The sequence below is a fragment of the Grampus griseus genome (genome assembly GCF_964374135.1).
Source record: "Grampus griseus genome assembly, chromosome: 1".
NCBI classification, from domain to species: domain Eukaryota; kingdom Metazoa; phylum Chordata; class Mammalia; order Artiodactyla; family Delphinidae; genus Grampus; species Grampus griseus.
In genome coordinates this window covers 60,966,333-61,036,986 of record NC_139017.1, presented here as the reverse complement: position 1 = coordinate 61,036,986, position 70,654 = coordinate 60,966,333, and the positions used below count along the sequence as shown (strand labels likewise).

The window sequence follows — 70,654 nt, the reverse complement described above, 5'->3', positions numbered from 1 at the left end:
CTTTGTAGAATGGGTTTGGGAATATTCCTCCCTCTGCCATATTCTGAAAGACTTTGAGAATGATAGGTGTTAGCTCTTCTCTAAATGTTTGATAGAATTCGCCTGTGAAGCCATCTGGCCCTGGACTTTTGTTTGTTGGAAGATTTTTAATCACAGTTTCAATTTCAGTGCTTGTGATTTGTCTGCTTATATTTTCTATTTCTTCCTGTTTCAGTCTCAGAAGATTGTACTTTTCTAAGAATTTGTCAATTTCTTCTAGCGTGTCTATTTCATTGGCATATACTTGCTTGTAGTAATCTCTCATGATCCTTTGTATTTCTGCAGTGTCAGTTGTTACTTCCTTTTCATTTCTAATTCTGTTAATCTGAGTCTTCTCCCTTTTTTTCTTGATGAGTCTGGCTAGTGGTTTATCCATTTTGTTTATCTTCTTAAAGAACCAGCTATTAGTTTTATTGATCTTTGCTATTTCCTTCATTTCTTTTTCATTTATTTCTGATCTGATCTTTATGATTTCTTTCTTTCTGCTAACTTTGGTTTTTTGGGGTTTTTTTGTTCTTCTTTCTCTAATTGCTTTAGGTGTAAGGTTAGGTTTTTTTTTGAGATTTTTTTTTTGTTTCTTGAGGTAGGATTGTATTGCTATAAACTTCCCTCTTAGAACTGCTTTTGCTGCATCCCATAGGTTTTGGATCATTGTGTTTTCATTGTCATTTGTTTCTAGGTATTTTTTGATTTCCTCTTTGATTTCCTCAGTGATCTCTTGGTTATTTAGTAACGTATTGTTTAGCCACCATGTGTTTGTATTTTTTCCAGATTTTTTTCCCCTGTAATTGATATCTAGTCTCATAGCATTGTGGTCAGGAAATATACTTGATACGATTTCAAATTTCTTAACTTTACCAAGGTTTGATTTGCAACCCAAGATATGATCTATCCTGGAGAATGTTCCATGAGCACTTGAGAAGAAAGTGTATTCTGTTGTTTTTGGATGAAATGTCCTATAAATATCAATTAAGTCCATCTTGTTTAATGTATCATTTAAAGCTTGTGTTTCCTCATTTATTTTCATTTTGGATGATCTGTCCATTGGTGAAAGTGGGGTGTTAAATTCCCCTACTATGATTGTGTTACTGTCAATTTCCCCTTTCATGGCTGTTAACATTTGCTTTATGTATTGAGGTGCTCCTATGTTGGGTGCATAAATATTTACAATTGTTATATCTTCTTCTTGGATTGATTCCTTGATCATTATGTAGTGTCCTTCCTTGCCTCTTGTAATAGTCTTTATTTTAAAGTCTATTTTGTCTGATATGAGAATTGCTACTCCAGCTTTCTTTTGATTTCAATTTGCATGGAATATCTTTTTCCATCCCCTCTCTTTCAGTCTTAATGTGTCCCTAGGTCTGAAGTGGATGTCTTGTAGACAGCATATATATGGGTCTTGTTTTTGTATTCATTCAACCAGTCTGTGTCTTTTGGTTGGAGCATTTAATCCATTTACATTTAAGGTATTTATTGATATGTATGTTCCTATTACCATTTTCTTAATTGTTTGGGGTTTGTTTTTATAGGTCTTTTCCTTCTCTTGTGTTTCATGCCTAGAGAAGTTCCTTTAGCATTTGTTGTAAAGCTGGTTTGGTGGTGCTGAATTCTCTTAGCTTTTGCTTGTCTGTAAAGGTTTTAATTTCTGCATCGAATCTGAATGAGATCCTTGCTGGGTAGAGTAATCTTGGTTGTAGGTTTTTCCCTTTCATCACTTTAAATATGTCCTGCAACTGCCTTCTGCCTTGCAGAGTTTCTGCTGAAAGGTCAGCTGTTAACCTAGGGGGATTCCCTTGTATGTTATCTGTTGCTTTTCCCTTGCTGCTTTTAATTTTTTTCTTTGCATTCAATTTTTGATATTTTGATTAATATGTGTCTTGGCATGTTTCTCCTTGGATTTATCCTGTATGGGATTCTCTGCACTTCCTGGGCTTGACTGACTATTTCTTTTCCCATGTTAGGGAAGTTTTCAACTCTAATCTCTTCAAATATTTTCTCTGTCCCTTTCTTTTTCTCTTCTTCTTCTGGGACCCCTATAATTCGAATGTTGGTGCATTTAATGTTGTCCCAGAGGTCTCTGAGACTGTCCTCAATTCTTTTCATTCTTTTTTCTTTATTCCGCTCTGCAGTAGTTATTTCCACTATTTTATCTTCCAGGTCACTTACCCGTTCTTCTGCCTCAGTTACTCTGCTATTGATTCCTTCTAGAGAATTTTTAATTTCATTTATTGTGTTGTTCATTATTGTTTGTTTGCTCTTTAGTTCTTGTAGGTCCTTGTTAAACGTTTCTTATATTTTCTCCATTCTATTTCCAAGATTTTGGATCATCTTTACTATCATTACTCTGTATTCTTTTTCAGGTAGACTGCCTGTTTCCTCTTCATTTGTTTGGTCTGGTGGGTTTTTACCTTGCTCCTTCATCTACTTCATATTTCTCTGTCTTCTCATTTTGTTTAACTTACTGTGTTTGGGGTCTCCTTTTCACAGGCTGCAGGTTCGTAGTTCCTGCTGTTTTTGATGTCTTGCCCCAGTGGGTGAGGTTGAACTAGTGGCTTGTGCAAGCTTCCTGGTGGGAGGGACTGGTGCCTGTGTTCTGTTGGGTGGGGCTGGATCTTGTGTTTCTGGTGGGCAGGGCCATGTCCGGTGCTGTGTTTTGGGGTGTTTGTGAACTTAGTATGATTTTAGGCAGCCTCTCTGGTAACAGGTGAGGTTGTGTTCCTGTCTTACTAGTTTTTTGGCATGGGGTGTCCAGCAGTGGAGCTTGCTGGCCGTTGGGTGGACCTGGGTCTTAGCATTGAGATGGGGATCTCTGGGAGATCTCTCACTGATTGATAGTACATGGGGTTGGGAGGTCGCTGGTGGTCCAATGTCCTGAACTCAGCTCTCCCACCTCAGAGGCCCAGGGCTGACACCAGGCCAGAGCACCAAGACCCTGTCAGCCACATGGCTCAGAAGAAAAGGGAGAAAAGAGAAAAGAAAATTTTTTAAAAATTTAAAAAACTAAAATTTAATGAATTATTAACATAAAAAATAATAATTTTTTAAAAAAGAGAGAGCAACCGAACCAATAAACAAATCCACAAGTGATAAAAAGCGCTAAAAACTAAACTAAGATAAACATAAAAATCAGAAACAAATCAGTTGCAGACAGCAAACTTCAAGTCTACAGTCGCTCCCAAAGTCCACTGCCTCAATTTTGGGAACATTTGTTGTCTATTCAGGTATTCCACAGATGTAGGGTACATCAAGTTGATTGTGGGGATTTAATCCGCTGCTCCTGAGGCTGCTGGGAGAAATTTCCCTTTCTTTTCTTTGTCCGCTCAGCTCCTGGGGTTCAGCTTTGGTTTTGGCCCCGCCTATGGTGTAGGTCTCCTGAGGGCATCTGTTCCCCACCCAGACAGGAGGGGGTTAAAGCAGCAGCTGATTAGGGGGCTCTTGCTCACTCAGGCCAGGGGGAGGGAGGGGTACAGTAGTCATAATTGGAATGTGGGGCGAGCCTGTGGTGGCATAGGCCGGTGTGACATTGCACCAGCCTGAGGCATGGCGTGTGATCTCCCAGGAAAATTGTCCCTGGATCACAGGACCCTGGCAGTGGTGTGCTGCACAGGCTCCTGGGGTGGTGTGGATAGTGACCTGTGCTTGCACACAAGATTCTTGGTGGCAGCGGTAGCAGCCTTAGCATTTCATGCCCATCTCTGGGGTCTGAGTTGACAGCCGTGGCTGGTGCCTGTCTCTGGAGGTCATTTAGGTGGTGCTCTGCCTTCTGTGGGCAGACGGGGAAGGAATCCCCTCTCCTCGCGCACCCCAAAACAATTGTCTCTTGCCTCTTCGGCAGTTCCAGACTTTTTCCCGGACTCCATCCCGGCTAGCTGTGGTGCACTAGCCCCTTTTAGGCTGTGTTCATGCAGCCAACCCCAGTCCTCCCCTTGGGATATGAACTCCAAAGCCTGAGCCTTAGCTCCCAGCCCCCACCCGCCCCGGCGGGTGAGCAGACAAGCCTCTTGGGCTGGTGAGTGCTGGTCGGCACAGATCCTCTGTGCAGGAATCTCTCCGCTTTGCCCTCTGCACCCCTGTTGCTGTGCTCTCCTCCGTGGCTCCGAAGCTTCTCCCCCGCCCACCTCCCGTCCCCACCAGCGAAGGGGCTTCCTAGTGTGTGGCAACTTTCCTCCTTCACAGCTCCCTCCAAAGGTGCAAGTCCCGTCCCTATTCTTTTGCCTCTGCTTTTTCTTTGTTCTTTTGCCCTTACCCAGGTACATAGGGATTTTCTTGCCTTTTGGGAAGTCTGAGGTCTTCTGCCAGCATTCAGTAGGTGTTCTGTAGGAGTTGTTCCACTTGTAGATGTATTTTTGATGTATTTGTGGAGAGGAAGGTGATTTCCACATCTTCCTCCTCCACCATCTTGAAGGTCCCCCCCAGTTCCTATACTTTTTATGGCCTAATTCCCTATTTTATAAGTTTGAGGCAATGGAACCAAATTGATGTACCTTATTTACCTCTAGAGTGATTTCGGTACTTATGGTCATGTAGATTATTTATATAGGTTCAATAAGAATCTGTCCTTTTTCTTACCAGAATATAATTAAATATTCACTATGCCAAAAATTCCACTTAATTAGGTGTGATAAGCCCTTTATTAAGGAACAAAGACTACATTTTACATGTGAGAATGACATCTATGAAGTCCTCCCAAGAAAACTTCTCTGGGATGGCTTTATGACTTATGAAATTCCAGCCTTACTGGTAGTAAAAATTTCATTTCCTGGCAGGCATATTAACAAATATGGGAATCTTAGAGAAAATAGTGCTAATAAGGATGGTAAAATTTCTTCTGACACAAAAGTTATTCCCAGCCCTAGGAGTTTTACAAGCCTCTAGACAGAAGTTCACTGTCAAGCCTCAATGTCATGTGGCTCTAATTCTGTTAGCCACTCAAAAAGGAAGTGTTTATATGTTACATCAACTCCTCTTGTTATGCCTGTGGAAATAAATTTTAGTCAAATAAAACAAAATATCAATTTAATAACACTGAGTCAGAAAACTGTTAATCGGCTTAGGTTTTCTCAAAGGCAAGAACTTGCCCACAGGAAAAGAAGAACTGCAGAAGCAAAACCTGACACTTTGCTCTGCTTCATTCATGACTGAGTACCACTGCGGGGTGGGGGTGGGGACATTCTACATCTGGAGATAATCCAAAAACAACAGGCTATCGTGACTGGCTCAGGACTCCAAAATAATAAACTCTGATTATTTCTCATAAAGATGGACTCTGGCAAAAACAATTTTTTTCTCCTTGATTTTTACTATGCTAACAAGTGAAGATAAACTGTGAATATGATGGACATGTGAGAAAGCTGCTAATTTCTACCATGAATATTGTAGCCTTGGTCATCTTCTTTTCCCTTTAAATACTTGTTGTGATTTGTATTTGACAAACCAATCTTTCTTTCTGAACTTGGACTCCCTTTTTGCTTTTGCAGTAAATTGTTTATTTGTCCAAATGTTTCTGTCTCTGAGTCTTTGATGGCATTTACTATGTGCTGACACTAACACCATATGCTGGAGCTGAGGACTTGGAAATGAACTTGGAGGAAGACACCTGCCTGTAAATAAAGAACTTCCCCTCAGATATGTGGCGGGATGTTAACACCACCTTCATTTGCTCTGACACTCCATGCAAAAGGAACGGATCCTCAAAACAGTTACGCCCAAGAGGCCACCCCTCTCGTCTGTGCCTCTCTTGCCCTACCTCATGCTTCAACCACTCTTGAATCCTCCCAGGTCTTGGAACATGGCAGCCTCTTCCCACCCCAGGCTTCTTCTGTTTCTCCTGCCTCACATGTTTTTGCCAAGCTAGTACCTGTTCCTTCACAATTCAGCTGAAACATCATTTCCCAAGGAAGAGTTCCCTGACCACCTGTAGCCTTTTATAAACTCTCCTAACCCTCAGAATTGCCCTGTTGAGCTTTTCACAGTTGTAATAATTTATGTGATCCTTTGTTTAATGTCCATATTCTTTGCCAGACCATGTACTTCATGAGGACAGGCACTGATTCTCTGTTTTCGCTCACCTTTCTGCCCTCACCACCTCCCACGGTGCAAGGCAACTGTGCGTGCTCAGTAAGCATTGGTTGAATAAGTAAACGAATGATAAGAGCAGCGTGGGGGCTTAGAACAATTGGACCAGGGAAAAATTGTCAGGATGTTTGTTTTGCGATTTCATCGTACCTCCTGTGTTGGTTATTCACAAGGTGACAAGAACTATTGAAAGAGATGAAATTTCTAGAATTTCAGGTTCCAAACAAAATAGAAGAGTTTGGAGTTATGTACCATCTTGAGATCATTCATGTTTTCGGTCGTTCAATAAATACTTTACTAAGCATCTACTATGTGTCAAGTACTAGGGACGGACACAAAGGTGAATAAAACAGACACAGTCCTTGCCTTTACTGAGTTTACAGTCTAGTGAGGGAGGCAGACATGAATGACATCCACACTGACACACGAGATGTAAAATTATAACCGAGTCACGTGCTAGGAGGAGAGGTACAAAGTACACTGACAGACCCAATAGGGGTTATCCCTCACTAGGGAGTCTGCCTTTTCCACAGGTGCCTGCTGAGCTGCAATCTGAAGGATGAGTAGGAGTGTTTAATTAAGCATATGCAGAGTATGACCTGCTGAATAAGGATGCACAAACCGTACACACAGAGTGGGCAGGTAACTCCCTCACTGTCTGAGCTTCCGCTTTGGGGAAATGAAAACCCCAGGGCAGTTTTGATTGAAGGCACAGTTTCAATACACTCACACAAAGAAAGTAAAGTGACAAGATTTATTACTTACAGATTCCAGAAACAGAGGAGGGAGGTGTGCATTGAGCTGGGGGCGGGGGCAGTCCTCTGTCCTGGGTCACAAGCCAGCAGGAGACAGAGAGTAAGCGCCTTTTACTTATAAGGTGGTTGGGGAGCACCACTAACTTTTCCAGGGCTCAACTTTAAGTGCTTATTTTAAAAGGTGTCCTGGGAAATGCAAAGCAGGACCTTGTGGCTGGAATCCTAAACTCAGGTCCTTATCTAAATGTCCAGACTCTGGGTGTGAGCGGAGTTATACTGTAAAATGCCTAGGCAGCAACTCAAAATAGCTGCCTCTTCACAGGAAGTGATGCAAACATGAAGTTCATGCTGCTTGACGTGCCATGAATAAGTCCTTTGTCTCTGACCTCGGGTTCTTGTGTCTTCTGCCAGAATCCATGAGATTCTGTCTGTCTCATTAGCTTGCAAGTAGTATAAAATCTCAGGCCCTTCATAGTTATTGACAGGCTAGTAGATGACATATACAAGGGCACTATGGTGGGAGAGAGTAGAGCAAATATAAGAAAGAAGGCATGAATGGATGAGTTATAGGGAGTGAAGGGGGCATGGCGTGAGATGAAGCTGAGAGGTGGTGTGCCATGGGACCCTTGGCCAATCCTGCTGGGGCAGGCCCAGGGGATGTCTTGGCTGTTATGACAATGCCACCTTCATGCAGGACATGTGGAACTAATAAACTGGGTTTGGGGGAGCACAGGACAAGGCTTGGGCTAATCTGTGCCTATGAAGTAATTTTTAACAAAGGAAGAGAGTGAACTTGGGTGTTTTCTTAACATCCTGCACCCTGTTATGAACATTTTTACGTGCCTACTACTTTGTAATACTTTCTATTAGAGATTAAAGGAAGTCCACTTCCCAGTGCCCTAAACAAACAAGGGAAAGTTGTCATGGACTATCATTGCTGTCAATCATCTAGGGTACAAAAGAAGGCTAGTTGCCTTAAGAGGGTGAAGCCATGACCCTTTAGTGTTCGTGAGTATGACTCTGGACAAACTGCTTTCTGACCATTTCTCTTAATAAAGAGATGTTTCAGTTTCTAGGGAGAGGAAGGAAGAGAAGGGGGACAGAGGGAGAGACCTCACCAAGAGAGGACTGTGAAATCAGTGTGGCTAACATTGGATTATTACCTAATATGATTGTAAAAATAAAGGTATCTGTTCAGAAGCCCTCTGTCCCATTCTGGCAATTGGAGTTCTGAACTTTTCACTCCCGGCCTATTAATTAATTTATAGCCTGCAAAGAATGGAGTTGTCCAGGATCTTTGGCCCAAAAAAAGTACCCACAAACAGGGAAGAAATCATGCAGAGCCTTGTTAAGAAGTTTTGTTCTTATCTGAAGCGTGATAAGAAACCACTGAGGGATCTAGAAAGGGGTGGCATCATTACACTCAGGTGTCAACAGAGAGGAGCTGAGAGTGTGGAGATTATGCATCTCCTGAGATTGTCTGCTCCTGGGGGAAATCAAGAGTTCCCTGAATTTTTACTCCTTGGTACTTCACTGCAGCCCCAGGCTTGCCAGATTCATACTCATTTTAACGGGCCTTTCAAAAAGGAAGCAAAGCGGCACCAGGTCTCAGAGCATTCTCAGCAATTTCCCACTCCTCTCCAGCCTTTCTTTAAAATAATCAGCGCAGGCCAGCTGTGGGAAACAGCTTGGCGAGGGGGAGTGGGTCAGGCAGGGTGCTGCTGCGCTCAGGGAGAGAATAAATAACAGCCTTTTGGGGGGGTTACTGCTGGTTACAGAACTCAATTGTGCCCAGTTTCAACCTGGCCAAGGGCCCGGACAGAGGGCTGGAGAGGCAAAAGTAGAGGCTGCCAGAAAAGCCCGGAAACTGCTGGCTTTTGGAGGAAGGTGAGTAGGAGGCTGAGTTACTGGCCACAGGAGCCCCCAGATCATCCCCCTGATGGCTTTTCTGCCAGCAGGTGCCTCAGGAAGACCTGGCCCACGTTTTCAGAACTCCCCAGGGTTTCTCAATCCACCTCAGGCGGCCCGCAGTGCTCGGCCCCGCCACTTTCCAGCCTGCTAGTTCCTTCACTGACACACAGCTCAGTTCTGTACATGGCATGGTTTGGGGTGCGGGGGAGTGGAGTGGGACAGGTGTAAGAGGAAGTTGGACACCCAGGGAAGCGTCCTGTCTAGGCAGCTGGGCACCAGGAGCCTGAGGGCAAAGGAAGAGGCCATGCCGTGCCCCCCTCTGCTGCAGGCAGGATGGGTCTGAGGGTGGCTCAGACAGGTCTCTGGGTTGGCCACAGAGCCGCTCTGCAGAGGGGCTGGCCTCCTACCTGCTGTGGGAGGGGTAGCAGAGTTGTTGGGGGGAGAGATGAGGAGGCAGGTGTGAGGAGGCCCTTGATTCCTTTATGGTGGGGGGTGCAGGGAGCAGGGGGAAGGGCAGGAGGTACTTGCAGGGGGTCTCCCTTCAGGTTTTGTGGTCCTGGTGCTGCCCCAGAGCTGTAAGTAACCCCTTTTAAGTCACGGGAAGTGGGGGTGTGGTGAGGGCTGTGTGGAAGGGACCTTGCCACTGAGGTAGTGCTTTTCCAGTTTCTTCTGTGATTCAAATGGTTCAGAAATATTAGCATTTGTTAAACCAAGGTGATGAGTATATAGGTGTTGATTATACTATTCTCTACTTTTCTGTATATTTAAAATTTTTGAAAATTAAAAACTTTCAAAGGCTCAGGTTCAATGAAGACTTCAACTAATCGCTTACTGGGAACCACTAACAGGAGACCAGTAGCAGCATGGATGAGTGATGCCCAGTTATTCCTCCACAGTCAAGAGGGCAGAAAAGGCCTACTTTGCAGCAGGAAAAATTAGAATGAGCGGGGAGGAGGAACTTCCGGGTCCATTGGGATATTGTGCCGCAGCTCGGGGGATGGACTGAAGGGGCCTGGGGGCTGCCATTCTGGGTGGGTTACAAGTTTAGGGGCACTCCCACAGGAAGGCAGAGAAGAGATGGGCCAGAGCCTCTCAGATCAAGGACTCCACTGAAGGTCCTGCAAGATTCTCGCCTGAAGGCCAGGGTCTTCTGATATGGCTGTCGGGTCCCTCTTCTCCTTCAAAGTCACTGCCTCCAGGAAGCCTTCTTTACTTGTACCAAGTCCCATTTCATCTTTATTCATTGGCACCCCCTCACCCCATACAGTGTTCTGTTCTTAGTCTGCAGTATGTTTATCTACTATATTTGATCTTTTCTAAGCATTTTCAAAATAGACCTTATTTTCATCAGACAGAGGACTCCCCTGAGCCAGCCCTTTGCATTTAGAATTCTAACTTTGCTCACAATTCTGCCCATCAACCCCGCCCCCCAAAACCCCATTAGTGCTCAGCTCAGGGCTCAGCCAGAGGGTCCCTGGCTCAATCTTGGCCTTCTCCTCAGGTGCTGCATACAAGCTGATCTGCTACTACACCAGCTGGTCCCAGTACCGGGGCGGGGGGCGGGGGTGATGGGAGCTGCTTCCCAGACGCCATCGACCCCTTCCTCTGTACCCACATCATCTACAGCTTTGCCAACATAAGCAACAATGCGATTGACACCTGGGAGTGGAATGATGTGACGCTCTATGACACACTGAACACACTCAAGGACAGGTTGGGCCACTGGCTGGCCAGGGAAGGAGGAAGATGGAGGGTTAGCAGGGCTGGTCTCAGGGCAGCGTACTCCTGCTCAAGAGGGTGGGCGAGGTCCCCAGTACTCACCTCCGGGTGGAGAACTGGAGGGCCTTGGCTTAAGTGGGAAGAAGTGATGAGAGCAGGTGTCAGGGTGTAGAAGAAGACCCTAGAAGAAGGTACAGCTGAGCTCCCCTGGGAAAAGGACCCCTCTCCGTCCTCTGAGGGTGCCTCTCCACGGAGAAAGTCCTCATGACTCTATTTTGCCATATCCTGGCTTCCCCGCTGGAGGGAACAAATATGGGCAACATATCTCAGAGTAACTGCCACAAATGCTTAGAAAGTCTTAGAATACTGAATCTCAGGGTTGGAAGGACCTCAGAGGCCTGATTCAGCCTCCCACCCAAAGCTAGAAGCCTGATACAGCCTCCTAAATGTGGGGCCACCCCATGTCACAGCAACTTCACTCAACCCCTGCCCTCCTGCCTCCCTGTGCCCCACAGGAATCCCAACCTGAAGACCCTTCTATCTGTTGGAGGATGGAACTTTGGTTCTCAAAGGTAGGATGACTCATCCCCCAGAGGTTGATGGAATAGGAGGAGGCATAGCTTTCTCCTCATCCACTGGATGGGGGTCACAGGGACCCCAGACTGGTCAGGCACAGGGGTCTGAATGGTTGTCAGGAGCCTGCCTCATGTACAACCACGAAATCAGAGCGCAGAGAGGGAAAGGAACTTGTCAAGAGTCACACAGCAAGGTGGCAGCCAATGCCCTTTTTACTACTTCTCAGACATGAAAACAAAGAAATTTGGGGCGGCGAGGGATACTGTCCTAAGGAGAAGGAGAGAGATGGAATGAATGGGAAATTTGGGAGTGGAGACCCTGTGAGGACATCCTGGAGTGGGTAGAATTGGAGCAGGCTTTAAAAAGGGGGCAAAGATGGCCATAGCAGCTCTCATTTACTGAGCTGTTACTATGTGTCAGGCATCCTATCCAACCATTATCACATGTAATCCTCATAATAGCACTGTGAGATGTTACATTTATGCCCATTTTACAGATGAGAAAACTGAGGCTCAGGTTATAACCTGCTCAAAGTGGCTTGGCTAGTAGGTGATAGAGCCAGGGATATCTGGCTCCAAAGCACATGGTCTTTCTAAGATAATTGGAGGTGGGTCCTGTCCCAACCATGCCCTCCTAGAGCTGTGTGGGTTCAGACTCCCAGCTCCACATGCCCAGAGACCCTTCCAGAGGGCTAAGACACCCAGCGTATTGGTACTGAGCCCTCTACTGGGCTGATTTCGGTTCTAGATTTTCCAAAATAGCCTCCAACACCTGGAGTTGCAGAACTTTCATCAAGCTGGTGTCACCAATTCTGCGGACCCATGGCTTTGATGGACTGGACCGAGCCTGGCTCTACCCCGGGCGGAGGGACGAGCAGCATCTCACCTCTCTGGTCAAGGTGCTGGTTGGGTCAGGGAAAAGGGCAGGGAGGTAGGGAGCATCAGGGAGTGGGGAGGGCAGAAGCTGTCTTCAGAGATACTCTCCTGAGGCAGGCAAAGGGGGACTGAGGCTTCTTTGCTGCAGGGTCCTGAGATCTGGACCAGGGATAAGACAAACAAGCCTGTGTCCTGAGATCTCACACAGCAAGGAAGACATCTTTTGACAACAGTGGGAGGTAGGGTGGGGTTCTAAGAGGCAGAGGTCACTAAGCGGAGAACCCATTCCTCACTGCCTGTATTCATTCCCAAACCAACACTGCCCACTCCCCAGCATGCACTGCATCAGAGGTACTCAGTTACCCCAGGGACAGAGTGATCATTTAAACAAACTGTTCATGGTACAATATAAATCACTTTAATTTTGTGTTCTCCTTTATAAGCTTGAACAAAGCACAGACCAACAGGTAAATATCTTCCAGCATCATCTGAGGACCAAGTGGGATCACTCTCTATCCTCATGGTCCCTCCAGGACAGAGAATAATTGAGTGTTGATGAGTATGCACGGGGTGTAGGGACGAGATTGGTCCAAACAGTTTTTTAGGAAAAAGATGGGTGAGTCTGAGGATGAGACCACTTTATCGTTCCCACTGAGCTCCAGTCAGGTTGGAGATTACAGCAGACAGCGAAGGCCAATGACATGCTCAGAGATCTTTCGCCTCAAGGCTTGCTGTCACTCACCTGCCTCTCTCCCAACAGGAAATGGAGGCTGAGTTTGCAAGGGAAGCCCAGGCAGGAGCAGAGCAACTCCTGCTCAGCGCGGCAGTGTCTGCTGGGAAGATTGCCATTGACAGAGGCTATGACATCGCCCAGATATCCCGGTGAATCTCCTTCCTGATGCACTCTGCCCTAGCACTCCATGTACAATCAGAAGACTGGGCTTCTAGTCCCAGTTTCTCCAAAGATGTGTGACCTTGAGCAAGTCACTTCCCCTCTGTGTGCCTCAGCCTCCCCATCTGTCAAACGGGGCAAAACGATCCCTATCCTTCCTTTTCATTTGGGGTATTGCGCTGCTCAGATGAGAAAGTCGTTATGAATGTATGTATTTGTGGAAAAGGAAGCAGGGAAAGTTATACAAACCAGCCAATCACTAGTCTCTGGAGGGGCAAGGCAGCAGTAATGATACCTTTCATTTCTAGGCTGCTGGGGAGTCCACACAGTGCTGTCACATGCAGGTGGCCCCCTCCCTTTCCTGTTCACCCCGTCCCTCCTCCTCGCCCTGCCTCCTCATGCGTGAGAATGAGCAGTCCCCAGCCAAGCAGGCTGACCTCTCGGTGGAACAACGGCATGGGTCTTAGGAAACCCAAGAGTGAGAGACAAAGGCTCTTCGCTCTGACTTTAGAATCTTCTTTAGGGTCTTAGGGAGTGTAGACTTGGTGCTTTAATTGATCACTTAGAGGGTGGGAATGAGGTGGCTCTCAACCATTTGCCCCAAACACCTGAAGCTCATGTTCATGCAATCCACCTGCAGACCCTCCACCTTTGTGTGTGGAAACCTTACTTCCCACCAGGAGGAATCATAGGTTCAGGCCATCCTTTGATCCTGCTCTCTCCCGACAAGGCTAGCTGTTGATGCCACTTGTAATCTGCTTTCTCAAAGATGAATGTGGCTGGAGTGGAGGGGGTGACGTGTGTTGGAGGCCAGCTCTCAACTGTGTGCTGGGGGTGGATTGGAAGGACCCCATTCTTGCCTTGAATGCTCCTGTGGGACCCTGAGCCCACGTCCCAGTGTGGCACAAGGGAGGTGGTCCAGCAGCCTAGACAGCGAATCACTGGGTTCTGCTGGGTTTGGGGTTAATGGCTTTTCTCTTGGCTGCCTGTTTCTCCAGCTCACATCCTGCTAGGGTGGTGCGCTTTTTCAATTTTTCGCCTTGCCCTGCATCCACCCTTCCACAGACACCTGCACTTCATCAGCCTTCTGACCTACGACTTTCATGGAGCGTGGCGCCAGACCATAGCACATCACAGCCCCCTATTCCGGGGCCGGGAAGATACAAGTTCTGACAGATTCAGCAATGCTGTGAATGTCCCAAAGGAGGGAGGGCTGAGAGGGGACCACAGACATGCCACTTGCCAGAGCTCAGACACCAACCTCTCCACTCCTCAGTAATCCTGCAAGGGAGGGGTTATAGGGCCCACCTCACAGATGAGGAAACTGAGGCCCAAAGTTTATGCATTCTCCACAGCTCTGGGAACTGGGGAGGTGATTCTTCCATAAAGAGTCAGGACATCTCCTGACGGGCCTGTAGGGTGGACCTAGTGAAGGCAGAGGGCAGACTGAAGAGAGCACAGAGAAGGCTGGGGGCTGAGAGGGCAAGAGTCTAGTCTAGACCTGCCATTGTTTGCTGTGTAACCTGGGCCAATCGCCAGAGTTCTGCAACTATCGAACAGTAATAATCCCTTCCTATACCTAAGAGGATTTTTTTCAAGACTGAAATTACACAATGCTTTTTAGACTGACATAATAGGTTCCCAGAAGGAAGGGAATTCCAGACGCGTCTAGACCTGGAACTCCACCTTTCAAGGCAGCAGTGGGAACTGCACAACCTTTCCCCTCCTAGACCACCAGCATCTAACTGCTCAAACTGTCCTGCCCTACCCACCCACAGGACTACGCTGTGAGCTGTGTGTTGAGGCTGGGGGCCCAGGCCAATAAGCTGGTGATGGGTATCTCCACTTTTGGGAGGAGCTTCACCCTGGCCTCTTCCAAGACAGATGTGGGAGCCCCGACCTCTGGGCCAGGAATACCAGGTCGGTTCACCAAGGAGAAAGGGACCCTCACCTACTATGAGGTATGAGCTGGGGAGAAGGTAAGATTTCCCGGGGCACCCGCAGCCCTGGGGAAGCTGAGCCTCCCACCCCACCCACACTGTACTCCTTTGGAAATTAAAAAAAATGTTCCAGCAGACCTAGCACTCTGGAGAAGAGGGAGGAGGAGGCCAGGCACATCCTGTCTGCACCCCCTCTGGCCACTAAGTTGGGGCCTTCCTTCTAGCCCAGGAAAAAGCAATGGCCAAGAGGTAGGTTCTTTTGTTTCGGCCCATCCTCTGCTGCTCTGTGCTGCCTTGGGCCGGTCCTCAGTGTCAAAGCACTATTTCCCACATCCCTGTTTAAGATGCAGGAAGCTAATCAGAGCCCCCATAATGCCCTCAGGTTACAGCAGCTACAGAATCCTGGGATCTTTGCATCTGTTTTAAGTAATGTTGTGCGAAGCCTGCAGTCTCTAGGGGAAGATGTAGCCTGCAGGAAGAAGCAAGGGGCTGAGAGATTTGGGCTGTGGTGTCCCCCTGGTGACCCGCAAAGTCTCAGCACAGCTCCCCACACCACGCCTGCCCTGTTCTCTGTTCAGATCTGTGACTTTCTCCGCGGAGCCACGGTCCATAGACTCCTTGGTCAGCAGGTCCCCTATGCCACTAAGGGCAACCAGTGGGTGGGGTATGACGACCAGGAGAGCATCAAAAACAAGGTATGTACCTAAGGCCACACCCCAAGTTGAAGAGGGGGAGGGAAGTCCCCTGCACCGAGGGTGGGGCTTGGCTACAGAGGTGTTTGGGGTCTCAGGTGTCTGCTTTTCTCTCCCATGGGGAGGTGTCCAGATAGCATGCCCTCCATAAGCACCCTGGCCCAGGGAACCCAGCCCTGCCTGCTCTGGGTCTCCAGAGCAGGTGCGGTACCTGAGGAACAGGGAGCTGGCTGGCGCCATGGTGTGGGCCCTGGACTTGGATGACTTTCAGGGCACCTTCTGCGGACAGAATCTGCACTTCCCTCTCACCAGTGCTATCGAGGATGCGCTGCTGAGGTGTAGCCTTCGGTTCTTGGGCACACAGTGGGGCAGAGATCACTTGGCCCTGACTGGCTAGGAGCCTGATCACCTGCCCTGCTGGGTCCCCTGTTGAGCTTCAGTCTCCCTTCCTTGGGCCCATGCGGAGGGCCACAGCTCTGCCATCTGAGCTCAGCTCTGGTGGACAGGCAGGTAGGAGTGGGGCTGTGGGACCAGCACAGTGTAAGACACGGGGTCAGCACATAGCTGCTGATTAAGGAGCATGCTCAACTCCTCCAGGCCCCACACAAGGAGATTTCTTCCACTCCCTTACCCCCAGGCCTCTATGCCTAAGGACACCCTTTTGGCAAGCTGTACCACTGCAGAGTGAAATATCTTACAAGAAGCAGCGACCACGCTAATTATATCGTCTGCAAAGCCCAGCTTGAAACCTTTACTCAGGGCCATAATCAGGTCCCCACTCCACTTCCCTTTCCTGATTCTGCAGCTGCTCAATAAAGCACTGGGGCCCGCCAGTTACTAGCGCTTGCTTCAGTCTATCTTTGTGGTCCCACTGGACCCACGGGGCTCACCTCCCCCATCTCTTCTGGATTCCTCTCTCTCAGGCTGGGTAGTCCTGAGCTGCGGAAAATGAGACCACCCTGTCCTCTGCCGGGCCCCAAGAAGTCCCCCAAAGAGGCAAGCATCGCCAGACCCATCAGTCATGGACTTAACCCAAGAGGGCTGATGGGCTTCCGGATCTTAAAGTCATTGTCGTCCAGACTTCTCGATACAGTTCCTTGTTGAAAGAAGCCTTTTCTGTTTCCAGGGGCTAGCAAGCACTAGGAAGGAAACCCTTTAACACCAACCCTTCATCTCCTCTCACCTCGGGGAGATGTAGGAGCCAGCACAGGGTCAGGTTAGAGAGAGCCCTGACCCTGGACTCTCAGGGCTAGAAGGAGACACCTATGTTATCTCACATACTCTCCCTCCGTCCCAGGCCTAGAGTCTCTACAGGGCTTGAGAGCTAGCCTTCCAACCTCCCCCCACACTCTCAGTGACCAGTTGCTCATTACCTTAGAGGAACACTTTCCATTGCTGGACTGAAATCAGTCAGATGTCCTAGGGCTGTAACCCAGCCCTCTGTCTCTCCCCTCTTGGGACATAGCCCTCAGCCCATGCAGAGACCAAGACTCCTCAGCTGAGCCTGGGACATGAGGTGGGGGCCAGATGGGACGGGATGAGTCAAATGGGATGAGCGCAGACCAGCCAGCCTTCCAGGCTTTATGAAGTAGAGATGTTCTCAGCAGTTTCTGTGAACTCCCAGAGCCCCAAACATGCCTTGTATCCCAAGAGAGTTCAGCTGCATGCTCCAAAACCAAAGAGAATTTATCTGTGGATTCCCTAGTGTTTGGATTATCTGTGACTTGGCCTAGTGATTTGTGACACTGGTTTGAGGTGTGGGGAAGAAAATACCTATCGGCCTCCCTGAAATCTGAACCAGCTGGAGCAGGGCAGATGCAACTGATCCCAAGGTCACTGCCAAGCTAAAGGAAAAGAGAGTGAGAACTTGGCCAGAGCTTCAGGGGTACCTGGCATTTCACTGCTGGCCAATGGGCCAAGCATTCCCTCATCCCTGCCCACTGCCTACTCTACCACACAGGGGTCTTTGAAAAGCCAGGGGCTGTGAGTCCTCCAGGGAAGTCAACCCCCACCCTACCTCCCCTGGCCACCCTACCTCCCCTGGCCACCCTTCCCCCATCCTGAGACAGTCTCTGGAGGGCTGACTCAGGGTGCTGCAGTGTTAGTCACATTCACTTATAGCTGCAGAGTCAGAGGCCAGGGATAGAGATCGGGTCTCCAGTCCTGGAGGACTGCCCAGCAGGACACTGAGTCACCCGGCAGAGGGCACGGGCACCCAAGCAGGGCAGGATCTGGAGGCTCCCCAGGCCCTCCACTGCTTCTCCCCAACAAGGACAGCCACTGGTGAGAGGTGGCCACACTCCTGTGCCCCCAAGCCCCGGGGCAGGGGGAGAGCATGCATACCACTGAGGGACCTAAATAAATTACATGTGTATTGATTTTTAAATTATGGGATGTATCATACAAGCTAAAGAGTGAGTAAAATGTATTTGTTTAATTTAAAGAATTACTATACAGTGAAAGCCTGTGTAACCACCACCCAGGACAGGAAATGAGACCTCATTAGTGCCCCTGAAACTCCACAGTCACATACCTCCCTGTCCCTCTGCCCAGAGGCAGGCACTGTCCTGACCTTCCCTGCCTTCTTTTGTGGTCTCACCCGCTAGAGACACCCCTTGAAGAAGAGAGCTGGTGCTCCCCGTGCCTGAATTGAACATGAAAGGTGTCTCATCGCTCTCTGTGCCTGGCTCCTTTGCTCCCCGTTATGTCTGTTAGATCAACCATGTAGCTGAAGTTTGCTCATTTTATATTCCAGTTTTGGTTTAGAGGAGCACACACACGTCACAGTTAGTTAGGCATCCCCTGCTGAGGGAGAGCTGTGTTCTCCAGATTTGGTGTTACAAACAATGCTGCTGTGAATGTTTGCATGCATGTCTCCTGGGGCACAGGTGTGAGACTTTCTGGGGGTGTAACTGCTGGGTCATAGAATTTGCACATTTTCAATCTGACTAGATACTGTCTCACTTTTTCCAAAGAGATTGCTCCCATCTACACTCCCACCAGCAATGAGAGTTCTTGTTACTTCCCCTCCTCCCTGACACATGTTATTTTCAGGCTTATTAAATCATTCCCAATCTTACTGTTTTATTGGATGAATGACTCAATGACTAGGAATTTGGGTGTACCTGCCTCATTTCCCCGTGGCATGCAGATGTCCTGCTTCGAAGAATACAAGTCTCAGAGTGCTGTCCTCCTCCAAGGTCTCTTCCAGACCTGTCTTATGAATTGATTTTACCCCCAAGGGCTAGGGGACTGTCATAGTGTTCTCTGTAACAGATGGGGAAACTGAGGTCCAGAGCAGGGATTGGAGAGGCTGGGTAACCAGGGGCCTTAGACTCCCTTCCTGGGGTCCCATTGCTAGAAGACCTTCCTCCAATCAGGCCCACCTTGGGCATCCCAATTCCCTCCCTCTCTAGGCCCTCAACCTCAGGGAATGTGAGGACCAGGGGAGTGTGGGACCCTAGGGACAAAGCTGGGAGTGCTCCCAAGAGAAGGCTGTTTCCAGGCTGTCTGGAACCCCAGCACCCAAGCTGAGAAGCCCTGGGCACAAGTGGTCCCCCAGAGGCCAAACACACAGAGCCTGATCTGGGTTCGTTCTCCAGATGGAAGCTCTCGTTCCCATTGCCCTGACCCCTGGCGCAGGCTCCTGGCAATGTCCCATCTCACCGATCTGTACCCTCCTCCCATCTGGGCACCAGAACCCTGCCTGCTGAGATCCAGTCGGGGTGATGGACGAGGTCGTGCACTCCTCAAGGGACCCTTGCAGTCCTCCGCCAGAGCTATTCCTGGCTTCAGCGCCTCCCCACGCACCCCCCCAGTCCCCCTGCCTGACCTGACCCCACAGCTGGGAATCATTTGCCTGGGGGTGGGGCAGCCCCCTGACTATATAAGCCTGGACCTGGGTGTCCCAGGCACCCTGGAAGCACAGACCCTCCAGTGCTACTACCTGCGCCCTCCAGCCCGACCCTCCAGCAATCCTTGCAATGACAGGAAAAGCCACCCGGGAAGCCCTTGCCTGTGGTCCGGAGGAGACTGCCTCTGAGTCTGCAAATGTGCCCACCACAGAGCCCTCTGGAGAAATGGCGGCACCGAAGTCTACCGGGGAAGAGCAGGCTCCCAAACCACAGGAGCCTGCCCCTCAGGCACCTGCCCCCGCAGCCTCTAAACCCGCACTTCCAAGTGAAGGTGACAAGAGGCGGGGCAGGTGGAGGAGGGAGGCAGCCTTGGCAGAGAGTGGTGCGGGGAGAGCTTTTGGCTACGAACCTCTTTATCTCCCCCTGCTTCTCCCTCAGATGTCCCCAGTGCCCCGCTGCTGCTGGCTGTGGAGGACGTGAGTGACAGCTCGGTGACTGTGAGCTGGGAACCCCCGGAGAGGCTAGGGAAGCTGGGGCTCCAGGGCTATGTTCTGGAACTCCGCCGAGAGGGAGGTGAGCTATGGGCTAAGCCCTGCATACACCCAGGGGAGGTGGGCTTAGAGGGCAGCAGGGACAAGCCCCCAGACTCTGCAGTTGGGTCAGTCCAAGGGGAGATACAGAAAGAGGGAGAGGAAGCAGTCCGCTCAGGCCACTCACACACAGCTTCTTGCTCCACCAACGCACCTCTGAAAGCAGGAGGATGTCCAAACGGCCTTAGGAGGCCCCCTGTCCTCCAGCTCCAGGAAGCCTCTGAGTAACAAAGATAAAAGGGTAGGTGACAGTGGGGCACTCCTCTGTGAGAATGAAGGAGGTGCTAAGTCTCAGAGGACCCTGCTTGGGGAGGGCAAGCAGGAGGTGGAGAGCAAAAGAAGCTGAGGGGGAGGGTAAGTTGTAAGAGAGAGTGAGGAGAAATAGGGGACGGGCGGCTCTGGCCAAATTCCTCATGCCAGCATCCTGTTATCCACCTCCATGGCAGTCAAGTTCTTCATACGTGTGGCTGCCTTTGCCCCTACCTTGCTGTGTGATTTGGCAAATGTGCCCAACCCTCTCTGGGCTCCGGGCAAACCCATCTCTGGCCACCACTCAAGGGTTCTAACGTCAGGTGTCTTTGATGCCATTTGACAACAAGAAGTCAAGGAAGCAAAGGGAAAATAAGTCCCAGAAAGGGAGGTCAGCTTCCTCAGATCATCAGCGAGAAGGGAAGCCCCGCTGAGAAGGGTGCCCACAGCCATGGAGCCAGGGCCTTGCACTCTCTTCATTTCTCTCAGCCTTGGAGTGGGTGCCTGTGAATTCCCGGCCCATGATGGTGACCCAGCAGACCGTGCGGAACCTGGCTCTAGGTGACAAGTTCTTCATACGTGTGGCTGCAGTGAGCTCTGCAGGGGCTGGCCCACCAGCTGTGCTGGACCAGCCTGTCCACATCCAAGAGATCATTGGTAAATCCTGCTCCCCAGCCCTTCCCAGGCACCTTATCTAATGGATGGAGAAACTGAGGCCAATGGATAGAGTGAACAGGGCAGTCATTTCCCCCCATCCCACACTCACGTGCACAAGCCACCTGCTATCGCCATTCTGCCTTAAGAAAGTCCCAGGTTCCTCAGCAGCAAGGGGCCTCTAGAGGTCAAAGAGGCCATTTCCCTGAATGGCCCAGCCCCCAAGCTTCCTGACCTCCAGAAGTGAGAGCTCAAGCTCCCCAGGTCACCTGCCTCAGAGTCCCAATGCTTAGAGTCATTTCATTCTTCCTACCTAATCTTAATTCCTTCAGCGGCCATGGAAGCTCATTTTCTGCTCATTTCATATGGCCTGGGTTCCAGATAGGAGTCTTTGCTTGCCTCTTGCTGCACCATGTCCCTAGTGGGAAGAAGATTAACGCCCTACAATAGGCCGGTGAAGGTTTCTCCATCCCCAGAGGCCAGTGCTGCCCTGGGAACCTGGGAGGCCAGCTGCTGTCCCCTTGCTAAGATTTCTATTTGTAGAGTGCATTAGCCTCAAGCCCTCCCAGGACCGATCAGGTTTCAGTCTGTTAATGGCAGTGAGTCACTTGGTCTGATCCAAGGTTTCTGGGGACAGCCCAGAGCCCCAGGGTGACAAGAGACATAAGCCAGCAGGTGGCCTGAGGCCTTTTCCACCTTTCTCCTTGTTCCCCCCTCCTCATCTTGACCCCATAATTCTGGGCAAGGCCTCCAGACAGGGGGTTTCATGGCCACAGAAGGAGGTCAAGTTTGGATTCAAGGAAATACTTTTCAACTCTAAGGCCTGAGAGATGTGGGCACCAGGGGGTTGGGAGTGTAGAACTGTAGACTGGCACGGCTTGTCCATCCAAGCCAAGCAGGTCCAAAGGCACCCAGGACTCCCTTGAGGTCACCTAGCCTATTAGTGGCAGTCCCAGAACCTGACTCCCACACAGGCCAGTTCATGTCTTACCAGGCAGCAGGGACTCTTTTTCTGGTTTTCAAAACCAGAGGCCTTTCCCCTCCTTTGAGTCTTGGTGAGACATGGTGCCACCTGGCAGCTTAATATGGACTCACCGATTCTAACCTGGGAGTGCCAGGAAGCCCTCCTTTTTGGGGAGTGGGGTTGGTGGGCATCCTGGACCTTTTCTGAGGGCCCAGGGATCTCAGACTCTGAGAGCCTGCAGGGGCCAGGGTCCTCTACTTCCAGGCCGAACACTGGAGGAGTCCGCTAGACTCAGCGCCCTCTACTCCATTAAAATTCCTCTGGCAGGAGAGAAGGGGATTTCCTGGAGAGAAGAGGGGAGAAGGCTGTGAATAAACAGGGAGCAGCCAGCCAGGCCCCCCTCATGGGCAGAGCAGGGTGGGGACCCTGTCCAGAGTCCTCAGCTGCTCAGCTGTCCCTCCTCAGCCACCTGGAGCTGCCAAGCATTCCTGGCCCCCTGCAGCTGCCCCTGGAACATTCCACGCCTGATGCTCCCAGGGCCAAGTGCCTGCACAGCTAATCCTCAGAGACACCGTGTTCCTTCTGTCTCCTCCCTCTCTGCCCTGCATGCCACTGACCAACTGCTGCCACCTGTTTGCCACTGAGGAGCCTCAGCTACCAGCACCCCTGCTCCCGCCCAGGGGGAGAGTGGCAGGGGCTGTTGCAGCTTCCCTTGGAATGCCCGACAGTTTCAGCAGTTGCACCTGATTAGGTGATAGGAAGGTGGTTCTCTACCGTAGCATGGGGCTGAAGTAAAGTGTCTGGAAGGACTCCCCCACCGCAGACTGAAAGGTAGTGGCAGGAGTAAGAGAGAAGGAAGGGGGTAGGTCTGCTCTGGCTTCATTTAAAAAGGGAAAGATCCCAGTCCTCCCATATGGCTTGGAGACAGAGCAGTAGGCAAATGGGTCTCACAGGGGCTTCTCTGAAGGCCTGAGCTGTTCACAGCAGAAGGGCAGAGGGACTGGGAAGACAGTGTCGCCACCCTTCCAGGGAATGCAGGCCCACAGGCGCAGCACACGCTGCCCACCAGGGGGAGCCAGGGAGCCAGCTGGGGCCCATCTGGAGCCCAGGAATACCAGAGCTGCAGGGCAAATCCCAGCCTGGCAGGGTCAGGGCACCTAGGGAGTGCCCCGGATGCCTACCAGTTCACACCGTGGAGGCCCTGCCCTCCTGGAACCTCCTGGCTCGCAAGTCCCCAAGGGCCTCAGAGGATTTTGGTCCCTGGATCCGGGGAGTGAGCTTTGCCCTGTCCACAGGGAGGCAGCCTCAGAGCACACTCAGACCTCCTGCCCAGCCAGCAGCCTTCTCCAGTTGTCCCCTGCCCCTGCCACAGAAGCCTCCGATCAGCAGCCCCGTGCTGTGCTAAGCCTCGCCTCTCGCTTTAATGCAGAGGCCCCCAAGATCCGCGTTCCCCGCCACCTTCGTCAGACCTATGTCCGTCAGGTGGGAGAGATGATTAACCTGCAAATCCCCTTCCAGGTGAGTATGCCTCCTGCCCAGGATAAGAGCTTGGGTGAAATAAGGGCCCCCGCGTGAGGTGTATTAGAGGAGCCCAGGAAATGTCAGGATCCCCGTGGAGGTCTGCCTGAGACCCACCCACCAAGATGGCCTCATCCTCCCTCTGTTGTATACGTGACTCAGTTGTGATTCTCCAGCCGGTGAACAGGACAGGTGGCCCCGGGGCTGGCGGGACATCCAGAGAATGAGGCTCTAGGCAGCACCTGTGGCTCTAGCCTCTGCTGCCCCTGCTCAGAAGGGCCAATGGGGCCAGCTCCCCTGGCACAGGGAGCCCTGGAGCTGAGTGGGTGTGGGGTGCTGGCGCCTTGTGCGCTCACCTTGAGGGCTCCTCCCTCCCAGGGGAATCCCAAGCCTCAGGCCTCGTGGACCCACAACGGTCACGCCCTGGACAGCCAGCGGGTGAATGTGCGCACCGGGGACCAGGACTCCATCCTCTTCATCCGCTCAGCCCAGCGCTCCGACTCAGGCTGCTATGAGCTCACGGTACAGCTGGAAGGCCTGGAGGCCAAGGCAGCCATCGACATCCTGGTGATCGGTATGGGGCCAGGGGAGGCAGGGCTGACTTGCTGGGGACCCAGAGACCTCACCTCCTGCCCCAGAACTGATGGCCAATGGGGTCAGGCCAAGAGAGAGTGATAAGAGCCAGATCTTGGGTGGGGGGATTTTGCAGCAAACCCAACCCTCCCCGTCACTCTCTCTCACACTCTGGTCCTACAGATAAACCTGGATCCCCCAGCAGCATCAGGCTACTGGATGTCTGGGGCTGCAACGCTGCCCTCGAGTGGACACCACCCCAGGACACAGGCAACACAGAGATCCTGGGCTACACAGTGCAGAAGGCAGACAAAAAGACAGGGGTGAGGCCCGCTGGAGCAGAGTAAGGGGAGGAGGAAGGTCTGACTGGGGCTGGGTTTGTGGGGGAAGAAGTGGCCTAGGTGTCTTGGAAGGCCTGTCCACTAAGAGTCCACGGACTGAAGAGCTCTGGTCTGCCTACCACTAACCTGACTCCCTGTGTGGCTCTTGGCAAATCTCTTTCATCTCTGGGTTTCAGTTTCCTCCTGAAGACTGCAAGGGTGGCTCTCGGAGGCCCTTCAAGCTCTAGAGCAGTGCTTCAGGAAATGTAATGTGCATATGAATCACCTGGGAATCTTGCTAAAACGCAGATCATAAGTCAGTGGGTCTGGGGTGGGGACTGAGATCCTGAACTTCTATGAAGTTCTCAGGTGATTCTTACTTTGCAGGACCTCGGGCCACACTTTGACCAGTAAAGTTCTAGAATTCTCTGAAGACCCCAGCAAGGTCACATTCTCCCAGGGGTTCCTTCTCCCAATTTAAAGTCCCTCAGACCCAAAGCTGGATGTTTCAGCCTCCCAGGGCTGGGGCGTGGAACAAGCCCCTCTGAGGCAGAGGCCACAGGGGGAGCAGGGAGGGGTAGGGCAGGGGGGAGATGAGGATGACAGGCCCAGGGTCCTTGCAGCAATGGTTCACAGTGCTGGAGCGCTACCACCCGACCACCTGCACTATCTCAGACCTCATCGTGGGTAACTCTTACTCCTTCCGAGTCTTCTCGGAAAACCGGTGTGGACTCAGTGCCTCGGCGGCCGTCACCAAGGAGCTCGCCCACATCCAGAAGACAGGTGGGTCTGGGTCCAAGCCCGGAAACCAAGCTAGGCCTTGCCATGCTGACCCTTCTCCCTGTCTCTGACGTTTCCTTGGTGTGTCAGCACCCCTCCCTGTGTGCTTCTCATGGGTGCCCACTTGCCAGAGCTTTTGCTGCCCTCTCCACACCCACTCCACAGCTACCCCCACACACACATTCACACCGTGTGACTGTAAAGAAATGGACATAGTTGATTGATTGTAACAAACACATCAGAGCAAACCCATGCAAATGAGGAGCACCCCTTGGGAGGCTGTGCACTTATTCTAAAGATGCTGTATGGCTGCCAACATCATAGCAGTCATTGGGTCGCCTGTGCAGTGTCCCAAGGGAGCTACTGTGAAGGGCAATGTGTGTGGATAGGTAGACTGGTGAGTTTGCTAAAAGCAAACTCCCGACCCTAATATAACACCACATAGATGGACAAGAGAGATATGGGTATTTACTGTCTCTATACAGGCACATGGCCCTCTTGCGTCAAATGTGAAATTCCAAGCCCTTTCTCCCTGTCCCGCTATGTTCTCCAAGGCCCTCCCCCGTACAGTCTGTGCGGGCTGCAGAAAGCACACATTAGCCTGGACTGCACAGAATTAGGAAGAAATTTTCATTTAAAAGAAGAAAGCCAGTCAAGTCTCCAAAGACAAACAGAAATGAAATGTAGAATCCCTGGGTTTTTAGTCTCCACCCTCAGCCAGGATCATCTCATCTGTTTGGTTTTGCTGCCCACTCCCCTCTCTCCTCCCCTCTGTGACTCACCCAGCTGTCGTTCCGGCTTTCCTCTGCCTCTTTGAGACGTTCTGCCTCTAAGCTCCGGCATGTTGGCTGTGCCTGGCTTCCCAAAGACCCCAGGAGCCTAGGGTCCTGCCATGGGGCTCCAGATGAGGAGGCAGGGGTGAAATGGATTGTCTCCCGCCCTTAATTTTCCTCCAGACCGCCAGCTCTCTGCTCAGAGAGCCATAGTCATCATGTGACCTTCCATCCCGTAAGCCGCAAACTCACTACGTGATATTGGGCAAGTCCCTCATCTATGGAGGGTCTTAGTTTTCCATCTGTCAACTGGGGATGACAAATTTATCCTTGCAAAGGAATGCTGTGTAGATTAAATGGCATACTGAAGTGTAAGCTGTAGTGATTTTAAGAAAATGGATGAAGTCAGTCTTAAGAGGTCTCCTCCTGTAACCTCAAATTCACCCTACTTTCTCCCTCCAAACCAGATATTGTTGCCAAACCTAAAAGTTTTGTTGAGCGAGACTTCTCAGAAGCCCCCTCGTTCACCCAGCCCCTGGCTGACCACACCTCCACCCCTGGCTACAGCACGCAGCTCTTCTGCAGTGTCCGAGCGTCACCCAAGGTGAGGGGCAGGGCCCTGCTGTGCCTTGGGCAGGGGCACCGGGGTTGAAGACTCTTCCCAGGCATCTTTCCCTAAGTGGAGGATGGCCTTCGAGAGCCTCGTCCTGGCCCACAAACTTCCCAGCTCTCCTCTGACCTTGCTTCCCCAGCCCAGGATCATCTGGATGAAAAACAAGATGGACATCCAGGGTGATCCCAAATACCGCGCCCTCTCTGAGCAAGGTGTCTGCACCCTGGAGATCCGGAAACCCAGCCCCTTCGATTCCGGGGTCTACACCTGCAAGGCCATCAATGTGCTGGGGGAGGCATCTGTGGACTGCCGGCTGGAGGTCAAAGGTGAGGACTTGAGAGGGGTCACTCCTTAGGAACCCTCCAATGGATGGGAGACCAGGAGAAGCCACCTCTTCTCCTGCTGGACTAGACGAGGCTGAGCGCTGAAAATCAAGGCAAGACAGGGGTAGTGAAAATCGAGGTCAGGCTGTCAGAAGGACTTTCTAAGAGGGAGGATGGCTTAATGTGGGTAAAGGAGGTGGTAGAGTCTGCCTCGTAGACAGATGGATCACTGGGGTGAGGGCATGAGACTCACTCACCCCCCCTCACCCCCCACTCGGGTCCCCAGCAGACACCCCCCCCTCCCTGAGCTCTAACCTTCAGATCTCTCCCAGCCTCAGCCACACACTGAAGAGCCACTGGTGGAGGCTGTGATGAGCAGGAAGGTAAGTGGCTGCATGCACTCCCTCCGCTGCCTCTGGGGGTGGAGGCCAGGAGCAGGGGTGGGAGTGAGAAGGGAAGGGGGCAGCCAGCTCTGAGTGCAAATCTGCAGTCACAGGCAACGAACACGCACAGTCCTGGGGGTGCTCCACAGACGCTGCAGGGCAGGGTGCTGCTGGCGAGGCCTGGAAGGGATGGGCATTCAGTGGAAGGGATTCAGTGGATGGTCAGAGGACAGGATCTAGTCCTGGCTCTGAAAGACCTTAGGCCAGGGCCTTCCCTTGGACCTGTTTCCTCAGTCAGAGAAGTAGGGGCAACATCCTTGCCCTGACTGCCCTCCCCAGGTGGTTCTGAGGCCCTGGACTAGTGAGGATGTATCCTGGAGCTGCAGTGGGCAGAGCTGAGACCTGGGCTTTGGGCCCAAGGGCCTAAGGGGAAGGAGGCCTGGGAAAGGAAGAGGGGTACTGCTTCGCCCTCCCCATATCACCCCTTCAGCAGGGCACGTATAGCCCAGCTCTGCCTAACAGCAGGGGCTCATAAAACATGTTCTCTGCTAGGTGCTGCAGGCCTGAGGGTTCAGGGCAGCCAGACCCAGAATCAAGCTCCACGGAGGCCAGAGGTCCCCATCTCCATAGTGATGACTGATGGCTTTGCTCCTTGGTACCTGCCTAGCAGGCCCCAGGCCAGGCTTCCTGGATACAAGGGGCCCTGGAAAGTGCAGAGACTGGAGCGCTCCTGCAGGGAGCTGTACACTGGGCGAGAAGCACTTGAATAAAGGTGTGTGGTGATACAGTGCAGGGGCCTCTGTGACAATGAGCATCATCACGATGGGGGCGGCACTGCGTCACCACGAGGGGGCTGTTGAATGTGTCACCATGAGGGGGTCTCCACCTCTGACACCATGAGGAAGGTGCCCGTGGGAGGGGGCTCGCGGTGTCATGGGGCTTTTCCAGATATGAGATTTTTTAGGATCTCATTTCACATGCAGCGTTTGCTACCCTAAGAGGATAACTATAGGAACAGACACACCCTTCTTTGGAACCCTCCTTGCTCCAAATGCCTCCCAGTGCCCCCTCTCTTCACCTCTCCCTATCCCCCACCATTGCTTTTTCTCTGTTGAGGTTGTTTGTTGCCCTCAGACGGTGGTGGGGTACGTTCTCCATGAGGGTTCACAGTCTTTTATTAGTCAAGTGGCCCACCCTGGGAGCCAGGGGATATCCCACCTCTGAGAGAGGGGAGGGCCTGGAATCATGTCTGGAGTTGCTATTCACACTTAGAACCTGGCCCCTCATTCTTCTGTATAAGGAGCTTTGGGCTTGGCCAGGAGTAGACCCTTCCCCAAGGGTTTAGGCTAAAGGCCTAGACTCTGCAACAGAGCCTCAAAGCCCATGAACACTGTGCTAAGTGTCAGGGGTACTGAGGGTACCTAAATTCTGGTAAGACCTTCCTGCCCATACACCCAGGAGGGTAGTCTCCTCTGGCCTGACCACCCTGTCACACTTCATCCCAGCATGACCACAGCAGCCCACTTTCCCTTCTTCATCCGCTCCCCAGGCAGGCAGAATGCTCCCAAGAGCTGGCATGTCTGGGGCTCTCCTCTCCATCTGGCTCAGAAGCAACAGAGATGGGTGTCACCTAGGAGGGCACATGCCCATCACCGAGAGCTGGTGGCCCAGAGGACAGGCAGTTACACTCCAAGTCTCCTACTTGGGAGGCTCAAGGCAAGAATGAGGGCTCAACACTGTCTCCCAGTGGCTGTTTGAGGCCCACACCTACCATTCCACATTAGCTCCAGAGAGCTCGGAGCCCCCACTCAGGTCCAAGGGCTAGTGGAGAATAAAGCAAATACTGGAAATTATTTCTGGACTCGTTCTTTCAGCCTCTCCCAAGTATAACCCTGGGATCCCCAGGGCAAAGAGAGCAGGCACCCTGGCATGTAGCATGGCCAGGAACACAGGGTTCTGGGAGGTGGGGACTGAGGCTCCTTGCTTCCTGCCTGTCAGTGGCTCTGGCCACCTTCTGCTACAGAACAGGAGAGAAAACAAGGCCAGGACATCTAGTTTCTCCCCTTCCCTCCATCTTGGCGGGGATATTCTCCTCTCCTTACACTTGGTCCCAGGGCTGCACCACTACCACCTAAGACAAGCAGACTCCCCTCCCTTCCCGCCACGGGAGCTGAGCTTGCCCTCCTGGCCCACATGGCCCCATGGCAGTCTCAGTGTCCCCAAGCCCCACTCAGCCTGATGTGCTGGGCTGCCTGTGGGTTGGTCAGGCAGGTGGGGAGGGTTAGGGTTAGGGTTAGGGTGCTGCCCCCACTTTCCTCGTCCCCTCAGGTTACCTCGTTCTTTCCCCATGGACTGCCCTCCCAAAACTCCTCCAGGACCTCGAGGTGCAGGGCACTCACAGCCCAAAGGCCAGTAGGGAAGAGTCAGGGAGACAAGGGAGACGAGCAGGACAGCAGGGAGGTGAGTACTGGGCTGAGATGCCCCAGATGTGCGCAGCTGGGGGCAGGAGGTGGAGTCTAGTCATCGGGCCTCTCTTCTGGAGGATCCTCATTGATGGGGGGTGCAGGTTGGCAGCGGAAGTGGTCGTTCCAAATCTTAAGGAAGGTAACCCGAAACTTCTGGATGCGGAAGGCATAGACGATGGGATTCATGGCCGAGTTACCATGTGTGAGGAAGATGGCGATGTACATGAGGAGCCTCGGCTTATGGCAGGAAGGGCAGAAGAGGGTGATGCAGTTAAGGATGTGTAGGGGCAGCCAGCTGAGAGCAAAGAGGAAGAGGATGAGGGCCAGCGACTTGGCGATCTTCAGCTCCTTCCCATAGTACTTCTGCGGGTCGCCAGAGGATGCCGACACCTTCCTGTTGAGCTGCTTGCGGATCAGGTAGAAGACCTCCAGGTAGATGAAGACCATGAGCAGCAGTGGGGGCAGCACCCAGACAAAGAAGTTGAAGTAGACCATGTACTCCATGCTGATCACCTTCTCAAACTGACACTTGATCACGGGCTCACCTACACTGCCATTGGCCACCCAGGCCCGCTCCACCGCACTCAGGTTGTTCCAGCCGAACATAGGTGTCAAGCCCACCACAAAGGAGAGAATCCAGCAGCCAACGATGGCCACCACAGCCCTTCGGGGAGTCACCACTGTCTTGTACCTGGGGGAGAGGAGGGCAGAGTGTGAGGCCCCCTCCTCAGTTCACCCGGCCCCGGGGGTCTCTATAACTGATTCAGGGCCCAGCCAGGGCCCAGTGAGTGGGGAGGTGCATGTCTTTGGCTAGAGGGTCAAGTCTTTGGGATCTAAAATTTAGGCCAGAACTTGCGATGCACTGGTTCATGTCTACTGCTGAGGGTGGGAAAAAACAGAGAAGAAAATAACAAATGAATTCCTTTAGGAGTTTCACTAAAATTACCAAAGTAAAAATTGCTCACATGTGCTTGGCACACCCCCACTGGTGACCTTATCATTGCTTCATGACAGTTCCCATGGGGTAGAAAAGCACCAGCAGAATGAATGCCCATTTGACAGCTGAGAAGACTGAGGTTCAGAGTAGCCACGTGTTCTGCCCGAGACCACATGGAGGGTGGCAGCGCTGTCCTGTGCTTCCTAACTGACCACAACGACAAGGTGATTGACAAACCACCCCTCCCCTTGGGCCAGCTGACACACTATCATAAAAAGCCTTCCCACACCCCCTCCTTTCGGCTGCGTCCCATCTCTGCCAGTGCCCCCATCTCCCACCTCCATCCTTACCTCGCCTCCCCTTTCAGTCATGTACAGTACTTATCTCCTGAAGGGCTGATCTCAAGAACCAGCTCTCCACCCCCAAGCTAATTGGGAATTATTCTCAGGAAAGAAAACTGATGTTCACTGAGGACTGCACGCAAGGGACTCCCATTTATGCATGCATGCATGGGTGTCTTCATTCATTTTTGCGTGCTTTCTGTGCCATTGGTCTCTGTGCTAGGAGTAAGATAAAGAATCCCTACCTCTATGCAGCTCACATTTTGGGTGAAGAAATAGATAACACAAAAGTAAGGAAATAAATAAACAAGACAGCTAGAGGTTGTGATATGTCCTTTGAAGGAAATAAGCAGGACGATGTCAAGGGGCAGAGCTACCAAGCTTTTTCATGCCATGACATACACAGATGATGAAAACATTTGGATGACACAGAAAATGGATGAGGCTGCCCATGGGCCGTGACTCTTCCCCCACCCCTGCCCCCAGGGTTGAGGGGATGCCCCTCCGAGGGGGCCTCCCCACTTCCCTTTAAACCAATCCAGCCAGCAGCCAGCATGTCCTCTGCCCACGCACTGGCCTTGGAGCTAGCGCCAAGGGCTGGGGCCCGCCCAGCTCTGTGCTGAGGAGCTGGCTCAGCCGGCAGCTTGCCCAGTTGTTATTTTCCAATGTAGCTTCTGGGATGGAGGGAGTCCCCTCCTGAGCATGTGAACAGCTACTGAGACCCACAGGTGTGGAGGCGGAGGCCTCCCTCTGACTCCGTTTTCTTCTGTCCCGTGCCTGTGGAATCTGCGGCATTCTCCTTCACAGCAATGATTCTTCAGGTCCCTCTCACCCTGGACCAAAACCCACTGCTCCTTGAAGGCTTTACAAGAGTGGGAAGGGGAACGATGTGAGGGATGGGAGAAATTGGACCCCACCCCCATTCCATGTAGAAAGCAAGCACTAGATAAGCAACCTCATTTCTAATCTCATCATTCCAGTGGGGAGACTGAGGCCCCTAGATGACTCCAACACCTTCAGTGTGGTGCCCCATCCCCTACTCTGTAATCATAGGGTCCTTTTGTGTCCCCAAAGCTCCAAGGGGCCTTGAAATCTGGCCAGTTTGCTTCTGCCTTCCTGAAGTTTTCTTAGGTCTAATCCTTGCTCTCTTGCTGTAACTAAAGCCTATTTCCACCTCTTGAATCCCCAGCAGGAAAGCCAGCCTGGTGCATACTTTGGAGTCAGAGAGATCCATATCTGGGCCCCAGGTCTGCAACTTACTAGGTCAGTTCTTCCCCTGTAAAGTGAGACTGTGGGACCCACTTCAGATGAGCTAACATATGGGAAATGCCCTGTAAGCACGCCACCAACATTCCTGTGCCTGAGCTCCTAACCCTCCAAGCCCCTGAAAACACACGCACCGGAGAAACCCTGCTATCTCTAGATGCTCAGCAAACACAGCATAATGGCTCTGTAAACATCTGGCTCAAGGTTTGTTTCTGATGAGCTTAAAGTGCTTCCCACATGTCCTATAGTGAAAGAAGCTCCGGGCAAGTCCATGGGGTGAGACGAAAGGAGCGCAGGTCATTCTATCAAAAGATATGGGGAGGGGGAAGGGTAAGCTGTGACAAAGCGAGAGAGTGGCATGGACATATAGACACTACCAAACGTAAGGTAGATGGCTAGTGGGAAGCAGCCGCATAGCACAGGGAGATCAGCTCGGTGCTTTGAGACCAGCTAGAGGGGTGGGATAGGGAGGGTGGGAGGGAGGGAGAGGCAAGAGGGAAGAGATATGGGAACATATGTATATGTATAATTGATTCACTTTGTTATAAAGCAGAAACTAACACACCATTGTAAAGCAATTATAGTCCAATAAAGATGTAAAAAAATAAAAATAAAAATAAATAAATAAAAATAAAAAAAAAAAAGGCTAAGGTACTCTGCCACAGCTGTCACAGGCAGGGTGCAGGTCCCTGTGGTGAGCCGCCGCAGAGCCCAATGGAGCGGCAGCTGCGGAAGGAAGGATGTAGGCCAAGTACCCCCTATCAGAGCCCATCACAGCTATGATTTACGTCATATTGATCATTTACAAAGTCCTTTTACGTTCATGTCCCAGGTAATCCCCGTAACCACCCTGTGAGGTGAGTACAGCGCAAAATGGAATCCCCATTTTACAGATTAGGAACTCGAGGTCCAGAAATGGGCAACGACTTGCCCACATCTCCTGACTCCAAGACCAGCTCTCCTCAGGGCACCAGGCTGACTGTGGGTTGTTTAGATGTGGATGACTGGCAGATTGGGAACATTCCTTTCCTACAAGCTTTAAAATGGGAATGTCTAGACCCTATTCAAAGGTGGTACCACCCAGAGAAAGGGGGGTAGACAAAGTGACCTCTGGTATTGCCGTCCAGCCCGAGGACTAGGGGAGGGGGTATCTCGCCCAGGACCCACATTTGGGCAGTGATGACCCACCAAGAGAGGAGGTGAATTCTGACAGTGTCCCAGGTGACAGAGGAGGAGGTAACTTCTAGCTAGAGAGGTACCGCCTTTTCTCTTCCCCTCACCCTTCCCAACTGCCTGGAGCCCCGGGGGTTAAAGCTTTCCTAGGGCTCCTCCGGGCCAGGTCCCAGCAGACCCTGCAGCTTAGGGTATCAGTTCTCATCTGTTTTTCTTGCTATTTTCTCCATGGTGGGAAAGGGCTGGACCCAGGACCTTGGCTGAGGTAGGGCTGGCTCTCACAGGAAGGGCTGCCTCTCAGAGCTGGGAGAAAAACTTACCTCTCCCTACACGTGGGAAAGAGAAGCAGAGGCTGCAAGTCCTAGAGTGCACATGGGGTGGGGCGTGCTGAATGTGCCACAAACACTTGTCCCACCAAGTCATGGTCCAAGGCCTCATAACCCCCAACTTTATAGACAGCCCTGTGAGAGCTAGCCAGAGAGATGGCTGTCCTCAGGAGTGTGCAGTCTCAGACAGACAAAGGGGAAGCAACAGAATGGAGGCACTGGAACACCAAGTGGAGCCCTGTCCACAGGCAAGCAGGGCAGGCAGCTCCTTAAAGACGTTGTTGAAGAAACCAGGGAGAGCCCTGCCCGCTCCTGTAGCTCCCACACAGTGCCTAAAATTCCCCCATTGGTGAGATGTTCCTTTGGGTTAAGAATCGCCCTCTCTGTGTGTTATTTTTAAAGCCAAGATAACGCTGACTCCATAGTATGAATTACTTTATTTGTCAGTATCTTCTTATTGATGATGAGAAAAATGAAAAAACTGGGTACCTAGAGTAGTTGGGGTGGCAGAGACTCCAAGAGGAAAAGGGAGAGCTTAAGGAAAGAGGTGGACGAGTCTCCTGTTGCCAAGAGCTGGCCTAGCTGAACAGACAAGTTTTTCATAATATAGCTGCTGCAAGAATAAGTAAGTGTGGTTTAGAGGTCAAAGTTAGGGAAGGAGGGCTACAAATCCTGTACCCAAATAGGGCAAGGCAGAGGAAGCCTTTGCTACTTCCCTGGACACCTTGGCAGGGCTGCCAAAGGAGGGGAGGAGGTCCTGGAGGCTAAGGGAGGGGGGATGCTCAAAAATAATAGTTAACGGATTGACAGCAATAATAACAATGCTGATAGAAGCTAACATTTATTGACGCTTTTCACGTGCTGGCACCAACTTTATAGACAGCCCTGTGACTTAGGCATTATTATGATTATTATTCTCATTTTCTAATCGCAGTAACTGAGATTCAGATTATGAAACATGTCCAAGGTCACTCAGTGAGTAAGAGGTAGAGATGGAATTTCTAAGACTGAGATTTGTCCTAGTCCAAAGCCCATGAAGGACGCCAGCTCTGCCACTTTGGGAAGATGGAGGACAAGGGGGCTCAGAGGGTGGAGGTCCAGTACAGAAGAAGGGAGTCATGGTGGACCTCCCCTGCTTCAGGCAACCCCCTGGACTGGGCAGCTCTGAAGATGGCAGCAGGCCTGCCTGGGAGCCTCCCTCCTCCCTCCAAGTCCAACCTCTTTGTAGCCCTCAGACTGGTCTGTTCATGATCTGCTCAGCTGTTTAGTCGTCAGTGCTGGGGCAAGTAGGCAGCTGAGGCACCCTCCCTTTTCATTCATTAAACAGATATTCACGGAGGGCTCTTAGGTGCCCGGTTACAAGTGCCGGGTTCAGGAATATCGAAGAGAACAGGCTTTCAGGAAAGTAACATTCTAGAGGCAGGGGATAAACCAATAAACAGATTGTTTGAGACCTACCAAGTGAAATAAATAGGACACCCTGAGAGCGAGTGGCTGGGCATGGAGTGCCGCTGGCTTAGGTTGTGTACGTGCTCAGGACAGCCTCTCTGGGGAGGAGACACTGAGCAGAGAGGGACATGATCACCTAGGACAGCCAGGCATGAGGTACCAGCAGGCAAAGTCCTGAGGCCCGAGTGGCTCAGGGAGCAGAGCAGCTAGTCGGGGCTTCCGGAGAGTGAAGGCAAGGGCCAGGGCGGGGCCACCTGGGCTGGGCAGGTCACACGAAAGGTTCCAAGGTTTTATTCTTGTGCAGGGAAAGCCATTGTAAGCAAAGGAGTAATCTCCAATTTCTGTTTTTAAAAGATACTTCGGGCTGCCGTGTGGAGAGTGTGTTGTGTGCAGCAGGGGAAGCAAGAACACCGTGGGGAGAGCGTATTTCAGCCATCCAGGTAAGAGGCGAGGTGGTGAGCTCTCGTGGGTGGCAGTGGGGAGTGGGGAGGAGTGCCTGGCTGTCAGATGTGTTTGGGAACAGAGCCAACAGGACCTGTTGCTGAGTTTGGATGTCCAGGTGAGAGAATGCACCATCAGGATGACTCTCATGTTTTGATCCCGACCACTGAAGGGAGAGTGGGGCCATTCCCTGACCCTGACTCCTCCCTGGCCAGGGGCCCTTCCCCTACTCCCAGTCCTGTTGCACTCACTCAGGAAGTCCAGACCACACTGCCGGACACTTCTTTGTGTGCACCTCCCACCTGGGGCCTTTGCACTTCCTGCTCACCTCCCTGAGAGGGCTGGGGAGGCTCCTTCCCCCACATCCAGATCTCAGCTTAGATGTCACCTCCTCAGAGGAGATTCCCTGGCCACCCTGCAAAAGAAGCCCTTCACTCCATAGCCTTCTGCTGTTTTTAATTCTCTTGATAGAGCTTATCACTTCTTGACTCTCTGAATCCATTCACCTACCCCCCCCACAACTGCTTCCTCTCTCGTTTAGATATAGATATAAATATATAGGTGTTTAGGAATTTATTATCTGTTTCTCTCCAGTGGAATGTAACCCCATTAGGACAGAGATTCATTTTGCAAGTTCACCAACTGTGTTCCCAGTACCTAGAAAAGTACTCAATAATTATTTGTTGAATGAATGAGTAAATAGACGTAAAAATGGATACATGAGTCCATATATCCATTTATTCAATCATTTATGATTTATTCAATGACAAATACATTTTATTCAATGATAAATAAATAAATGATAAATAAAAATGATAAAGAAAATTATTCGATCATTCATGATTAATTGAGGACCTACCATGTGAGTACGTCAGGGAACCACAGATAAGGATTAAATGGTAGGTGCTCAATTAGAGACAGTCAGATTAGAAAGGCATAACTGAAGTCTCAGAAGCAATTACAGTGCCCTGGATGAAAAAAATCTTTCCCCTGTTCATTACCCACTGGGCTAGAAGCTGTGGGGATCTGCTGCTAAGTCAGATAACTACTGGTCCCCTGCTTAAGTCCTGTGACATAAGGTTGCTCTGATGAGGGCCCCTTATGAGAGGTATGAGTGAGTGCCACCAGGCCACCAGCCAGCCTCCAGCACATCTATGGCAGCCCTGAGCCCCAGCTCTGTACCTGCATACGGTGAGACCAGCAGAGGCTACCCCGGGCCAGAACTAGCCTCCCCAGAGTCTTCCAGAGGAGCAGCATTTCCAACTCAAGCTAAGCCCCAGCAGGAGCCATGAGCCTGCCTGAGCTCCCCATTGGTCCTTTGCTTCATGAAGAGGCCCCTTTCATAGGTGGGATCAAATCCAGTCGGAGGCCTGACTGCACAGAGGGGTGTCCTCTGTCTGCCTACAGCCTCACAGGAGGGCTCTTCCTGGACACCACTGGGGACTGACTTTTAAGCTGACTCTGAGAACGTGAACAATAAGCCTCCTCAGAACAGGAAAAGCTCAGAATGCCATCAGGTGGTGAACACACCAGGGGACCTAGGCAGGAAAGATGCATTTGACAGAGAAAAGAGAAGGGGGGCAGGCGGCACAGAGATCCGCAAAAACTCTCCTTGGTGGACCAAGAACTGACCAACGGGGGAAGGTGCTCAGAGAAGCTGCTCCGTCACTGTACAAACAAGACTGGAGTGGCTGGTCCTGAAGCTGTATGTCCTCAGCTTCCCCTCCTTTTCCTGCCCTGCTCTGAGTCACGGCGGAGGGCGGCTGACCCCTGCAGGCTGCATTTCCCAAGCTCCTGGGTCGCTGGGTTCATGGAAGGCATTGGAGTGCTGGAGGAAGGAGGTGGAAGGATATTTCCACCGCCCTCTCTCTGTCACAGATGGGTCTCAGGCAGCGGTTATATCTCTTCCTTGGCTCTACCTCCCACCAGCCAGGCCCCCTATGGTTTCAGCTTCCACTAGCCCCCTGTAGCCCCTGGGCTCCAGGACCACCTCCTTCCTTTGCCCTTCAGCCTAGGGGTAGCTTCCTGTTGTTGCTAATGTCTGAGTTACCTCACTGTCCCCTATTTGACTTCTTAGATGCTTCATCACCTGTGTGACCAATTCCTGGCATTAAAAGCCCTCAGCTGTAAACGCCTAAGCGATTTCTATGTTCCTGGTTAGATCCCAACGGTTCAGGAGTGAAGCTGGAGCAGGAAAAATTGAATGTAGTTATCACAAAGAACTCCCTCCTCGAGGGATGAGAGAACTGACCGGACGCTTAATAAATATGTGTTGACTCAAAAGAAGAGAGAGAGAATCCACAGGATGGGTTTGGAAAAGGCTAAACATGGCTCTGTTTGAAGGCTCTGTTTGAAGTGTCCTGTGAACTGCTGAGACCAGGGCAGGGTCCTCAGGCCTGGCTGTCCCTGTTTATTGTCACCAAGGCACTGGGCATGCGGCTGGGTAGGGGACCGGATCATGTCTGCATCTTTCTGCAATGGGCAGTTTGGATAGTCTGGGACTGAACCCTCCATCTTCCCTTCCCACTTTCTTGCCTTGTAAGAAGGAGCGATATTCCACAGCTCTGGTGACCTCCTTCCTTGCCTCCCTCCTTATCATTGATCTCAGCTAGTTGTAACTGGAAACTTGGATCTCAAGACCAGGGAAGTAAGGCTTTAGGACTATAAACCACTTCCTTCAGAGAAATTCTCCCTCTCAAAGGAAACAGGAAACCGGATACAATCAAAGGCACTGGGCACACTCCAGGGACCAAATATTTAATGGTAACATTCCCCGGGGGAGTCTGGATCAGGGACCCTGGGGAGGGACTTGGATGTCTGGGTCCTAATAATCCTGCCTTGAATCTTGCTTGCTTCGGGACCTGTGGCATCACCCACCAACTCTAAATATCAGTGTCACCAATCCCCAAAAGGGGGATCCATTGGACACCCTCAAGGCTAGTTTGCAGAACTATAGAGAGCGGGCCCAGACACTGAACTCCTTGAAAGAAGAGAGCTGGATAAATTAGTTAGGCTAGTAGCGTAATGGGCCTTGGAAATAACTCCTGGTCACGTTCTGAGGACAAACAACTCAACAGCCTGGTGGGAAAAACAATTATGTCTATGTATGTGACCCAGTAGCGTCCTCTATTCTGAACGTCCTCTATTCTCCCTGCTTCAGATTCAGAGCCCCTTCCTTGAATCTGGGAGTGAGCAGAAAAAACATAGCCCCTGACCTAAAGGAGTTCTCCATCTGATGGGGAAGGTATAGCCCCTGAACAGAGGGAATGCCCAGTCTGATGGGAGAGCAGCCCAGGCTAAATAAAACATATGAGGCCAAAGTTCCTGGCGTCAACCCCAAACTGAAAGGTGGCACAGGTAACTGACATTGCAAGTTCTACCTCAGGCCTGTGTGCCTCTGACAAAGCCCCTCTCCTCTCTGGTTGCATCCTCTCATCCTTACAAAGAGGCGTTGGGATTTGTCCAGTGCACCTGATCTAGAGGAGGCTGCAGGGGGTAGTGTAGGGAGGGAGGTTCTCAGGTTTGGGGAAGGCATATTTTCAAAGTATACTTGCCTACAATCCCCAACCCTTTCCCGCAGTCCGGGGCGTATCAGAATGTCCCCACACAGGCGATGGGAGGCCCAGGGACTGCACTTTGACACAATCCCCCAGGTAATTTTGAGATGCAGCCACCTCCTCCCCAGCCCCAGTCCTCTAACTCCTGAGACCAGTGCAGCCCCACATCCCAGTGACAGGGTGGTCTTCAGGGAGGAGGGTGTCTGACCTGAACTGTAAACTCAGGACAACTGGACCCAGACCTCAGCATTCCTGGCCATTTCCTGCTCTGAGATTTGATTCTCTCCAGCTCTTGGGGTAAGGCCAGGATGGTGAAAATACCAAGGGCAAATTACCCCACCTGCTGTGGGAGACTTTCTGACTCATTTGGCAGTATGGAAAAAAATTTTCCTGTCTGCATATGTATTTAATGACCTACGAGTGGCTGGCGCAGTGAGGCCTTACTGGGATGACCACTGTAGTAAAGGGGGCCAAATTTCTTTTCCAACCAAGTGGAAAGACCTGACATTATAGGAAAAGGGAGCTGATTGAATCATTCCCCAGCAGCCTCTCTGGTCTTTGCAGACAGTGGTCACTTTTAAGAGGTGGCAGGGAATCCCGCAGCCTGGCTGGCACATCAAGAGGGTGAGGGCAGGAGGGAGCTGGAAATGGGCAGAGCTCGCCAGGCTTGAGAGAGCAGGGGGCCCACGCTGCCCATCAAGGTGCCTGCAAGGACAGCAATGACATGAGGACCCCCAGAGCAGGGCAGTCCTCCCTTGGAGCACCTCACTGTGGTGGGAACCAGCAGACCTCGGTTCTGGTCCAGGCTTTGTTGGGAGGGAATGAGTTGGCCTTGGGTGAAACTCCTCTCCTTTGGGGGCATCTCTATCCTCATCTGGATAATGTAGGACTGAATGAGATGTTTCCCAAGCTCTGGCAGGTCAAGTTCCCCTCTTCTGAAATGTGTCAGATCATCTTATACGAAGAGGTGAGCTTGGCACTAGTGGAGGGAGGGAACACCAAAAACCAGTTTGGGGATGAGGATCCCAGGGGCAGTAGTTGAGAGGCACATACAACTCCCCAGAAGGGAGTCCCCCCCTAAGGATTTCATGCTCCAGCTATGTGCCCCATGGAGAGGAAGATGGGGAGCAACATGGAATGGAAAGAGAAATAAATATTTGTTGTGAGTGAAGGAATGAAGAGTGCTGCTGAGCCAGATCTGAGTTCAAGCTGTGGCTCTACCAGTTAACAGCTTGTGGCCTTGACCAAGTAAAAATTCCTTGAGCCTTGCTTTTGTCCTCAGCATAATGGCACAAGAAGACTTGCTTGGCAGGCTCACTGGGACCATGAGGCCCCTCTGTGAATAGTGGCAACTGGTGCCTAGTGTTATCACCACCCCTCTCCCAAGGATGTCCCCGACTCCCCCAGAAAATACAGTCAGCTCCTGAAGAGATACAGAACAGGTTGCAGTGACACAGACAAACAACAAGTTATTTGTTTCACTTTGGAAAGACTGGTCACATGGCTTTAGTATCCATTTTGCACTCAGCTCTCCTACCTAACTCAAGACTGGTACAGAATTAGTCTGTGTTCCCCGATCTGTCTGCCTAGCATCTGAGTCTTGGGTGGGGAGCAGATAGGGATGTGGGAGCTTGCTGAGCCCAGCACAAACCCCACACAGGGCCCTGGAGAAGCCACAATTCCTGGTTAAGCGCAGTAAAGCTCTCTTGAGCAAGTGGCCAGTGTAGAGACTGGAGACAGGCGAGGCAGACTCAGGGGGAGCTCACGATGCCCCTTCTCCCACCTCCCTTCTGCATATCTCCTGGCCTGTCTGGAACCACAGAGTACTCAACATCTGCCTGAAGGCCTGTTTCCCTCTAGGGACCATGATCCAACTCTGGCCAGAGAGACTATATAGATTCCAGAGCAGCCCAAAGGCAGTGGTCCACTGAGAGCCGGACAGCAGACCCAGTGCCCTAGTGCCCAGAGCCTGGAGTCACAGGGGCTAGCTTGGGGGACAGGGATGCTCGCCCTGAGGAGGCAACTGCTCTCATAGGGCTTGGGGTCTTTCTCTGCTTTAGCTGCCTGGGCCTTCAGGGCTCCCTAAAGTTCATAGCATCTAGCCCTCTATTCTAGAAAAGATGCAACAGATGGCAGGATGTGGGAGGAGGACAGAGAAGACAGGGAGACTTTTGTCCTCTTTCTAAAGAAAGGTCCCACCTTCACCCTCAGGCCTCCCTCCATTCCATCGCTTGTACTTTTACATCAGAAAGTCCTACCCAGGGGCTTCCCTGGTGGCGGAGTGGTTAGGAGTCCGCCTGCCAATGCAGGGGACACGGGTTCGTGCCCTGGTCCGGGAAGATCCCACATGCCGCGGAGCGGCTGGGCCCGTGAGCCATGGCCGCTGAGCCTGCGCATCCGGAGCCTGTGCTCCACAACGGGAGAGGCCACAACAGTGAGAGGCCTGCGTACCGGAAAAAAAAAAAAAAAAAGAAAGTCCTACCCAGGATCTAACTTCAGTCCCTCTTGCTGCACCACAACCCAAGGCAGTCCTGCTCTTGGGACCTGGAAGAAGTTGCAGTCATATTCTCCCAGGTTCTGGACTTTCTCCCCACTTCACATCCAGGTTGGTGGAGTTTGGAGCCCAGATAACAGTGGTAAGAACCCCAGCACCCAGCAGTTTCCCATCATCCCTCCTTGGTGCCTCTTGTTGCTTTCTGTGTCTTACGTCCCAACACGTGCCTATTCACTGAGCCCCACAGTGTGCGGGACCATTTACATGAAGCTGCAGGCCAGGCGCAATCCAGGAACCAGTGCAGCCACTCAGGTAGCATCACGCAGAAGAGTTTAGCAACAGCTATCAGCCCTGAGCCCTGCCCCACCCTGCCCCTCCAATGCCCTGCATTTGCTGCAGGTTTTCCTCCTCTTTTCTGCCCCAGCCCCAGAGATGAGCTGGGGATAGGGGGATCCTGATGCAGTGGAAGGTAGGGAAGCACCCAGTCTTGCCCAGGTAGATACAGGCTGGGCATAGAGTCCCCTGCCCAGGACAGCATGCAGCAGGATCCCCTGGATCAAGGTGGGAGCTGATGCCCTCCTCTTCCCCATGTGGGGCAATCAGTAAAATTATTTGTTTCCTCCCTGAGCATATAACTGCCAAACCCCAAGAGCAGGAGTCAGGTCTGGTTCAATGTTGTATTCACAGTGGTTGTATACCACCCACTGTGGTATCTGGTACACAGTAAGGCACACAATAATATTTTTAGAAAGGAAAATAGATTCATATAAAATGCTCAGTTAAAACCAGAGAAGGCGGAAAAGAGAAGGTAGGGGAGAAACAAACAACAAACCCAATGAATAGGAAAGGTACCAACACGGTAAACATTAATCCAATGATATCAATAACCACTTTAAATGTGAGTAAAGTAGGAAGGAGGGTAAGAGGAAGCCACTTTGAAGCTTTTTGCTTCTCTCCACAACATCCCTCCTGGCAGGTAGAAGACCCTGCACCCAGCCCACCCAGATGAGGGACCTTCCATAGAATCCTTGAGATTTCCATTCCCAGTTTCTGTCCCAGTCACCCAGTCACTTTCCATTATAAGTCATCCAGCTTAATACATTAAGCCACTTAATTAGGTGGTTCTAACTACAAGACCAGCCCTTCCCCTCACAGCTGTCCCTGGGTGGAAGTAGGGAACAGTCTGTTCTCAGGGAGCTGCCCTACACCCCTGTGATTTGTGCCAGGATAACGGAGCAGCATGGAGCCGCTGGCAGCATCCCAGAGCAGGGGTCTGGAGAGGCAGCTTCTCTGAGCATTGATCAATGACCATATTTTCAGTCACTTCTGCCACTCTGCAAAGCCCAATAAATCACTCACATCTGCCACGACCCTCGACGCGGGAATCTCACATTATGATGTACGTGGGAGAGGAGGAAGCTTATTATATCGAAGCCTTTTTTTCCCATCCACCATTCACAAAAACTTCAAAGTGCTGTGCTCAGAGCCACAAAAAAGAAAATGCAGATTGCTGACAACAATGGGTCTTGGGGATTCAACCAGGCAAGAATCAGGTAGGACAGGCACTGCAGGCACAAGGTGGGGACACCAGAGTGGCCTCCCTCACCCAGCTGATATTAATACCAACAATATGGGCCATTTGGAAGGTCCAACTCTAGGGTCCCCAACTTTCAAATCCCACAAAGGCCTGACCATCCAAAACTCTCCCTCTCTGACCTCCATAGCTGGTATCCACTATCTCCAACAGAGTTACACCAGTTGGCCAAGGAAGCAAAAGGCTCCAGATAACACAACACTGGCAGGCGTGTGACAGGCATTAGAGGGCCTGGGCTCTAATCAGACTCAAACTTGCTGTGTTAGCAGATTACATCACCTTTCAGAATCTTAGCTTCCTTATCCAAAATGGAGCTGATATCTGCCTAGCCCACCTCCCAGTGTTCCTATAGTAACCACTTGGCATTGAGCTTTACATACAGTCTCTCCTTTCCTCTTCCCACAATCATCTTAGGAGGGAGGCAGCATCTCCACAGATGAGAAGACTGGGTAACTCCCTCAAGGTCACAGAGCTGGTGGTCAGAATTGGAACTGCAACTCAGGTCAGCTGCGTCCCAAACCAGGGTTTTGTGTTTCACACAATAATATCCCCATGAGGCTGTGAGGACTTTGAGAATAGGGATTATAGTCTTATGTTCCCCAGTACCCCTTTTTGTCCAAGCTTCTCAGACTGCAATGTGTGTGAGAAGCAAGGCCCAATGGCATTCAGCCTAACGCTGGCCCAGAAGTAACCCTCCCCACCCTTGTTTGGGGAGAAGCCTGTCTGAGGAGCCCAGAAAAAGGAAAGGCATTGTCTTGGACCCTGCAGGAAATAGGAACTCAAATCCCTGCCAGGTCCCTTGCAAACCACCTGTGTGACTTGTTTCTGTTAATGGACAGCCACCTCCACCATATGGAGAGAGGAAAGGCAGGGAGCCAGGGTGGGAGAAGGGAAGGCAAGAGGCTCCCCACCTCAGCGAAATGATAGTGGGGCGCACAGCTCTCCTCACAAAGCATTTCAGCTTGCCTGATAGACAGGGCAGATTTTGTTGTTGCCATTTTTTTTTTTTTTTTTTTTTTTTGCGGTACGCCGGCCTCTCACTGCTGTGGCCTCTCCCGTTGCGGAGCACAGGCTCCGGACGCGCAGGTTCAGCGGCCATGGCTCACGGGCCCAGCCACTCCGCGGCATGTGGGATCCTCCCGGACTGGGGCACGAACCCGTGTCCCCTGCATCGGCAGGCGGACTCTCAACCACTGCGCCACCAGGGAAGCCCCTGTTGTTGCCATTTTACAGAGGCCCAAGAAGGTTCAGCGAGTGCCCAAGGCTATAGCTTGGCTGATTAGTGTTTGAGCTGCGACTGAACCCAGGTTCCTCTGAACCTGGCCCAGTGCTCTTTGTGGCATGCATGCTACCTGTGGGTGGCAGAGAAGGTCTCCTGGAATCCCTCACAACACTCAGCCCTAGGACCCAGCCCAGGGTCGGCTGGGCTGCCTCTCTAGCCCACCTCCTCCATTCTCACTTCCATGGACCTCATGGGATTATTTCTGCTGCCATGATGTTAGCAACACCTCCTGATTTAGCTTCCCTGCACTTGTGATCGAGGTAGCTGTGCAAATGAGCACATGCAGGCCCTAGAACCTGAGAGAAAGCAGGCAGGGCCTAAAGGAAACCAGATGGCAGGTCAGGCCAGGCCTATGCCCACTAGCAGCCTCTGTCCCAGAAATCTCAGCCCTCTTAGCTCGGCCTGTGCCAATTTCTCTTAACTGCAAAATCTTGTGTTCTGCCTCCATCTTAGCCTAGAAGCTCTCTGAGGACAGGGGCTGTGGTTCCCCACAGTCTGGAAATCCCTGAGGAGAGTGGCTGGGTTAGTGGGTATATCACAAGCAGCATTCACTTTGGTATCTGGTAAGCTGGTACAAATCCCAGTTTTGCTAATTACTAGCTGGATAACTATTTTCCAGTTCCTTTACCTCCCTGGTTCTCTTATTTATTTATTTGTAAAAATGGTGTTGATGCCAGCCTTGCAAGGCTAAATAAAATTAAATATGCTACCAAAGAAGGCGCTCATCACTGTTCCTGACATGGAGGGGACACTCAGCATGCAGGTACTCCCTCTACCCCAAGACCACATGTCTCCTTCCTCAGGATCCTCTCCTGTCAGGCAGCCCCTGGGCTCATGGAGGAGCTTGAAGCAGAGGGGGACTGTACCCAGAACAGTGACAGAGCACACCTCACCTGTGTATACGGCACTATGCACCTCCGAGCCGTGCCACGGCCACTTCCCCAGGTGGAGCTCACCAACGTTAGGCCATGGCATGCATGTAAAGGAACCTCTCAAGCCACAGTTGAGGGTGGCTGTATTAACTGTCTGCCCCAACCGCGACAGAGACAGAGAGACACACGTGTGCATGCGCTACCCATCCATCGTCTTCCCTCCCATGAAACGGCAGGAAAGGGGAAGAACAAGCCCCTGTGATACTGGAGAGAGATGGTGGGTTTACATTATTTTCACGTGTAATCCCCTCAACAATCCAATGAGGAAGATGTCATTATTTCCATTTTACACGTGTAAAACTGAGGCTCAGAGAGTTTGGGCAAGATCATAGAACAAGTAAGTAGCAGAGTCAGGACTGAGAGACCAACATTGCCAGCCTGACGCCTAAGGCACTCAGAGCTCTGTGCCTCTCAGCATCCCTTCTTTCCTCAGACTCAGCACACACACTGCATGCTGGATCTTTGCAGCAACCCTGAGAAGTCAGGCAGGGACTGTGAGTCCCCTTTGCTGAGGAAGCTGCAGCGCCGGGGAAGTGAGGTGGCTTGTCCAGATGGGTACAGCGGCAGACTGAGCTCCAGCCTCTGAGTTCCGGCTCCGGGTCTCTCTCTGTACTGAGTGAATTGGGGGATCAGGTCTCCCTGGTTTGGGAGGGGGTTCCCCTTTTCTTGATTCTCCTCCCAAGTTTTTTTTTCTTTAAACCTTGACAGTAGACCGAGCTCAGACTCAGGCCATGTTCTGACAGGAAGACTGCGGCCTAGAGAATGGCCCCTCCTTGCCTGCGTGGACTTCAGCGGTGGGAGGTGACAACCGCTCCTGTGCAGACCCCTTGAGGCCCTGGAGCTGCCCATCATGGAGGAGTTAAAGCCCAGCAGTAGCCCGCACATCCAGTCACTGTGAGTTCCCTCCCCACCAGGCCCAAGGCGCCCGCCCACCTCGTGTGGTCAGGGACCTGTTGGTGTGGGGCCTCCACTCCACTGAGTGCTGGAGATGCAGCACCGTCTCCCAGCAGCCAGGAGAGCTGTCTACAGCTCCAGCAGGTGGTAGACAGTGTGGCACGACACCCGAGGGGGAAGAGAGAAGAGGTTTTCTCTTTAAACGTCAGCTCCAAAGACAAACTCAGCCCCTCTGCCAGGCGTGCGGCAGCACCCACTTCCTGATCCTTCTTACTTCCCGGTGACAGTTGTGTCTGTCTCTCGGGTCTCTGCTCCACTCATGTACCCATAGCCCGGCAGCCAACATTAGCTCCTTCTGCCACCTCAGTGCCAGGCAGTCAGGCCAGCTCTTGGGCGGTACTCTGCAGGCCAGGGGACAGCTTGGGGTGGGGGTTTGGGAGCCTCCACACACACACCCAGAACCAACTCATCCCTGAACAATGCAGCCATTTTCCTTTTCTGAGAGCACTCCTTTATAGACAACTCTCTGCAGTAGGCATAACGAATTATGCCCATTCTATAGGTGTGGAAACTGAGACCCAAAGAAGTAAGTGATTTACCCAAAATCACCCAGCAGTAAGGTTGGAGTCAAGGCTCAAATGCAGGTCTTTTCATTCATCCATTCAATTGTTCATTCAACAATTCCAGTTACACTTAGATGTTGTGTGACTAATAATAAGTTGTTTAACCTCTCTGAGCCTCAGCTTCCTCAGAAAATGTGGAAAATAGGAATATATTATTACTATTAGAAAACACTATTAGTGCCTCTTCATAAAATTGTGCAAGGATTTAAATAAGAGAATCCACATAAAGTATTTCGCAAAGGCCTAGCAAACGTTAGGTGTTCGAGAGTCACTTGCTACTATTACCATTCACTTACTGGTCAGGCATTAGATACCAAAAATGGGCAGAAACCATGCTGGACACTGTGAAGGAGAGTTGAATAGGCTTGGACCCCACCCTCAAGTTGCTCACAGGCCAGTGAAGGAGGTTACCTTGGTGCAATCTGACAAGGGCTGTGTTACAGGGGAGCATGGGGAGCTGTAAACACACCAAAACAAGGAAGGTTTCTGGGAGGAAGTGTCATCTGAGTTGACTATTAACGAATGAGTAGGAATTAGGAAAGAAAAGGGAACAGATTTCTGAGGGTGTGTGTGTGTGTGTGTGTGTGTGTGTGTGTGTTTTAGACATGGTCTTAGATATTAAACATCCTTCTTTCATCTTTCTCCTCAACTCCAAGGCCTGGACAGGTTAAGATATAACTGGCTAGGAGGCAGGGAAGGTGACTTTTGAGCACAGGTAAAAGGTGGGGTGGGGTTGAGCATCCTAGGCTGGGGGAGTAACCTTGGCCCTGTGTGCTTGTGTGTGCGCCAGGCTTGCTCAGGCCTCCTGCTGCGTGGCAGCTGGTAAATTGTCAGTCTTGCCCAAGAGACTGTGAGTCTGTGCCATTGAGGGCAGGACTTGTGTTGTCAGAAAACATTTCTTAACTTGAACATATAAACTGTGTTCCTACGTCAAGGAAGATTAATGGTGGGGGTAGGGCATGAGGATTGGGTGGGGCACAAACAGGAAAGAGATTAGCCTTGTTGGGACTCTTCCCAACAAGGCCTTGAATGAGGGACTGGGATGGGCGGGGGCAGGGGTGAGCAAGCAGAATTGAATGAAAGGTCTGAAAACCCAGGATATAATTTTTTGACCTTTAAAAAAAGCTATAGCTCCCTACACACACACACACACACACACACACACACACACACACACACACACACACACACACACACACACACACACACACACCACTAAGAGCCTGAAGCCACCGTGGCCTCCTGTCATGATTACAGGTGATGACGGCAGAGGGAAGGTGTCATGCCTTCACACCCCTCTCTGGCTTGCTGGCTGCTCCCAGACTGTCAGCCCCTGAGCCTGACAGAGCCGCTGAGTGGTTTCTGCGTCTCTCCCCAGCCCTTGCTGGGCCATCTGAGAATGGCAGCCCCAGGAGCCCATAATGTGGAGTAAGGGGTGTTGTATTTATTCTGCAGAGGATCGGCCACCATGGCAGGTGTGTCTGCTGAGCACAGCAAGTCCCCAAACACATTGAATGTCTTCCTCCCCAGAGAGGATTTACGGAGCTGCCAGCCCCCAGCGGAGCCCTTGCTTCGGCTCCCTCAGAGGCCAACCGTCCAGGAAGGGCTGGACAAGGCCTTGGGAAGACAAGCAGAGCTCAGGAGGGACTATTCACACCCTTTCCTCATAGAAACAGGAGCACGGGGACCAACAGGAGCTGAGCTGGGGGTCAGGAGGCCAGAATACTCCCCCCTAACTTGCCAGGTAAGCTTGAGCGAGACCCTTTACTCCTCTCATCTCCTGGGGACGTTTTAATGAAATAACCCTTCACTCTCCAGTACCTGCGTTTGCCCTCTGTGGGTGAATGTAAAATAACCAACTAACTTCTTCTCTACCTGGCTACTCAGTCTGCCCCACTAAGGCTTCCTTCCCCCCACAGACACTGATTCAGCCACCTACTGAGTGCCAGCCAGGCATGTGTTGTTAGGTACTGAAATACAATGAGCGAGGCAGATGGAGAGAACCACACCCTGCTCTCACAGAGTACGCAACTCATCTCGATGAGGACTTGTCCCAGTGGAACTACAGTGGCCACACAGCAAGTGGTATGTGAGAACCAAGTTTGGATTATTTGACGATAGTAATAGTCCCCATTTACTGAGTGCCTACTATGTGCCAGGCTCTTAATGTATCTCATCCCTAAGCCTCATTACAACCTTTAGAGGAAGTATTAAGAAGCTTGTTTTGCAGAAGAGTTTTGCTCAGAAAGGTTAGGTAACTACTCCAAGATGACACAGTTCCAAGTACCTGAACTTTCTGTCTGGGGAGACCACTCTTACCCTTCATTCAACTCACGTACCTCCATAAAGCAGGGGGAGAGAGATGTGTCTCTGAAAAGGTGATCGTTAAAAATATCTGGGGTAAAATAAGTCATGGGAATGTAATATACAGCATAGGGAATATAGTCAATAATAGTGTAATAACTTTGTATGGTGACGGACAATAACTAGACTTATCCTGGTGATTATTTTGTAATGTATAAAAATATGAAATCACTATGTTGTACAACTGAAACTAATATTGTAAGTCAATTATACTTCAATAAAAAAATGAAACAAAAAATCTGGGGTAGAGGGGCTTTTTTTCAACAGACCTTTCCCTCTGGTGCCCCCAAGAGAATCACTGCCTGGGACAGACACTGCATTCTAGCTGCGTGGGTGTGCATCAGAGCTCTTGGTTCCGGGCTAGAAAAAAAGGGCTAAGAAGTAGCTCTTGCTCTGCTGTAGTCTCGGCCCCTGCTCTCCCAGGGGTGGGAAGCAGAGAATTGGAAGCCTGTGGACTCTGAGAGCAGGCTGCATGGTGAGAGCTGCAAGGTCTGACCCTCAGGTTCTGCACCAACCTCACCAACTGCACTGCAAAGCTTTCTCTGCTACACAAGGCAAAAGATAGTTTCTGCACAGAAGAGCTGACAGTGCTCCACCAAGCAGTCCAGAGCGACAGAGACCCTGTCCCCGTGTGCCCTATGCTAGCCTTGGGGCTCCCCCAGCCCTCCTCCTTTGCCCATCAGGGCTAGGCTGGAGCCGATACTTGATAACTGCCTGCTTATTGACTGACCATCTTCTCTGCTGCATTAGCTGAAACTGGGCCACCCAGTGCCCAATATAGCAGCTGTGAGAGGACCCTGCTGAGGAACTGGGGAGGAACGACCACTGTGCAGGGGATTAACACAATCCCCAGTGCCAGGCCACTAGTGGGTTCCAGCGATGAGGGTGGGAAATGAGTCTGTGGAGGCACAGAGCATCCAGGGAGAGTGACCACTTGACTGAGGATGGGTAGAGAATTGGGGGGCCTTAGCTATCACAGAAGCTACTGTGTCTCATTCTGAATAAAGCCTGGCAAGAAGGATGAACCCCCAACTCTGCTGTCTCCTTCTGGAAGCTTTAGGGAGCCCAAAGCCACATGTCCTTATTGCTGTGGTTGCAGCCTAAGAAAGCCAAAAGTCTGCTGAGAAGTGAGGTGGGAACAGTAGATTGGGGCAGCTGGAGGCACCCAGGAAACTTGCTGGATATTTGAAGGACTCCTTCTTTGGTGCTGCATGAGGCAAAAGGGGGCCCATCTGTTGGACCACATGAAGGGACAGAAGCTGGGGAACGAGCAAGAGAGAGACCACTAGTGGACCCGCCATTATATCACTACCACTTGAGTACCTACTAGGATCTGAATCTTCTCCCCATCCCTCCCTTCCCCACCCTTCCCTATCTCCAGAATTGGCACCCCATCCACCCTGTGGCGTCAGCCTTAATCCTGGGGAGTCATACTTGATCCTTCTCCCACTCTGTACATCCAGTCCATCACCAGTTGGTTCTAACTCTAACATGGAATAAAACCTATTTGGTTGTGATATATTATCCTTTTTATGTGTCACTGGATTTGATTTGCTAATATTTGGTTAAGGACTTGACATTTTAAAAATGTAATCTGGATAATGTCATTCCCTGCTTAAAGCACTCAAAGGCTTCAATGTGTACCTAGAATCCTATCCAAACTCTTGACCATGAACCACATGGCCTATAAGGCCCTACCTTAGTCCTTGAGCCCTGTGAGGGCTGGACTGACACAGGGTTTAGAGAAGCCAACAAGGGCCAGGCACAGTCAATTCCAGGATGGCTTCCTTCCTCAAATACTTATCAAGTTGTAATTGTAGCTACCTCCTTGTTGATCGGTGTCTTGGCTCTCTCCCAGCTAGTCTCTAAATTTCATGAGGGCAGGGACCAGGACCGACTTCTTGGCCATGATAAGATACCTAATGTCTGGCATGGAGTCTGGTGCTTCTGAATTAGTGAAGGAGTGAATTTGCTGCCTCCTCCATGCCTGGGCCTGTGCATCTGAACACTCAAATTTATCACCACGAACTTCAGGTGGGCCCTTAACGCTGCCTCCAACTATACTAGACTTTCTGAGTCTAGCCTTTCTCCTACTTCCTAAAGAATTATTTCACACTTGCTACTCTCTCCATCACCTCCTCCCTCTCAGCTGATGACCTTGCTTCCCACTTCACTAAGAAAACTGAAACACTCCGAAAGGAACGTCACCTACCAGCACCCACATACCCTGCCTTTCTGCCTCTTGGATGATCTCCAGGCTCCTCTAAAGCCAATCCCTCTGTGTTTGCCCTAAGTCCCAGCCCTGCTTGCCTAAACAAGGACATCAATCCAGAAATTCTATCCTTTGCCCTATCATTAGTTTTGCACTCTCTACTAGATGGTCTTAGTCAGTACACAGACATACTAATGTCCCTTCTTCGCAAACAACAAAGCAAAATGCCTTGTTTCCACTTCTCCTGACAGCTCTTGCCCCATGCCTTTACGCTCTGCAACAAAATACCTCAAAAAAGTAATCTACACCAGCTGTTTTCAATTCCATTCCTCTTCTCTCCTGAGCCCTCTCCAACTAGACTTTCTGCTCCTACCACTATTAACATTGCTCTTGCTAAATCCAATGGTAATTCTCAGTCCTCATCTCACTTGACCCATTGGCAGCCCTTGACAGCCAATCTCTTGCTCCTCCTTCATATACTCTCTACTTGGCTTCTAGGACACCATACCTGGGGCTCTGGGTTTCTTCCTATATCTGTAGCTCTCCTTAAGTTCCTTTTGCTGGTGCTTCATCATCTCCCCAAACTCTCAATGCTCAGTCCTTGGTCCTCTCCTCTGCTTTCTTAAACTTTTAAAAAAAAATTTATAAAATTTTGAAAGGTTACTTTCCATTTACAGTTCTTACAAAATATTGGCTATATTCCCCATGTTGTACAATACACCTTTAAGCCTATGTTACACCCACTCCCCCACTCCTATATTGCCCCCACCCCTCCCACCCCCCGCACTGGTAACCACTGGTTTGTTCTCTATATCTGTGAGTCTACTTCTTTTTTGTTACATTCACTAGTTTGTTGTGTTTTTTAGATTCTACATATAAGTGATATCATACAGTATTTGTATTTCTCTGACTTATTTCACTCAGCATAACGCCCTCCAAATCCATCTATGTTGCTGCAAATGGCAGAATTTTGTTTTTTTTATGGCTGAGGAGTATTCCATTGTATATATATACCACATCTTCTTTATTCATTCATCTGTTGATGGACACTTAGGTTGTTTCCATATCTTGGCAATTGTAAATAATGCTGCTATGAACATTGGGGCGCATGTATCTTTTCGAATTAGTGTGTTCATTTTCTTCAGATATATACTCAACAGTGGAATTGCAGGATCATATGGTAGTTCTATTTTTAGTTTTTTGAGAAACCTCCACACTGTTTTCCATGGTGGCTACATCAATTTACCTTCCCACCAACAGTGTAGGAGGGTTCCCTTTTCTTCACATCCTTTCTAACATTTGTTATGTGTGTTCTTTCTGTTGACAGCCATTCTGACAGGGTGAATTGATATCTCATTGTGGTTTTGATTTGTATTTCCCTGATGATTATCTTTTTATGTGTCTTTTGGCCATCTGCATTTCCTCTTTGGAAAAATGTCTATTCAGTTATTCTGCCCACTTTCTAATCAGCGTTTTTTTTTTTATGTTGACTTGTGTGAGCTGTTTACATACGTTGGCTCTTAATCTCTTATTGGTCATATCATTTGCAAATATTTTCTTCCATTCAGTAGGTTGTCTTTTTGTTTTGTTGATGGCTTCCTTTGCTATGCAAAAGATTTTAAGTTTAATTAGGTCCCACTGGTTTATTTTTGTTTTCATTTCCATTACTCTAGGAGATGGATCCAAAAAAGTATTGCTGCAATTTATGTCAAAGAGTGTTCTGCCTATGTTTTTCTTCTAGGAGTTTTATAATATCCGGTCTTACATTTACATTTTTAATCCATTTTGACTTTATTTTTGTATATGGTGTTAGAGAATGTTGTAATTTCATTCTTTTACGTGTAGCTGTCCAGTTTTCCCAGCACCACTTATTGAAGAGACTGTCTTTTCTCCATTGTATATTCTTGCCTACTTTGTCATAGATTAATTGACCATAAGTGCATGGGTTTATTTCTGGGCTCTCTATCCTGTTCCATTGATCTATGTGACTGTTTTTGTGCCAGTACCATACTCTTTTGATTACTGTAGCTTTGTAGTACAGACTGAAGTCAAGGAGTGTGATTCCTCCAGCTCTGTTCTTCTTTCTCAAGATTGTTTTGGCTATTCTGGGTCTTTTGTGTTTCCATACAAATTTTAAAATTATTTGGGGGCTTCCCTGGTGGCACAGTGGTTGAGAGTCCGCCTGCTGATGCAGGGAACACGGGTTCGTGCCCCGGTCCGGGAAGATCCCACATACCATGGAGCGGCTGGGCCCATGAGCCATGGCCGCTAAGTCTGCGTGTCCGGAGCCTGGCTCCGCAATGGGAGAGGCCACAACAGTGAGAGGCCCGCGTACCGCAAAAAAAAAAAAAAAAAAAAAATTATTTGACCTAGTTCTGTGAAAAGTGCCATCATTATTTTGACAGGGATTGCACTGAATCTGCAGATTGCCTTGGGTAGTATGGTCATTTAAACAATATTGATTCTTCCAATCCAAGAACATGGTATATCCTTCCATCTGCGTGTGTCATCTTCAATTTCTTTCATCAGTGTCTTACAGTTTTCAGAGTACAGATCTTTTGCCTTTTAGGTAGGTTTATCCCCAGGTATTGTATTCTTTTGGATGCGATGGTAAATGGGATTGTTTCCTTAATTTCTCTTTCTGATACTTCACTGTTAGTGTATAGAAATGCAACAGATTTCTGTATATTACTTTTATATCTTGTAACTTTACCAAATTCATTGATGAGCTCTAGTAGTTTTCTGGTGGTGTCTTCAGGATTTTCTATGTATAGTATCATATCATCTTCATCCTCTTCTTTATTTCTACTTTCTCTCCTGGGGATCTCATCCAGCCTCACGTATTTAAACACCATCTACATGCCAATGGCTGTCACATTTACATCCCCAGCCCAGACCTTCCTCCTGAACTCCATCGTATATCCATCCAACTGCCTGCTCAACATTCCACCGAGGCATTTAATAGATACACCAAACTCAACGTGTCTAAATCTGAACTCCTTTTATTGCTCCCAAAACTTGTATCACCTGCAGCCTTTCCCACACTCTATATTTCCAGTTGCTTAGAACTAAAAGTTTGGTCATACTTGACTCTTCTTTCTCTCACACCCCATATCCAATCCATAAGAAAAATTTTTTTTCTTCCAAATACATCCAGAATTTAAAAATCGTGCCACATTCATTCAATGGAATTCTAACAGCAATGAGAAAAAACAAAACAAACCAAAAAAAACAAGCAAAACCTACTATTTTGCTCAATAGTATGGATGAATCTCAGACATAATTTTAAGTTTCAGAAGCCAGACAGAAAAGAGTATATACTACTCAATTACCTTTATAAAAGTTCAAGAACAGGCAAAATCAATCTATAGGTAGCCTGGGCAGCTGGTAGCCTCCTTGGGGCTTGAGTTAAGAAGGAGGTTGAGGCTGAAGGGGTGATTCATGCAGCTCAAAGAGCCAGGTATCCTCCTTCCTCTCTGTTCTGTGACCATCCTGCCAAATGAGGCCAACCAGGAAGTACCATACTCCAAGCCCTCTACTCTAGGGACTGCTCTCCTCACTAAGACACAAAGAAACAGGATGCCCAGGCCTAAGAGGAATAGAGACTAGGTAATATGGACTAGACTTGGGGCCCAGACAGTCCTGCCCTACCTAGCCCAGAAGGGCAAATGGGCAGAGAAATGCCAGGTGCACCTCTGGGGTTTTGCAATTTTGGTGAAACTGGGCAGGAGGAGCAGGGAGAGTTGGAGGAAAGGGAGTTGGGAAATATTTAACCTTATAAGAAAATCCTTACAGACAGAAGCTGTGCTATCTACTAGGAGGCAAAACCCAAAGTTCTAGGCTTGGCTCTGATCCTACAAACAATGTGAATTGTGGGTATCACTGTAGTGTTATTTGTAAAAATTAAAAATCAGTAACAATCTAGTCAAAATTATAAAAATGAGTCATACAAAATATAAAAGTCATATAAAATATGATAATCATTTATTCAAAAAAACGTATATAGCATGCCTACTCTGTGCCAGGCATGGGGGTTACACAGGTATGTGAGCAGATGTGGTCCTGGCCCTTTTGGTGCTTACCAAGCCCAGAAAAACTACCTGGGCCAGGAGAGATGGGGAAGGAAAAATAGATCCACCTGGAGTAACTAACAGAGGAAATGAAACTGGTCTAGCGGGGGAGGGGGTCAGAGAGGCCTCCCTAAGAAGGGGCTGTTTTAGCTAAGACCTAAAAGATGAATAAAAAGACAATCCAATATTATACCATTATAAAAATCCTTAGAAAATATTCTTTATTGACATGGGGGAAATGCTTATAATGTAACATTAAGTGTATAAAATAGGATATAAAAACCATAGATGCACCCAACTATGCAAAAATAATTATCTAACATCTATCTATCTGTCTATCTATCTATCTATCTATCATCTATCATCTATATATGTTGGAAAATTTTCTGGAACACCAGAAATTTAACAGTAGTGATCTGCAGGTGGCAGAATTACTGGTTATTTTGTCATCTTTATTCTTTTCTATATTTCTCAAATTTTTAACAATAAACATGGATTGATTTTATGCTTGGAAATAAATATCAAACACAACACAGCCTCCAAGGCTCTGCCCCATGACCTCTGGGTAGAGGGGTTCTTCAGAAAGTATCCTGGCCATTCCCTTGCTTCCAAGCAGCACTCCTAAAGGACTCATTCCAATGTCAGCTGGGAGAAGCTTTCACCACTGATACTAATCTGCATTGCCCAGAGCACTCTTTAGCATAATCCACCTGAAGGCTATCCCTAGTTCAAACAAAGAAATTACCTTTTTAATCACAAAGTTGACATCCTTCCATCACTTTCCCCCACTAAGCCCACCACTAATTTGCTGACTTAACCTGTGGAGGCTGAAATTTCTCTGTTCTGTTCCTTGCAGGTAAGCCTTTACATCAAAGGCTGGGGAGCCAGAGTCAGAATTAGGAGGAGAAAAGAGCCTGTGGCTGAGTGACCTTGAACATGCTGGAACTCTAGGCCTCTGTTTCCTCTTGTCCAAATGTGAGGGAGTTGGGCATCAGGGCTTGCTATCACTCCTCTTCTATCTCAGCCACTCTAGGCCAATGACTAATCCATCCGTACAGGAGCTAGAGATGGCCTACCTCTGCTGAAAGCAGGTGGTACCACCAGAGAGCAACTGTTCTGGGACCCTGAGACCTGCTGCGGTGCAAGCACAGGAGGCACTTTAGTTGTCCAGAAAAGCCCAGGCTAGCTGGGGGGTCGGGGGAGAGGGCTAAACTGATGCCTAAAAGCAAACATATGTTAATCTACCAGATCTCTTTCCCAGAGCTCTGGTCCAGCAGTCTGGCCTCCCCCACACTCTGCTGTACTTCAGCAGCCCAGTTGGGAAGGCCTCCAGCTGTGGACAGAGGCAGGGCTGCCAGGGGCTCAACTGCCCACTGGAGTGAAGGTGAGGAGGGAGGGAGAGGCACCAAGCATGGGCTGGAACAGAGTGCAGAGGCCATGGCAAAAATCAGAGGGGAAAAATCACCCCCGCTGACAGCCGTGAGGAAACTGCTCCATAAATCCTATAGCTTCTCGAGGCTGATTCAAAACACATATGGGCTCACCGGTTAAAGGCATCTCTGGTAGACAGACCTGGATTCAAATCCTGTCTTGGCTCCTGATAAGATGTTTGGGAAAATTACTGAACCTTCCTGAGCTTTAGACCTCAGTGTATCTATAGACGTGTCTAGAATGGGGATAACAATAACCTTTACCAGCAAGAAACTATGAGCATTAAATGAGATAAAACTATAAAAATATAGCACTGTGGGCTTCCCTGGTGGTGCAGTGGTTGAGAGTCCACCTGCCAATGCAGGGGACACGGGTTCGTGCCCCGGTCCGGGAGGATCCCACATGCCGCTGAGCGGCTGGGCCCGTGAGCCATGGCCGCTGAGCCTGCGCGTCCGGAGCCTGTGCTCCGCAACGGGAGAGGCCACAGCAGTGAGAGGCCCGTGTACCGCAAGAAAAAAAAAAATATATATATATATATATAGCACTGTCCCTAGCTCATAAGCACTAGGAGCTAAAAAACACAACACAATCTTCCTAGGATTTCAACACAGTATTGGCAGGAGTCATGGTCAGGAAGAACTATAGAAAGTTAGAACTGAAAGGAACCTCAGAGACCTCGAATCCAGAATCCATTCCCTTCATTTAACAGACGGTGGCAGGGGGTGTGGTGGCAAAGAGGAGGCTCAGGGATTGAATAACCTAACCAAGAAGGTTGCACAGCTAGTTTGTAACAGCAAGGTTCAAACTCAGGTATTTCTGACTCCCAAATACCCATCACCCCTTCACCCCACACCAACCCATCTGGTCACAGACAGACCTTGCTCAGGTCTCCTTCCCACACAGAGGGCTGTGGTGGTCAGGGAGTGGCACTCCTCCCCATAACAAGCCCCCTGGAGTAGGTATCAAGTTGGCACAGAGTGCCCCCAAGAAAACCCAGGGATTCCCTAGAAGTAGGAGCTGAGGGGAATGGGGTATCCATTACCAAGCATGTGCAGGTGGCAGGCAAATAACCTGTAAAATACATGTAAATAACCACAGGCTATTGATGCGTCAACAATTTAAGCTATTTTTTTTTGTAACTGGATCACACTATACCAAGTGAACCTTGTTTCCTCTTGGCTTTCTGCCAAGTGGAAGGAAATAAAATTTGTGGTTGACTGACCAAATCATGCCTTGCTTGGTGAGGGGCCCAGCTGACTCCTGTCACTGAATGCCCCATATATGCCTCACCAATGCTTGAGCAGTATTGCTCCCTGGTTCCCAGGCCACATCTACCTCTGACTGGCTTGTCAGGGCAGGGAGCCAGGCACCTGGGGACCTCCAGCAGAAAGGTGTTCTCCCAGACCCAGCAGCCTGCTGACTCCAGCTGCCCAGAGGGCAGCAGCGCATGCTGTTCCTCCTGCGGGCCTGCAGTGACCCGTCACCTCAGCCCAGCCTCCAGGATCCCAGCTTTGGAAGCTAGGCCCAGCAGCCTTTCTCTAACTCAGGAGAAAGACTCCTCTCTCAGGCACTACTGGAGTGTGGCTCTGAAGGAGCCACCTGAGCTGATAAGGGCAGCTGTGGTCAGGGCCCTGAGGTAGAATGCTGGGAAGATACAGGCCACAGCACGATGGTTAGAGGTTAGGCCCCTGGAAGGCCTGCCTGAGGCACAACCATGTGAGCTCTGAAAACTCATCCAATTCAATCAACATTTACTGAGTGTCTGCTATGCGCCAGACACTATGCTAGGCATTCTGGAGAATTTGTACAAACGAACAAAATGTGGCCACTGTCCAGGTCGCTGCACTTGAGGCATGACAGTCTAGCAAGGGAGAAAAACATGTATAAATATAACTTAACAGTACTTTGACACCTCCCTGAAAATGTGGTATGTCTTGTGTGCCCATGTGTGCGTGCATGTGTATAAGGGCATATGTGCTGTTATGTAAAAGCATCAGTGTGGGGGGGTGAGGGCGCAGGGCTTGCCTATTCAGACCCACTTTGAGCCATATGTTAACAATGATAATAAAACTACAAAATAAACGTACCACTTATGGCTTGCATATACCGCCAGGTGCATTATACAGTACCACGTGCTTTATATGTAGGAGTTTATTATATTCTTCCAATCACCCTAGGAAGAAGGTACTATCATTAATGTCTCCTTTTATTGACGTGGAAGTTAAAATTGAACGAGGTTAATAAGTGACTTTCTCAAGGTCATACAGCTAGGAATTCACAGCAAGGATTTGAACCCAGGCCTGCATTCTTAGCCTCTATGCATACCTCTGCCTTGGCCCTCCAACGATAGCTCCTAAAGACCCCCAGTTCTTCAAGGCTGGGGCAAGGAGCAACAGAAGCTGTCTTCTGGAAGAATGAGCCTGCGATTCTGCCAGCACAGCCATCCCCATCCCCACAGGACAAGGAGGGCACATTCTGTGGGCCCGTGACCTCTGTTACATCATGACCAGGCCTTTGGTTTGCCTTGGCACCCACTCAGTAGACCAGATTTCTTAAGCAGCCTTCCTATATTCACGTATCTGCATGACTTTCCTAATGTGGCAACACTTTGTTATAATCACCAGGCTCAGAGGCCCAGCCCACGCTAATGGGTTGAAATCAGGTTCATTGGTATATAGCTCAGCCACAACCTGGGGCTAATGGCAGCATGAAGGTCCCTCAGCGGCTGAGCTTACAGGGTTTCTGGGCTGCCTTCCCTGTCTTCCCTTCTCTCCTGAGCATCAGTCTTCACCTCACCTTCCCTGGGAAACTTGGAGGTTGTGAAGGAGGTAAACAGGGCAGGAACACTGCCATCAGGGGGCTGGGACACTGGGGGAATCAGGAAGGAAGGGGAGTAGTGGAATCAAGCCTCTGCTCCCAATCAGCTTCAGGAGGTTCTCTGGATCTGTTTCCCCTTTACCAGCTCCTACTTCACCTCCCTTATAGGATCACGATGAAAAGAGGAAAACCATGGTGCATTATAAAATCTTTGAAAACTTAAATGTGTACAAATGTAATGCAAACAGGAGAAACATGGGTGCCTAGGCCTGCCTGGGCAAGTTGTCAGGTGAGGCCAGAGGCTCCATGTCCCAGGTATGGAAGCTACTGCAGGGACAGCAGGTGCTGAAGACGTCTAGAACTCCGTAGTAGAAAGGGAATCTGCTGGTGAGAGGATTTAACGAGGGGGCAAGCACGCCTCACAAGAATGTCCCAGTGAGGCCAGCACTGGCAGTGTGCCCAGGCATTTGCTGGCACTTGGTGGCCCAGGCACTGCCTGGTGACAAGATTATGGCCTGGCAGGCCCAGGGAAAGAGCCCCAATGTGGACTGGACACTTGCATGACAGGACTGCCACTATTAGGTCACCCACCCTGGTGCTGCCTGGACATAGCATAAGCACCTCTGCTGTGACCGGAAAGACAACATGGTTTTGCAACACAACAGGAACATTAAGAGCCTGCCTCCTCCTGCCTGCAACAGAGATCCCATAAGTGGGAGTTGGGCAGAGGTAGTCAGACTGTCTGGGTTCAACAGGATAGCCCTGGGGCAGGGAGCTGGCTAGCACAAGCGTATCTGCAGAACAAGAAAGAGTATCCTCAGGAAGCTTTCCCAGTTCTGGTTAGAGAAGCAGCACTCCTGTCCGTGGTGTGCCACCCTAAGCCCACCCTAGCAATCTGCTCTGCCCCTTCCACTTCCCTCGAACTGGTGGAGATCAGCTCATTCCCAACCAGGGCTCACTGTCTACCCCGCACCCCCCGCCCCCGCCCCACCCCAGGCCAGGCTGAACAGGCAGCCTCAGGTTCCCTGGCCGGGTCAGGAGAACAGCAGAGCTTCAGCTCTGGGGTCCTGAGCACTGCCAGGTTCACATTCCTCCAGCCAGCCAGCCCCCTCCTGCTTCAACTGGAGTTCAGCCTGATACTGCAGGGCAGAGGAGAGGAAGGCAGAGTGAGGGCTGGGGCACAACGGCCCAGAGAATATCCAGCTTACTTGGGGTCTTATGCTCTACCTTTTATCCTCTCTAGATGGCCCTCAAGCCACCCAGCATGGGGCACAGCAGGTACCCTCAGCTGCTCTGGACTCACCTGAGCGGGATCTTGACACGGAGGTAGCGGTCGACAGCGATTGCCAGCAGGGCCAAGATGGAGCTCTGAGTGAGGATGAGGACAGGGCAGGCGACCATGAGGCAGGTGTGGAAGTAGGTCTGTGGCCCAATGTTGATGAGGATGGCAAGTGGGATGACCAGAGCGCCCACTGCCACATCAGCCACTGCCAGTGACACGATGAAGCAGAAGGTGGCATCCCGCAGTGCCTGGTTCACCTTCACTGCCCAGATCACCAGCACGTTCCCAGGCACGGAGACCAGGGCGATGAGCACCTCGATGCCAATATATGCGGCCTGGAAGGCCGAGATGGAGGGCGGCATGGTGGGCACAGGCTGGGCACATCAGCAGACAGGCACCAAGGGGCAGGAGGCAAGCACCTGTGGTCACGGAAGCCTGGGGTGGGAAGGCCTGCCTGGGAAGGGGAGGGGAACCCAGGCAGCTCTGGAAGTCCAGCTGCCCTTTGGAGATGTGCCCCACTTGGCACATCTAGTGCCTGCCCAAGCTGGTGGGGTACCCTAATCCTTTCTCTGCCGGATCTTTGTCCCCTCCCCTTATCAGTCCCAGCGGATCCATTCGACAACATAAAAGAGCAGCACTCACTCCTCCACCGGCTATTTTATCAGGTGTGAGGCAGTTCCCAGCACACACTCACCCCACAGGGGTCCCCAGTGCCTGGCTCTGCCTACCCGTGCCCACAGAACAGGATGCAGGGAGCTCACCATCCTGTCTGCTGGTGGCCAGGGAGTCCCAGAGGCTGTGCCCAAAGTTCCGGACACCTGGTGCCACTCAGGGCTTGAGGCCGCGCCAGGCAGGGCTGGGCTCTCAGCACCGCGCGTAGCAGTTCACGGTCCTCCAGGCTCCCGCCGCAGAGCTCCTAGCCGGGCCTTTCAGGCAATCACATGGTGCGGCAAAGGCTCAGCCCGGACGCTTTTAAAGAGGTAGCGCCCCTATTTCGCACCTGGGACTGGTCTGGCAGACGTGGGTCTGGAGGACTGAGCCCAGCAACAAGCCAGGGTGCGCGGTCCCCTCTCCCCAGCTTGCAGTGCACACATGCCCTGCGCCCACCCACCAGAGGCACTGCTGGCTCCTGCTTCCTAGCAGTCCCCGGTCCCGGTCTGGCTCTGCCAGGGACCCTCGCACACACCCTGCCCCAAGGGGGCGTTCTAGTCGCCTCTTTCAACCCTTTCCTGCATCCCCACTGGGGATGACCCAGAGGCGAACTGAGGTACAGACTTACCCCAGGTGACCAAAGCTGGCAGAGCTCCTAGCCACCTGAACGGTTCCGTCCAAGCGCCCTCCCAGCTCCACGCCTTGGGCAGCCTCTTGCTCCAGGGATGCCTGAAGAATCCAGGGCCAGCCTGTCAGGTCCAGAGGGATGGCAGCTATCTGGGACTCCACTCGGGCACCCGGCGCCTCCGTCGCCCACGGCGCCAGAGCTGAGTGGCAGTCGGGCTCCGCACAACCGGAGGGGGTGGGGGCGGCGGCGGCACCGCGGGGCCCCTCCCTCCTGGCCCTCTGTCTCCTCCCCCATCCCCTCCTCTAAACAAAGGCAGTGATTCTGGGCGAGAAAAGCTGGGAAATGTGAGCTTGTCGTAGGGTTTGATGTGTGAATCCTGTCTCAAGAGTGGACAGCGGAGCAGCCTCCCTGTGTTCACTCTCCCTCTCTTTTCACATGTGGGGTGTCAGCGATCCCTCCACCGGTCACAGCAAGGCATCTCACCTGCAAGACTCCAGGATGCCCCCCTTCTCCATTTCCCCCAACAGTCAGTTGGAAGTCCTGGCACACTCCCGGACCCCTCAGTCCTGAAACCCTGCTTTCCCATGAAATCAGCCCCTGCATAGTCCAGCACGCATTGCTTTGCAGGCTCTATCCTGAGTAATTATGTTCCTTTCTCCTCTATCTAGTAATTTCCTTTTTACAGAAGAGGGCACTGAGGCTCAGAGAAGTTACCTAGCTTCACAAGGTCATCTACATCAGTGTCACCTCCTCGTGTGCCCCTTTTCTTTCCTCCTTCTCCCTCTTCATAGCACAGTACCTAAGCCATAGGTATCCAGTCCAATATCCACATGTTATTGATGAAAAAGCAGACCCAGGGATGGAAGGGAATTTCATAAGTTCCCACAGCAAATCCTAACAGAACTAGAGTAAGAAACCATGCTCCTGACTCCCAGCACAGGGCTCTCCACCACTGTGCTCCATCCTGATCCCACTCTTGGCTGTCTCCTGCCACAGTTTCAGTTTAGGTGGGCTACTGGTATTGCCTAAGGACCACCCCACGGCAGATGCTCACTCAGACCGGTGCCTTACAAAGATCCCGACTTGAGAAATCCTTGTTCATGGATATTGGGAAAGAGCTCTATGAGGGCGAAGAGAGTCAGGCTGGGAGACCCTAATGCCACCTGGCCACACCCCAGTCACTGAGGTCACTGCATTCTTGTTGGGTTTCAGGATGTCAAGAGAGGAGTTCTGCTGAGAGGAGGGTGCCAACTAAAACTGCCACTTGTCATCTGCCTGTACAAGGGTTAGGTCACTAGCCACTGCAGTCACTGATCTTCAGCACAGGAGCTCAGGGCAGAGATCAGGAACGAGGCACTCTAATGAGTTTTAGATTGTAATACTTGAATCATGACTAAGTGTTAAAATGAGATCTCTGGTTGTATCTGTCTATATGTCTATGTTGGCATATATGTCTTTACCTTTGATGGTATTAGCTCTACTTAATTGGCTTAGAGTAAATTAAGTGCTTATATAAATTTCTCAGAAAGGAAACTTGCCAGAATGAATTTTGTGTTCATGTGAACTGGGAAATATTCAGTATTAAAATAATACCTGGTATTAAAGTTAAAGTTTGTAGATTTAATTAATATAGATATGTCTTTAGAGTCATCAACATTGTGTAATATTTTTATTGTATCAATACCTAGATTTCATAGAAGTCAAATAAGATCTTATTACATCCGTTGCAAACTTGTCAGCAAGAAAAATAACTTGGTATGATGAAATTTTTATCAGTACTTTTATAAGTAAATTAAGTGTAAGTGAGATAAGAGCTTTTGGGTGAACTCTTTAGGAATAATTATATTTTAAGAATGTCTACTTAAAAATAATCTCTCCAGGGCTTCCCTGGTGGTGCAGTGGTTGAGAGTCCGCCTGCCGATGCAGGGGACACAGGTTCGTGCCCCAGTCCAGGAAGATCCCACATGCTGCGGAGCGGCTGGGCCCGTGAGCCATGGCCGCTGAGCCTGCGCGTCCAGAGCCTGTGCTCCGCAACAGGAGAGGCCACAGCAGTGAGATGCCCATGTACCGCCAAAAAAAAAAAAAACCTCTCCAGATATTTGGTAACTTAAAAGTTTAGAGTTGTGCTTAGTTAAGTTAAATGATAGAAGTTTATTGAATAGCTAAGTCATTCCCAAATAAAATAGGATACTGAAACATTAATTACTGAACATTGGCTTCCTTTTACAGAGAAACTAAAGGTATTGAGGATTATTAATAAATGTATTTGGTGCCACACTGAGACATTTTCTATTAAAAAGCACATTTGTTTTTAGAAGTTATTATTGGTATTTATGTTTTTCAATCTACAGAATGCTAATGTAGAAGACAGTTCCCAATTGCTTACTTTTTCATTCTCACTAGAAATTAAGGTGTTTAAGAGTTGAGGATTCTAATTTAAATATGTCATTAAAGCTACTTGAAATAATAAAGGAAACATTTCAGTATGTAGCAAGAAAGTAGGGTGTGTATTTTCATTAAAGGAAGGTATGAGGAATGGAACTGCATTTCACTAAGGGAAAAGTAATTCTGTCCTAGAGCTGGTTGTTTCTGGATGGGGAAAATAAGGGAAAAACTAATATGGGTACAGAAAGTGATGGAAGGTTTGTGGGAAAGGAACCTTGAGAAGAGTTTCGTGCATGGTCAGAATTGGCTAAATTTAGAATAACTTTAATCGAGTAAATAAATTTTAAAAGTAAGTTGGTACAAAACTTGAATTTGGTTTTTCTCTCTGTAAAGAGTACAAAGTTTTCTTAAAATGTCGATCTACATTTGATAATAGATTTTAAGCTTCTTTACCTTTTCAGTGATTTGTTCTGTATTTGTCTTTGAAATCTTTTATTGTCACTTTGGTTAAGTGAATAAGTATTATTTCACAATGACCTATGATCCTATTTGACCAAGTGTTTTAAAACCTTTTTGTTATTTTTTGACAAACTTCCCAAATCAAATTCTAATGAAGTTTCTTTGACCTCTAGCTAACTTTGGGATGCTTTAAGGGGCCCTAAAACATCCCAAAGAAAGATATTAAACTAATTAGGTTCGTTTGGTATGTTAATTACATGGGAAGCATTGTCAAATGGGTAATAAATCTTCTTAGGTTATATTGTATGGGTAAATGTTTTTAATCTAGATATTCTAGAAATTATATGGAATTTCTAAAACTATGGTATGTCCTGGTAAAATGTTATCAGTCATAATTCTAGTTATTATCTTAAAATGTTGTATGTCACAGCAGTAACCAAGTTTCTTTGTCAATGACATCGTATCAGGTGTTTAACTGTGCCTTCTTAAGTCTTTGTCATTCATAGACAGTTATTGTTTTACACTTATGCCTGCAAAAATGCTTCCTCTTCAAGAAGACTCATAGTAAGAACTTTCTGACAAGTTACAACAAAGCCAAATGTTAAAAAAGCCTGTATGACCAATTATATGAGTCATTAGACCAAGTTTATTGAAACCAGACTTATTTTGCAAACAAATTAGTCAACTTGGCTGTATTTGGTAGAAATGAAGGTAATTTTAGAGAGAAAAGATTATGTTTCAGTGGATTTTAAATTCTAAATTTGTTAATTGAGGTCTGTATTCACTGCCTAAGACTGACTTCACACATAGCTCTTTGCTGTTATGTTATATTATTGTAAAGTTTAATTGAATTATTAAAAAACACTCTAAGTTTGTTTCTGAAGCTTATCTCAGTAATCTATCTTTGGATGAAGATCAGATGCCCCATGACCTGAAACCAGGGGAGTATACATACTGGAAAAGACATAATTTAAAAGACTATCTCCAACCTAGATGGAAGGACCCTTATCAAGTACTCTTAAGTAGCTTGTGCACAGCAAAACTGAAGAGAATTGACTCTTGGATTAGTATGTCCTCTTAGAAAGGGCTCCTGCACTGAACCAGCCTATAGAGAGGACTTCAGACCTTAAAATCACCTTAAAACAATGCTCAAGCAGAGAAGAAACTACCAGACTAGGATAAGAGGAAGACAACATCTGAAGTAGAGAGCTGACCCAAGATGCTGGACCAGGCCTCTATACCAATTACTTTGATAATTGCTCACACCTTTGCTTATGAACCAACTATATATCACAATCTTATGCAGAGTTAAAGTTCATCCAATTGTTAGGTTTATGGTCAATTACCTATATCCAGTATTTCTGGGTTACATTGGTGGATTTCTCCACTCCAAGGCTCTAATTGGAAGGCCCTTAGAGAATTATTCTAGAAGAAAGAAATTATAGCTCTGTTCAGCTCATTACTGATCTGGTGTTACTAGGTGGGATCCCCTCACCTGGCCACTTAATAATACCTACTCTGACTCTGACCATAAATATGAATTTTCTTCTAAAGTTACTCAAGCTCAGTCAGAGCAACAATTAAGATTTCAGCCAAGGAATATAAACTCCCTCAGTTGTGGGATGGATTTATATGGCTAACACCAGGCTATAATCGTTTAAGTTTAAGGTCCCCCTTAAGTTGGGAACCATATTAAGGACAACCAGCATAATAACACTAGGAAACTGGGTTGGGTGCCTTATGAATAAAACCAATATATAATTTCCCTTAAAGATAAGGATAGGTACAGAATTGACTGAGATGACTGGGGATATACTGGGGTGCACCTAATGGAAGTTCTTGGCATTTGTATTTTGCCTGATTTACAAAATTGTTGTTCTTGCATTATCAAATGTATGACTGAGCCTCTGATAAAATGATGACTAGGCGACTTGAAGCAGTTGACCAATCACATAGTTCTATATGAACGATTGTAATAGTGTAACTCTAAATATGGAAAAAGCAACAATAATGAATCATTTCCTGGACTGTAACAGACTAGTAAGACAGGCAGTCCAGAGACGTTTGGCTACCATTAACAAGGTCTAGTCCAGTAATAGCACATTGAAAGCAGCAGGATACAAAATTAATGCATAGAAATCTCTTGCATTCCTATACACTAATGATGAAAAATCTGAAAGAGAAATTAAGGAAACACTCCCATTTACCATTACAACAAAAAGAAAAAAGTACCTAGGAATAAACCTACCTAAGGAGACAAAAGACCTGTATGCAGAAAACTATAAAACACTGATGAAAGAAATTAAAGATGATATAAACAGATGAGGACATATACCATGTTCTTGGATTGGAAGAATCAACATTGTGAAAATGACTCTACTATCCAAAGCAATCTACAGATTCAATGCAATCCCTATCAAACTACCACTGGCATTTCTCACAGAACTAGAACAAAAAATTTCACAATTTGTATGGAAACACAAAAGCTCCCAAACAGCCAAAGCAATCTTGAGAATGAAAAATAGAGCTGGAGGAATCAGGCTCCCTGACAGACTTCAGACTATACTACAAAGCTACAGTAATCAAGACAGTATGGTACTGGCCAAAAACAGAAATATAGATCAATGGAACAGGATAGAGAGCTCAGAGATAAACCCAAGCACATATGGTCACCTTACTTTTGATAAAGGAGGCAAGAATATACAATAGAGAAAAGACAGCCTCTTCAATAAGTGGCACTGGGAAACTGGACAGCTACTTGTAAAAGAATGAAATTAGAACACTCCCTAACAGCATACACAAAAATAAACTCAAAATGGATTAAAGACCTAAATGTAAGATCAGACACTATCAAACTCTTAGAGAAAAACATAGGCAGAACACTCTATGACATAAATCACAGCAAGATCCTTTTTGACCCGCCTCCTAGAGAAATGGAAATAAAAACAAAAATAAACAAATAGGACCTAATGAAACTTAAAAGCTTTTGCACAGCAAAGGAAACCATAAACAAGATGAAAAGACAAACCTCAGAATGGGAGAAAATATTTGCAAATGAAGCAAATGACAAAGTATTAACCTCCAAAATTTACAAGCAGCTCATGCAGCTAAATATCAAAAAAACAAACAACCCAATCCAAAAATGGGCAGAAGACCTAAATAGACAATACTCCATAGAAGACATACAGATTGCCAACAAACACATGAAAGAATGCTCAACATCATTAATCAGTAGAAAAATGCAAATCAAAACTACAATGAGGGCTTCCCTGGTGGCGCAGTGGTTGAGAGTCTGCCTGCCAGTGCAGGGGACATGGGTTCGAGTCCTGGTCTGGGAAGATCCCACATGCCGTGGAGCAACTAGGCCTGGAGCCACAACTACTGAGCCTGCACGTCTGGAGCTTGTGCTCCACAACAAGAGAGGCCGCGACAGTGAGAGGCCCGCGCACCGCGATGAAGAGTGGCCCCTGCTCGCCGCAACTAGAGAAAGCCCTCGCACAGAAACGGAGACCTGACACAGCCAAAATAAATAAATAAAATTAAAAAAAAAAAACTACAATGAGATATCACCTCACACCAGTCAGAATGGCCATCATCAAAAAATCCACAAACAATAAACACTGGAGAGGTGTGGAGAAAAGGGAACCCTCTTGCACTGTTGGTGGGAATGTAAATTGATACAGCTACTATGCAGAACAGTATGAAGGTTCCTTAAAAATCTAAAAATAGAACTACCATAGGACCCAGCAATCCCACTACTGGGCATATACCCTGAGAAAACCATAATCCAAAAAGAGTCATGTACCACAATGTTCATTGCAGCTCTATTTACAATAGCCAGGACATGGAAGCAACCTAAGTGTCCATTGACAGTTGAATGGGTAAAGAAGCTGTGGCACATATATACAATGGAATATTGGCCATAAAAAGAAACGAAATTGAGTTATTTGTAGTGAGGTGGATGGACCTAGAGTCTGTCATACAGAGTGAAGTCAGTCAGAAAGAGAAAAACAAATACAGTATGCTAACACATATGTATGGAATCTAAAAAAAAAAAAAATAATGGTCATGAAGAACCTAGGGGCAGGATGGGAATAAAGACACAGACCTACTAGAGAATGGACTTGAGGACATGGGGAGGGGGAAGGGTAAGCTGTGACAAAGTGAGAGAGTGGCATGGACATATATACACTCCCAAATGTAAAACCGATAGCTAGTGGGAAGCAGCCGCATAGCACAGGGAGAGCAGCTCGGTGCTTTGTGACCACCTAAAGGGGTGGGATAGGGAAAGTGGGAGGGAGGGAGACTCAAGAGGGAAGAGATATGGGGATATATGTTTATGTATAGCTGATTCACTTAGTTATAAAGAAGAAACTAACACACCATTGTAAAGCAATTATACTCCAATAAAGATGTAAAGAAAAAAAAATAGCACATTGAGTAGCCTATCAACGAAATCCTCACCTGACCTAGGAATGAGCATTCCTAGCACCATGGAACAAAATGGTCATAAAATGCCTCCCAAACTATGGTCGAATTTAGGACCATGAGGGGTTCCTGCTAGCTAAAAATTGTCATTTGCCATCTGCCTCTACAAAAATTAGGTCACTAGCCACTGCAGTCTCTGACCTTCACCCAGGAGTTCAGGGCAGAGATCAGGAATGAGGAACTCTGTGTTCTGGGAAAAACTGGAAGAATAGGCCTTCAGATAGTTATTTTCAGGAGAAGATTGTATGAGCCCAATTTCTTATATTTTCTCATATCTAGAAAAGCACTAAAATCATTTATGGAGACATTTGCTCCTTGTGACCAGCAGCAGCCCTCTGCCAAGATGTGTGCTTGATTGCACGTATCCCCCTTTACCCAAATCACATATATACTGACCTCTCCCACATTTCTTTGGGGCAGTTCCTCAGAGCTATTTGAGAAGCTGTCTCCAGGCTATGGTCCTCCTTTTGCCCCAAATAAAACTTAATGCACAACTCTCATGTTGTGCATTTTTTTCAGTCAACAAGGGTGAACACACAACTTCTGCTGGGAGTCTGTGCTGAGTCACAGTGAGGCCTAGGGTGGGGCTTGAACCTGAGTAGCTGGGAGGAAAAGGGTAAGGGTGGGTTGAATCTTCCTGGGGGAGGAGGAAGCCCAGCATGGGGAAAGCTAACTTCCATTTCTACCTTCACGGGGAGAAAAGAATCTATGCCTCAAATATCAAAATTGCGATCTTTCCCTAGAGCCTACCTGGAGAAACTGGGACATGTCAACTCTCCTCCCGCCTTTCCCCTCTACTTCCCCTACAGATTTCCTCCACACTCCCGATGGCATCCTGAAGGTCTGCTTATTCCCCATGTCATGTGAACATACAAGGCTTTTGTCCCATGCCCCTGCCTCTCAGCCCTTTACTTGGCCCAAATTCTTTTTGGTTCAAGGCTTTCTCTTAATTTTCACTTAGCTTCCTAATTTTCACTCATCTAGCTGTCATAAAAACCTGCAAAGACCCAGGCAGGCCTGGCTTG

The 70,654-nt window shown here is 49.5% G+C and overlaps 3 protein-coding genes across 3 annotated transcripts; 2 read left to right on the top strand and 1 right to left on the bottom strand.

Annotated features, from left to right (window-relative positions):
- Positions 1–9,113: 9,113 nt before the first annotated feature.
- CHI3L1 (chitinase 3 like 1) lies at positions 9,114–15,871 on the top strand (the record flags this gene model as incomplete). The annotated part of the gene is given in 11 exon segments (XM_082656481.1): positions 9,114–9,138; positions 9,326–9,355; positions 10,282–10,343; positions 10,345–10,493; positions 11,015–11,071; positions 11,823–11,973; positions 12,711–12,832; positions 13,908–14,031; positions 14,621–14,803; positions 15,361–15,477; positions 15,677–15,871. Coding segments are annotated over 11 exon segments (1,215 nt in total).
- A 3,504-nt stretch (positions 15,872–19,375) lies between these two features.
- MYBPH (myosin binding protein H) lies at positions 19,376–28,977 on the top strand. The gene is made up of 11 exons (XM_082675628.1): positions 19,376–19,659; positions 19,767–19,901; positions 20,657–20,824; positions 23,215–23,303; positions 23,682–23,877; positions 24,060–24,199; positions 24,820–24,979; positions 26,217–26,353; positions 26,502–26,688; positions 27,018–27,068; positions 27,621–28,977. The coding sequence occupies exons 1-10, from the start codon at positions 19,458–19,460 to the stop codon at positions 27,032–27,034; spliced, it is 1,431 nt and encodes a 476-aa protein (XP_082531754.1). The 5' UTR covers positions 19,376–19,457; the 3' UTR covers positions 27,035–27,068; positions 27,621–28,977.
- A 145-nt stretch (positions 28,978–29,122) lies between these two features.
- ADORA1 (adenosine A1 receptor) lies at positions 29,123–61,380 on the bottom strand (the record flags this gene model as incomplete). The annotated part of the gene is made up of 2 exons (XM_082654320.1): positions 29,123–30,224; positions 61,040–61,380. The coding sequence occupies 2 exons, from the start codon at positions 61,378–61,380 to the stop codon at positions 29,585–29,587; spliced, it is 981 nt and encodes a 326-aa protein (XP_082510446.1). The 3' UTR covers positions 29,123–29,584.
- Positions 61,381–70,654: the final 9,274 nt, after the last annotated feature.

Coding starts and splice junctions, on each gene's coding strand:
- MYBPH (XM_082675628.1), top strand. CDS start 19,458: ATGACAGGAAAAGCCACCCGGGAAGCCCTTGCCTGTGGTCCGGAGGAG. Junction 19,660..19,766: donor ACCCGCACTTCCAAGTGAAG/GTGACAAGAGGC, acceptor CTTCTCCCTCAG/ATGTCCCCAGTGCCCCGCTG. Junction 26,354..26,501: donor GTGTCCGAGCGTCACCCAAG/GTGAGGGGCAGG, acceptor TTGCTTCCCCAG/CCCAGGATCATCTGGATGAA.